At 40.8% G+C, this 72089-nt stretch overlaps 1 protein-coding gene and 1 pseudogene across 1 annotated transcript in view; both read right to left on the bottom strand.

Annotated features, from left to right (window-relative positions):
- Positions 1 to 10105, bottom strand: part of ARHGAP6 (Rho GTPase activating protein 6) — a 531128-nt gene extending 521023 nt beyond the window's left edge. Inside the window, exon 1 of the mRNA XM_033200854.1 lies at positions 9153 to 10105. Within this exon, the coding sequence (XP_033056745.1) occupies positions 9153 to 9740 (588 nt within the window). The 5' untranslated portion in view covers positions 9741 to 10105. The remainder of the gene's footprint in view (positions 1 to 9152) is intronic.
- Positions 10106 to 49585: 39480 nt separating this feature from the next.
- Positions 49586 to 52195, bottom strand: LOC117077841 (annotated as a pseudogene).
- Positions 52196 to 72089: the final 19894 nt, after the last annotated feature.

The following is a 72089-nucleotide window of genomic DNA, read 5'->3' as shown; positions in this document are numbered from 1 at the left end:
CATATACATGTTTTGGTGTGGACATACATCTTCATTTCTCTTAGGTATATACCCAGAAGTAGAATTGCTGAGCTCTGGAGTAACTGTTTTACTTTTTGAGGAATTGCCAAACTGTTTTCCATAGCTGCTGCGTCATGTTACATTCTCACCAGCAGTGTATGAGAGTTCCGATTTTTCCACATCTTGTCAACACTTGTTATTATCTATCTTTTACTATGGTCATCTTAGTGGGTATAAATGATATCTCATTGTGATTTTGATTCACGTTTCCCTAATAGCTAATGAAAACATCGTTCTTTACCAGATAACACAACTAATTTCATTTTTCACACATTACATTCCAAGGGTTTTTCTGCCATGTCATAACATAGTTGCAATCACAGTGTCACTCTCTTTATCTAAGTAATGGCTCAGAGAGGATGCAGTAAATTTTAGAACAAGACGTCATGCCCCAAAAGCATGCCTCTGGGAATCTGGGAGAACTGCTATCTGCATGTAGACTCCCTCAGTCGTGACTAGATTTTGATATGAAACACACTTTCTCTTATTCAAGCACCAGATTGGAAGAATGTGAATCTCACTATGAAAACGTGAGCTTCTGTTTCTGCAAATCTGGAATGTCATGACATGTACTAGAGTCAAGCTCATTTATTTGGAGGCACCTGACTGAGCCATAAAGTACAAATGGAGCCTTCTCAGGTAGATATGGGACCAAGTTATCAAAAGTAAAGTGAGAAGGAAGGAAACAAAATCTATGTGGGGAATCTTTACATTAAATGGTAAAATCTGTATCATTAAGGCCAAAGTCCAGCGAGACTTATTTTTCACCATCTTCCCACTCCCATAATCCATTCTAGTTGGATTTCTCTAAATTCTTGAAGCATGCTACATTCCCTTTTCAGTACAGGCCATTCCTTCTCACAGGAGCTCTGTGCCCTTTCTTTTTGTTTGGCAAATGCCTCCTCATCCAATGATTTCAGTTGAGACATCCCAGACCTGTTTAGTCCTTGTATCAGTTTCCTATCACTGCTCGAAATTACCACAAATTTTGTAGCATAAAACAACAACATATTCTCTTACAGTCCTCAAGGTCAGAAGTCTCACTGAGCTAGGATCAAGATGTCAGTAGAGCTATTTTCTTCCTGAAGGTTCTAAGAACGCATTTCTTTGCCTTTTCCAGCTTCTGGGGGCTGCTACAGCCAAGGGCTGTGGCTGCTTCCTCCATCTTCAAAGCCAGAAGTGTAGCATCTTCAAAATCTCTCTCATCACCCTACCCCTCCCTCCCTTCCTCTCTCCCTCTTTCTCTCTCTCTGCCTACTTCATCCTCACATCTCCTTATCTGACTCTGACCTTCCTGCCTCCCTCTTATAAGGATCCTTGTGATTACACTGGCCCCACCCAGATAATACATGATAATCTCGAATCTGCAGAATCCTCTTTTGTCATGTAAAGTGGCATATTCACAGGTTCTAGAGATTAGGACATGAACATCTTTGGGGGACATTGTTCTGTCTACCACAGTCCTCTCGTCAAAATGCCATAACACTCTGAAAAACTGTAGAGATTAATTGATTTGAAGTTATTGCTTTCATAAACTGGAAGCACCTTGCAGAGTCATACCTATTTGCTCCACATACATTCCTAGTGTCCATTGCATAGCTGGCATGCGATAAATATTTGATGACTATCTGTGTGAGTGGCCAGCTTGGCTTTCCTGACTAGAGTTCCTGGGAGAAGGCAGGCTGAGATGATGTTGTAAAAGGCATTGAAATGACTAGCTAAGTAGTTTGGATTTTATTCTGTACACTCTGAGACCCATCAGAGGCTTTCAATCAGGGGTTGACATGATTACAATCGTGTCTTTTGAGGATAAGACCAATATGCCAACAGGGAGAAACTGAAGGCAGGGTGACCAAGAAGAGGGTCACAGCAAATGAGGACCCAAGCTAGGCAGTGACATTGTGAATGAACAGCTGGAGAGAGATGTAAGAACTCAGACACATTCCACTTCAAATCCCTTCTAGAATGGAGCAAATGGGAAGTACACACTACAGGATTTGAAAACTTACGGAAGTAAAGGAGGAAACAAAAAAAGGGAGAGGAGTAAAGGCATTCTGACCTGGTAAACCTAGGCAAGCGGAAGAACAGCGATACCAACCAAAATAAGGAATACATAAAATGAAACATGTTCAGAGGAAATGGGAGCTGACTTGTTCTGTTTCAGACATGTAGAATTTGAGTCCATTGGACATCCATAGGCAGATATCTAGGTAGAAATCAGAAAATATATATTGGGAGCTCAATTACAAGATTCCAGCTAGGCACTGAGTGAGGAGTCTCCCCCAGAGGGATGATGGTTGAGGTCACAAAAGTAAATGAGACAATCAAGGGACAATGACCTGAAGGAAAAACACAGAACTGTAGGGTTGATCAAACACAATCCCAGAGACAGAGGAGTGGGAAGAAAGGTAAGGAGGAAACTAAGATTCTCTGTGTGTGATGGGGATAGGAGGAGCAGGGAGAGGAGATGGTGCTCTCAGTTTTGCCCAGAAGTCTAGCCAAAGGGTTCTAAGAAGATTCTTGGAACTTAGGGAACTTTGAGATAATGGTTTCAGTAAGTAATCTGGATAAAAAGTGATTGCCAAGGTTTAAGGTGCTCATCAGAGAATAAAAGTAGTCGGGGTCGCTTACTTTTTCCAGAAGCTTGGCAGTTTATATAGAGAGTCAAGAAGGATTTCAGGGTGGTTCTACCCTTGGCTCTTTGTCTGAGTTTGAGTGGCTTAAGCTTTACAGTCCCTCTCTTCAACTGCAAAGTAAGCAGTTTGGAGCTAGATGCTACCCAAGGTTCTTTCTGAGAATAAACTTTCCTCTTTCCAACCCTCAAATCTCAAAATGTTGGTGAAAACTCAATTCTAAGTCATCTGAGGGGCTATCTTCACAGTATTCTCCATTAAAATTAAAAATTGCCTTCAGAAGGAATTCTAGCAGAGAGATAGCCTGAGAGAGAGTGTGTATGTATAAAAGTTGAATAACGCTTTTTCCTAACTTAAAAAACCTTAAGGTATTATACTGATTTCAGACACAAATCCTTGTAAAACACTTTTTGTCAATTTCTTTTTGAAGCTGTCTTATTCTAATTACTTTCTCTTTGGTGACATGAGTGAGCCTCTATTTTTAAATACAATATTTCTCTCTGCTGCATTTTAAAATTTAATTCGTTTCCATCATTATATATTTACCATTAACTTCTTCCCTGTAGATATATTTAGACATCCCACATTTTTTTCATATGCTCAATACCTATTGAAAGTCATTTTTTTTGAATTTCAAAGCCTTGGTTGACATATACTAGGTAAGAAGAAGAAAATGACAAAGAGTAAAGCCACAAGCATGAGAAAATGGTACTGAAAAGCAAAACCTAGAATTCAGTTTCTTGTATACAGAGCATCTCAGCCTCAGCACTATTGACATTTTATGCAAGATAAGTATTTGTTTGTGGGGGCTGTTGTGTGTGTTGTGGGATGTTTACCAGTACCCTTGGCCTATACCCACTAGATACCAGTAGCACACTCCTGCCCCAGTTCTGGCAATAAAAAATGCTGCCAGGCATTGCCAAATTTACACTGTGGTGCAAACTTTCTCCTGGTTGAGAACCACTGGTCTTTATGATGATCTCTCTAAAATCCCCAGAGTACAGGGGCCAGATTTTAAGAATTCAAAGATAAGTAAGAGTTCTGCTTTCAAGGAGTTCAACAGTGCAAGAAAAAATTTGCTAAAACGGAGAAGTGGGAAATATAAAAGTATTACGTTTATATGCCAGCTCCCAATTGTTTATAGGATGTTTGGCATGATTTCCCCATGCCCACCTCCTCTGAGGATCTGTCCTCCACTTGTTTCATGCTTCTAACCCATGCTCCCCCAGACACCAGTTTACCTCTAAAACACATCTGATCATGTTACGCCCTCATGCTTAAAAATCACCAATCTCTCCCACTCTCTACAGCAGGGTTTCTCAGTCTTGACACTCCTAACATTGACTGCCAGATGATTATTCCTTGTGGGGCTGTGCACTGTAGGGTATTTAAAAGCACCCCTGGCCTCCCGCTAGATGCCAGTAAGAACTCCCCTGTGGAAGACAGAATAATATACACTAAAAATGCCCACGCCCCAATTCCCAAAACATGTGAATACATCATAGCAAAGGGGAATTAAGGTTTCAGGTGGAATAAAGGTCACTAATCAGCTGACCTTAAAATAATGAGATTATCCTGGATTATCCAGGTGAGCCCAATGTAATCACAAGCGTCCTGAAAACAGTGAGAGAGAAATGACCACACAAGAAGAGTCGATGAGATGCGACTTGGCTAGCTTTGAAAACGAAGGAAGGGGGCCACTGGAAAAGAAACCACAACAGATCCTAGAGCCTTCAGAAGGAATACAGTCAGGCCAACACCTTGAAGTTAGCCGAGTGAAACCTGTTGGGATTTCTGAGGTCCAGAACTGTAAGACAATAAACCTGTGTTGCTTTAAGCCACTAAGTTTGTGGTCATCACAGCAGTGATAGGAAATTAATACACCACCACTTCCAGCTGTGACATCCTAAAATGTCTTCAGACATTGCCAAATGTCCCCTGGGGACAAAGTCACCTCCAGGTTAAGAATCACTGCTCTACACAACATAGAGTCCAAACTCCTGAGATGAGCACAGTGAGACGCTTCGTAATTACCACTATCCTACCTGTTGAACACTATTATCCTGCACACAGCAAGATACACCCTCTGCTCCAGGCACACCAAACTTCACTTAGGCAACACTCGATATGCCTTCACTCTCTGCAGTTGTGATGCCCAGGGGCTCCTTGGAGAGTAATATGCTTTGACCAGTCTCTCATTTTTATCCATACCCTTAACTATCCTCCCAATAGAGGCTGGGTGTGGTGGCTCATGCCTATAATCCTAGCACTTTGGGAGGGTGAGGCGGGCAGATGGATTGAGGCCAGGAGTTCAAGACCAGCCTGGCCAACATGGTGAAACCAAGTCTCTACTGGTATACGCCTGTAGTCCCAGCTCCTGGGGAGGCTGAGGCAGGAGAATTGCTTGAACATGGGAGGTTGCACTGAGCTGAGATCGTGCCACTGCACTCTAGCCTGGGTGACAGATCAAGACTCTATCTCAAAAAAAAAAAAAAATGTATCTCAACAGGACTGATTTCTGACTTTATTAGGTCAGGCTTTTATTACATGAAAAATCATGTGGTTGCTACATATATCAAACTGCAGGTGCCCTAACCTGCTCCTCCAAACAAATTATTGCGCTTAGGGCCCTCTAAGTCTTCTTTGTTGGGAGCTGTAGCATCACCAACACCTCTGTGCCTTTCCCTGTCCACTCTTTTCTGCCTCATCAAGGCATCACTTTCCTTCTTCTCCTTAGAAATGGTAGTCATCTTTGAAGATCAAGTTTAAATGTTCTCTGCACAGTGAAGTCTTCCACGGCCCCCCAAAGCACACCTTCCCCTCTCTGTTCCCTCATTGTACTGATCTCTGTACTGTACCTATCAGTTAACTCACCTGTCCCCTCATTAGACTGTGAGCTCTTTAGCCTCTCTGCATTCCTAGTACCTACAGAAATGCTTATGCTCAAGAAATGCTTGCGCCATGTGTGAGGAAAAGTATGGATGCCAGTGACATATAGAAATCATTTTAATTATGGGTTGCAAAAGTTGGCAAACTCCAGGTTAGCTATGGACATAATCCCAGCTCTGATCCACAAGAATTAGGAGAAGCTCAGAATTGAAATGAGACTTTATTCCTTTGCCTGTGATCAGAGTCAGGGGCAGAGCTTGGCGGCTAAAAACACAAGTTGAGAAACATGTTCCAACTGTGTTACCACGTACCATTTACCCTTTGTCTCTTCCATGTTTCTATTCAATAGATGATCTACCCAGCATGTTCAGGAATCGGATTTTGTTGAAGCAATCCTGAAACACGTAGTGAAGTGAGGAAATACTAACAAGATCGTAGCTGACTTTGCCTAACACTTCCCAGGTTTAGGCCATAAAATGGTCATTTGTAAGCTTTGAATGAGCACAAGTAACAAAGCTGCAGGCATTTGTGAGAGTCTTGGGAGCAGGGGCTGTTGTATGGACAATTTAGGTTAAAAGCAGACAATATTTTGAAAGAACAAAGTGGAAATGGATGAGATCCATCAATGGCTAAACCTGAAGGTGAATTCTTAGGATTTCATATGGATTCAATGGAAGAGAAATAGAAAATTTGAACAAACTCTAAGGGGTACATGATTCCAGAGGGATCCTCGTGGTTTTGGAATCAAACGAAGGCCCCAAGCAAACTTTACGCCAGCTGTAAACACTTCTGTGGGCATGCTCTTGATGGCCAGCATGGGATACTATGTTCAACCTCACTAATGCAGCAGTTCTCAACTAGGGTGATTTTGATCCCCAGAGGATATTCAGCAGTGTCTAGAAACATTGTTTGTTGTCACACTGGTCTGGAGGAACGCTACTCATATCTAGTGGGAAGAGGACAGGGATGCTGCTCAATACCCTGCAATACCCAGGACAGCTCTGTAGCAAAGAATCATTCAGCTTCAAATGTCAATAGTGCCAAGGCTGAGAAACCCCGAGCCAGAGCAACCAGAAAAATTCAAGAACCAAATCTATATGAACCAGTTATTCCAGGGCCTCTAAGCAGCCTTGCAAGATGCTCATTGGCTGACGTTTTGATGTCATTAGTAAAGATTCTCCTTTAAGGACCAAAGACCCAGCCTTCCTGCAAGTGAAAAGGACAGGCAGTGCCCAATAGGATGCATTTTCTTGTTTTCTGAGAGGGTTCCAGGGCGTTAAACCTTTGAAAGGTAATCCAGGCCATTAAATTAGAGATCCAGGGGTTATGTTAGGATATCTTGGCCTTTATTAAACAAAACCAGGGTTGGATCTGCATGCTACAGTTCTATCCAATCACTCCATGCCCGCCTCAAGCATAAAAGAATTTCCGAAACACACACACACACACATATATTCTATGAGAAAATTTTGGCCTTTTGCTAGATGGCTACATCCTTAGTTTTAACCACCACGAAAAGGTGAAAATCATGGTAGATGAGTTTTGTGCAGACTGCCCACTGTATGGAATAGAAGCCACCCAGTATCGCTGCAGTTCAGATCCTTGTCCATGGATTATGAGATGCTAATAAGAAGATAATTTGCAACAAGTGAAATCATCTACAGCCAAATGCCTTTTGGTTATAACAGTAATGAGCAGCATCTGTATACTATATTTCAAGTATATATATGGTTGCTAAGAAAAGCAGAAATGTTCTTAATGATGCAATTAGTTTTAAGCACGAATGTTAGTGGCTAGCTAATCCAAAAATGCTGGCTTGCTTTTGTATTTCACTTTCTCTCAACTCGTACAGATTAATCTGATAATGTGTGTTCCTGAAATACAATGAGAATCCAGCCCCTCCTAAAGACCAAGAGAAATTCAACGTTTCAATTTTTGATGCTCTTTCTAATCTTGAGTTCCCTAGTTTGGAGGTAACATCTTGCCCTCTGCCTTGACTTTCCTTTCTACTGCCTATCTTTCTCAAGAAAATGGGCAGAAGACTTAGCAATATTTGTTTTTTGAAATCTGTACCCCCAACACCTAACAGCCTCAGTTACTTTGACACAATAACATTAATAATACGTGATGCTAATAATTCTGATAAATGATGCTTATTTTTCTAAGGCAGTCTATTAAAGCCAAAGTCTAACACTTATCTCACATTAACACAGCTGAGTATGATGTCAGATACTTTTTTTTTTTTTTTTTTTTTTTTGAGACGGAGTCTCGCTGTGTCGCCCAGGCTGGAGTGCAGTGGCGCGATCTCGGCTCACTGCAAGCTCCGCCTCCCGGGTTCCCGCCATTCTCCCGCCTCAGCCTCCAAGTAGCTGGGACTACAGGCGCCCGCCACCGCGCCCGGCTAGTTTTTTGTATTTTTTTTTTTTTTAGTAGAGACGGGGTTTCACCGTGTTAGCCAGGAGGGTCTTGATCTCCTGACCTCGTGATCCGCCCGCCTCGGCCTCCCAAAGTGCTGGGATTACAGGCTTGAGCCACCGCGCCCGGCCTCAGATGCTATTTTCAAACAGTTTTTCTTGGTTGTGTATTTAGCCTACATCTCCAGCAATTACATGGTATTTCATTTCATTTCTGTAATGCTAACTGTACTTTAAAATATTAATATAACTGATGGAATCTCCCTTCCCTTATGGAAATAGATCCAAGGCAATCCTATAGAGTTTGTGGACTGAAGGGGATAGGGGCTGTTCATTTTTAAAACAATTACTATGTATTCTCTGAAAGTGTGTTATTTTCAAAATGCCCATCAGTGACAGTTTCCCAATAGGTCAATTCACTATTCTTAACTGGACAACAAACATTTTAAGGGTATCAGACAGCTCCCTCTGAGTCCCCTATCTATTGTTGATTCTTCACTAAACTACTAATTGTTCTAAATGGAATTTAGGCATCAGCATATTTCCATGATCTTTCACACCCCTACACAGAGATTTTCTTCTTCTCCTAGGTTAAACTAATACTCAGTACCATAGACTTCTGAAATTGCCCCTTTAGGGAAAGAAAAGGTGAAAGCTAGATAATGCTTTCTCCCCCCTGCCACCTAAACACACACACACTCATACAGTCAATGACACCCTCCAAAATAATGTTTCTGAATTATCTATAGAACAAGATGGCAGACATATTTCAAAATATATTTCATCCAATCGTTACAAACAGCTTAGCAACAGATCATTTGAGTTGGGAAAAATATCAACATTGGGTGAAGGGATAAGGTGACCCTTTGAAATTGCCTGCAGCACAAACAGAAAACGAAAACACCATCTCTTTCACCAGCTCCCACGACTGCTCCAAAGTAGAGCCAACAAGTCCTGCAAGACACACACGCGGGTGGCCACTATGGACGTCCCATTTCCAGGCACCATTTAGCAAGCAGAAGAGGAAAACCCACACCACGGAAACCCTTTAGTGGGTGCCTCGCTCTGTAAATGTAATTGAATTAAAGGCGGTCCCCTGGAACTGCCTGGGGGGGACTCCGCCTTGGGCCGTGGGACACGCAGCGCTGGTCCCTACCTCAGATTTCCACACGACGTAGGGGTGCCCGTGACTGTCGGGTGGGGACTGGAACTTCCTCTGCTGGAGCCACCTCCTAGGAGAAGTGAAGATGCCATTGGGGCCTCCCCCGGAGGAACAGAGGATACTCGAAGCACTTCGGCTACTGGTTGGCCCGACCAGGACAGAAGGCAGGTCCCAGGCCATGCTCTTCTTGAGGCCGCCACGACCCAGGGTAACCTCATAGTCAAAGTGAAAGCTGCCGGATGGTGACTTCTCCTGAGGGGTGCTGGGTGTGGAGAAGGATGAGCAAAGCGGTCCAGGAGGCGGTAGCCGGGTGGCCCTAGGGGGCGGACCCCGGGGAGAGGACGCCAAGCGAGGGCCAAGACCCTCGGATGGGAGTGACGGGGTATAGAGGCGGCCCGCCGTGGCTCCCCGCGCACTGCCCTCCGCGCCCGCCTCGCCACCCCCGCAGCCGCCGATCAGGGCCGGGTCCAGGCTGCGGGTCTGGCGCAGTTTCCTCTTGGAGAAGCCCTTGGCCGAGGCCGCACTACTTGAAGCGGGCGAGGAACAAGAGAAGACGCTGTGGAGCAGGCTCTGCGCGGACATCTCGGCGGTGCTGCACCTGAGGACCACCTCCTCTTCCCTCCCTGGACGCTGGTCGCTTTGGGACGGGAACGGAAAGGGACTCGGGCAGAGGTGGCAGGCGGGGCTGGCCCGGGTTTGCCCAGGACGGTGGAGAGCAAAGCCCAGCTCACGCGCCGCCGGTGCGCTCCAAGTGCCCCGGCGGCGGCAGGAGCAGCAGATCCATCACCAGCCTTCTAGGAAAATGGGTCTGGGGACCTCCTGCAGCCGCTAGAACCTTCCTCCGGAGCCCAAGACGCAAAGAGGGTCAGGAAGAAGAGGAGGAAGGTCAGGCGCTCGCTGGGTTCCCAGTTCCAGCCTGCCAGCGCCACTCCCCCTTCCCAGCTGAGGCAGGAGACTCAGCGCTCCTGCTCTCTGGCTCTGGATGGCTTCTAAAACTCCAGCAAGCTCCTCCTTGCGGCCCGAGGACAGTCCCGAGGGCCAGGGAGGAGGCCGCCTGGGCGTGAGCCCAGGGCGCGTCCACCGCGCTCCCGGCGCCGCGAGAACTTCCTCCTGCTCCTGAGTCGGGCGCCTGAGCTGCGCCTCCTGCACTCTCTCCTGCCCCGGCGCCCGAGGTTGCGCGCCTGGCCTCGGCTGGGCAACTGCTCCTACTCTTCCGACTGGAGAGGCTCAAGGGTGGTTTCAAGCTCAAGGTTCTCGCGGGGTCTCTGTCTTGCTGCGGTGTGGGGACACCGAGCGTGCTGCGCCCGGGACCTCCAAAGGCTGCGTGCCCACGGTAGGAGAGAATTCCCGGCTGCGCTCAGCGCTCTCGGTGGAGGAGGGAGCTCAGGAGAGAGCTCCAAGGCCGGGTGTGCGTGTTCCGCCGCAGGGGAACACGAAATTCGCAGCCCAGCCTTGGGCCCAGGGCAGACGCGGAGATGTCCCCGCACGCTCACTCTAGAGGCAGCGAGAAGGGGGCGGCCAGGACAAGTAGAGCTGGAGGAATGCCGCGGCTGGAGCTGGGGCGGAGCCAGAAGCAGGAGAAAGCGGAACGTGAAAAGAGTTTGCCAGGAGCCAAACCTGCAAGCGGCGAGGAGAGAAGGCGGCTCGCCACTAATACCGGGTCCCCTGGAGAGAAAGTCGTGAGGACGGAAGTGCGGACCTTTTCCCCCGTCTCCCCACCCCCAGATCAAGGGTCGCGCCAGCTCCACTCACGTTTCTGGAAAGGAAGGGAAGTGTCAGATTGCACCCCACCCACTGGTGTCAGATGGGCAGCCGGAGACGGTTGCTCTGAAGTTGGAGTTAAATCTTCTGCCTTTTCTCCCCGCCCCGCCCCCCACCCCCCACCCCCCACCCCCGGCTGTTTTTGTTTTTAAAAAGGAAGGATAGATAGGAGACTGTCTAAATGCAGTGGCTGCCAATGAATGAGCTGGAGATGGAGACCTACTAAGAAAGTGGAGGGGGAGGAGCTTTTGCCGTGGAAGGACTCCTGAGCACGTGCGGAAACGTGCTCTAGGAGGAGGCGTGAGGGAGGCCGGGCAGGGGGCTGGAGCCGGGCGCAGCTTCAGCCCAGTGGCTGCAGACATTGGCGCTCACAAAGCTATCTGTCTCCACGTCCCGCTCTGGGACGCCTCTGGGCTCAGCGCGCAGTGGCCACAGTCCTGGGAAGCTGGAGAACGCTGGTGAAATCAATCTTCCCGGCAAGGAAATGAGTCTGAGAGCAGCTTCTCCCGCTGTCGGACCCCTGGAATCTATAAAGCGCAAAGCCTCGCCCTCCTCTTGGAGGGCTTTTTGACCTAACAGTTAAGCTTTGCAATGCAACTTACAACCATCTCGGCAGGGAGCAGACAGAATGTTGGAAATGTCTACTTTGTGTTTGTGTCCTCTTTTATCACTTAGAGATGAAGAGAATTTTTTACAAATGTAAAGGTGACTTTACCATTTCTTTTATTTTGGAGAAAAAATACAATGAAGTTATAATACAGATGTTGGACACGAACATTCGTCTTGCATATCTACCAGATTGTCCAAGTTTGATTCTGGAAGACTTTCTTTATTCCCTATGACATTTTCAGGGTAAAAGTTAATTTACTTTGACTCTTTGAAGAGCGTGTTCAGTGTTCCTAGGTGTTCAGCTATTTTGGAGGAGGTTCGTCATGAAATCTAATTAGGAGAATTTGATGCCTCCACAAAGGGCGTCGGACTCCCAGGTCTTGGCTGTACTCGTTTTTTGTAAAAGCAGCCGGACAGACTGCACCCGAAGAGTTTTTTTTTCCGGTAGTTTTAATGAGCTATCTGCTGTCTGAAGACAGTGCGATTCTAGTTTCCCATCCCCCATCACTGTCCATCTCTTCTTACCCCGAGCCTCTTAAGTATTTTCAGTGGCTGTCAATCAGGTGTGCTGCTGAGAGGCACAGTGTTTAAAAACAGCTCTTGCTCCCCTGCCTAACTACACACAGGCCAAGTTACATTTGGGGGCTTGTTGGCATTGGCTTTCTTCCCTCCTCATACAAGTCACGTTAGAAGTAAAAGTGGGTGGGTCTTGTCTGCCCTTTCTTTAGTAACAAAACTGTGTAACCTATCACTGGTAATGGAAACACTTAATGTCTCTACCACTGGGATACCATTGCATGGTTATGCCTCATTGCATGGTTATGCCTCAGTGGAGTTTGGTATTCGGGGTAGATGGTTAACAGAGTCACTTCACAGAATCACTTATAACTCAAGGGGGGTGAGCAACTTGATGATTGTATTTGATGATTTATATGTTATATTTCTCTAAGCCCATATGATAACCATGGGGTAGCAAATGCACCCCTGCCATGACTGTATAGGCTAGTATGAATGCCCTCCAGACACAAGGGCATACATTCTTGATCATGGGTGTTGGAGAGCCGACCAGAGAGGGATTCTTCTATTAGCACTCCTAGGGCTTGGAGCAGACACATGTCAGTTAATTCATCATCTAGTTTCCAAGTGTTCCTGACCCTCCAGGAAACTGGAAACTTGTGTCACTGTTCGGAACAGTGAATAAATTGTTTTAAATATTAATCAAATTAGACTGGGACTCCTTTTAAAAACTCAGTGTAAGTATGGGTGCTTTTAATACATGGGATGGGGGATGTTGATGTTCTTCTGGAAAGACTTTGTAAGAATTTTTTTGGATTTTTAAAAAAACTATTTTGATTTTCAACCTGACTGCTGTTAGGTTTACCTTGCAGTCATAGTGGCTTATGGTGGATTCCTTCATTCCTATTTAAGGCATCCTATTTAACTCTTGTTTGTTATATATTCTCTTTGCTTATATAGACTCAACTCACACTGGCCTTTCTGATCAACTGTCAGGTTATGCCAAATTCAGTTAAGATCTATGGGTTTTGATTACCAATTTCAAAAAATGGTTGGTTTTGTTACATTGCTTCCCAGAATCCTTCTTACATTTCATCAGCTAGCTTCAGAAGCAATATAATTGGTAGTCAAGAAATAAATAGTTTTAATGTATATACTTTCAAAAGCAGGTTTCTAAGACTTTGCTTTGCTTCTCTATTAGGGCATTTGATGTTGGAAATAGTGCCTATATTTGTTAATTTTTTCCTCAGAGACAAAGTTAATCAAGGACTTGGGATACCTTTTATTAAAGAGCAGAACATTCTGTTCACTATTCATTCTCCATGATAATTATTGTAGAAATCTAGGATTTAAAAAACATCTTATGCTATCTATTCCATCTGGACATGGCACAAGAATATTCCAGTGGAAGTTCTAGAATCCTTGGACTGACATCAAGCTATCCTGTTATCAGAGATCCTAGAAAACTCATCAGTATTCTTTCTATTCCTTGAGAGACTGTTCTACAAACACACACATCTTACTATCATAGGATATATTCTGATGCTTAACCTAAATTTCCCTTTCCTTAACTTTATCCCTTGAAGCTTTTCATATCTCCAGCCAAAATTCCTCTTTATCCTTGGTGTTTAGATCCCAAAGCTATTTGTAGATTTTTATCATGCCCTTTGGGTCTGACTCTGTGGTTTGGCTACACTATAAAGTTCACATTTTGCTTTAAAACTATCACTGTAGATGATCTTTTCTGGACTCCCTCCAGTTGCTTTTTTTTTTTTTTTTTTTCAGTCCTGAGGTCCAATATTCCAGGTCAGGGCATCCTATTTTGCTCTTGTTTGTTACATAATCCCATTGCTTAAACAGTCTCAAATCACATTGAACTTTCTGATTGAGTGTCATATAATATTTCAGACTTCTATCTGATTGGCTCCCAACTTTTAGCATTGTTGATTTTCGTTTCATCCTGCCCATGTCTCTCAAACTGATCATGATCCCCCTGATATCATTTCTATGTTCTTAGTGGGTAAACAGTTCACAGCATCTCACTTGCCGGTAAAAGTCAGGGTTCTGTCTCCAAGCTCCTGCAACATGAAAAAGAAGCATCATTTAAATCTGTGTGACATGCATGGAATATATGAGAGATATGTGGAGAAATTTTACAAGACTTAAGAATGCAAATTGAATTAAATAGCCTAACTTCCCCATGCCTGAACTAAAAATGTTTCTTTCGATTCCTATGTCAGCTGCCAAAGCACTTAAATTACAATTGACAAATGTCAGTGGAATTAAACGTAGTCTTTGAGTACAGGAAATTTTTGTCTTCTATTACATTTATACACCAACAGGCAAGGTTTGTGGCTCAATATTTTGGTTCAATTTCACATAGCCCAGAATTGGAACCATGAACCCTCCAGGTACACACTTGAGGTTTTAATATTCATCTAGTTGATAACCAGATCTGTGACATTTTTTTCTGACGTTATATTCGGAAGCCCAAATGACTATTCTTATTCATCTTTCCCAGTTTTTCCCCATTCTGTGTGCCTAATTTTGCCATTTCTCACCAACTGTGACCTTAAAAAATTAAATTCAATAAAAGAAAACTACTGTCTCTGTGTCCGCATCTGTACTGAACGCACAAACATCCACTTGCAACATTGTCCATTTTCTCATTTTCTGTGCAAATATTAGCAACATGTTCTATGTTTTCTAGTGTTTCATATTTATCTTCTAGACTTAAAAAAGCAGGAATTTGGCATAGGCACATTTTCTGCTTTTTTACTTACATGTTTATTTCTTGAGCAGATATGAGTACACTATTTCTTTTTTTTTTTTAAATACAGTTCACTCTGTGGCCCAGGCTGGAGTGCAGTGGAGCCATTTCGGCTCACTGCAACCTCCACCTCCCAGGTTCAAGCAATTCTCCTTCAGCCTCCTCAGTAGCTGGGATCACAGGCACCTGCCACCATGCCCGGCTAATTTTTGTATTTTTAGTAGAGACGGGGTTTCACCGTCTTGGCCAGGCTGGTCTCAAAGTCCTGGTCTCAAGTAATCCTCATGCCTCAGCCTCCCAAAGTGCTGGGATTACAGGCATGAGCCACCGTGCCTGGTCGGGGTACACTATTTCTAAATGTCAACCATCCTGTTTTCATGGAACCCAAGTTAGCAAGGCAAGTGAAAAACAAGGCTGTATAAGAGTCTTAAACCAAGTTGCAGTGTAGATGTGCTCAGTAGGATCTCAGGGGCAACTCCTGAAACAAATAGCGGTTACTCTTTACCTGTGGCATGTGAAAGAATCTTCCAATATCAAATCCTAAATGCATGACCATCATCCCTTTTGCTTTAGGCTTTGAATCTTGATCTCAGGAGACTTTTAGTAATATAAATTGGCTGAAAACCAAATTCAGTTTTGGTTGATAAACATTTTTGAACACACACTGTGCTAGTGGCATTCTTTGTTTTATTTTCTTCTATCTTTGTGGTGAAAGTGCACTTAGAATCTCAAAATAAGTTAAATTTATCTGAACTTGGTATATAATTCAGCTGTACTAGTTACTTAAACTAATTTTTAAAATCTTCTGTAGCATATGTCTCAGAACTACTTTTGAGGATGAAGAATTCTGTAATAATGTAAACAATTTTAATAGATACTTTGTTAATTACCCTAAATTGTTCATAATCTAAGCATTCATCAACATTTCCCATTTTAAAAAGCAACCAAATAACATGAGGCTTCATTGCCTAGGAAATGTTAATTTTTCCCCCGAATCTTCACTTTTCTATATTGAATGGAAACAGGAGGACCTATTTTGCCTAACATGTTTCTCTGGTGACAAGGTAGGATGGGGTATGGAAGGGAAAGAAGAAAATAAAACAACTGGTACTATGCCCAGGGTACATATATACATATACATATATATAATATCAACTTTACTGAGAAATAATCTACATACAATAAGCTATATAGATGAATTTTGGCAGCTGCATATACCAATGAAACCACTACCACAATCAATATACAGAACATTCCTATCACCTCCAGTGTATGCTTTTTATTAACGTTCAATGAACATTGACAACTTGAGTTTTGCTATATTCATGGTTGACTGGTGCCTTCGGCCAATATAGAAAGGGAAGGAGGGAAGAGGAGAGCGAGGGAGGGAGGACAAAATAGAGAACAGAGCTTTTTTAGTTCTTGTAGTGGGTTGAAGTGTGTTCATCTAAAAGGTATATCCAAGTCCTAATCCCTGGTACATGTGAATGGGACCTTATTTGAAAATTGGGTTTTTGCACAAGTAATCAAGTTAAGATTAAGTCAGACTAAATTAGATGGGCCCTAAATCCAATGACTAGTGTCTTTATGAGAGAAAAGAAAAGTCAATTGGAATACAGACACATGCATGTGCACGGAAGAAGGCCATGTGAAGACAGAAGCAGAAATTAGAGTGATACAGCTACAAGCCAAAAAAAAAAATGCCAAAGATTGCCAGCAACCACTAGAAGCTAGGAGAGAGGTGGAACAGATTTTTCCTTAGAGCCTCCAGAAGGAACCAACCCTGCTGACACCTTGATTTTTGATTTCTAGCCTCCAGAATTGTAAGTGAATAAACTTTTTTTTTTTTTTTAAGGCCACCCAGTGTGTGGTAGTTTGTCATGCCAGCTCTAGGAAAATTTTGTATTTCTTATTGCCACAGCTTGGTTCTCCTTCTTTCAAACAGTTTAATAAAACCCAAGTAATTCATTGAGCAAAAAGAAATCCCAAAGAATTTTAAAAGAAGACAAGAGAATGGCTAATGAATGCTTATCAGTGTTTCATTTTCAAAGGAAAAATGATGGATTAGAAATCCTGTCTCCTGCTAAGTAAGCATGGTGTCATCATTATGTCAGCAGCCGAGCTGCAGTTGGGTCCCACGTGTGCACGGCTCTGTCTTCTTTTGGGATGGACTTCACTTTCCTCTTGGGGGACTTCTGCCCTTCTGTGCATTTGTTTCAACAAAAGGGGCTCAAACCAGAAAGAGACACTCAAATTCAGAGGGCTGAGATGCTTTGGTTTGCCTTTTTTGGTATTTAATTTGCTCTGCATTGAAGGGGCTGAGCACACACCTGAGACACAAATGAGCTCAAGTGCCAGAACAAGCCAGAAAGAAATGTTTTTAAAAAGAGATGGAAGCTGCTGAAACTCTTCAACAGGCTTCACGGAAACCAAAGCCTGGTAAGCCTTTCTCTAGGGAAAACTTCCGGGGATCCAGTTGAAAAAGCAGAGCTGCTTAAGCTAATAGCCGCATGCCCTTTATTTGCCTCCTGTATGATTTATTGGGAATTCCTTGGTATTTTTCACAGTTCACTGCTTTGTAGCATGACACAGATTAGAGACATACCAAAGAACTCTCAGCCCCCTTTAAAGATATAGGAATGAAAATAAGACATTCACAAGATTGTAATAAGCGGGTTGTGTGTCAGGGAGCTAAAAGTAAGGGGTTCCCCCCTTTTAATAGAAATGGCTTCCTGAACCAGTTTATAGAATTGGCAAAAGCAAAGTGATGGAAGTGGTTGGAGGTTTATGGAGCAGTAAGAAAAACTCAGTAATGAGAATCATAGATCTAACTCTTAGTAGAGGCTTGGCTGCTAACTAGCTCAGTCATCTAACCTTGTGCAAAGGAACCCCCTACTCACCATTTAAGCCTACTTGGTTTAAACGTCTCTTGCTCTGCCTTAGGCTCCTACTCCAGCTAAGGTAGTTCTCATGGTATAACTCTCTTACTTTCAGACCTTCCCTTTATTATAGCATTTACCAAAGTGGTAAGCATATGGGATTCATTAGTGCAATTATGCATGTTCAATCTCTAACATCCCTAAGACCCTAAGTTTCATGAAGCAAGAGCCATCACTGATAGGTTTCCCTTGTAATCCTAGGGCTAGAATGGCTCATCTCACGTAAGAATAAAGGTTCGATCGATAACCATAATCTACCTCTCAACCTCAGTCTCCTCATCTGGAACTTGGCTCTTCAGGTCTCTGCCAGCTGTCGCCTTCTGTGTCTCAGACACCTTGGACTTATCCTCAGGTATCAGTGGGAAGTTCTATTAATTTGACTCGTCACAGGAGAACTAAAATGAGTGATAACTATATAGATGTCTACTAGTCAAAATTATTAATATTCCTTAAATGTATGGGCTTTGAGTCAGACATCTCCAAGTTAGAATCCTAAGTGTGCGTGGGGTGCGTGTGTGTGTGTGTGTGTGTGTGTGTGTGAGAGAGAGAGAGAGAGAGAGAGAGAAAGAAAGAAAGAGACCAACCAGTCTACTTTGGGTAGTTATTTAATTCTTCAGAGGCTCAGTTCTTCCTCTGGTACACAGAGTTAATAGCTATACATTGTAAAGCATTTAGTATGTTTTGTGGCATAGAACAAACACAAAATAACTGTTGTCTGTTATTCATACATTTGTTATCATTAATTACAGAAATAAGACACATAGTATGCCTTATTCAGGTTTGCCTATCTGTACATATTATAAAATTGAATATCTAATAGTAACAGTAGTAATGAGTTAACCTTTAATACGTATCAGGTACTGTGACAAGTGTCTTACATGGGTTATTTTATTTAATCCTCACAACTCATTGAGATAGTTCTTTATCATCTTCATTGTTCAAATGAGGAAACTGAGTCACTGAGCGGTTAAAACCTTGCTTAAGTGAGCTAGTAAATGGTGGAGCCATTGATTTGCCCAAGTTACCTAGGAAATAATGGAGCCAGCAAACTAATCCTCATACACTATACAAAGTCACTTTTTAAAACATGTTTTTTATGGAAAATGTGTGACAAATAGAAGTCATGTTCATCTCTCCATTTACATGATCTACACTACATAGACAGGACTGGGGGTGTCGGGGTATGGGGATCAGATATGGCGAAGGAGGGTTTAGCATTTCCCAAGCATCTATTCTGTGCTAAGAACTTTACATACATGATTTCTACACAACATTGCTGTGAGGTATTGTTATTCCCATTTCAGAAATCAATGATTCACACCAACGTCCGTCATGTCACAACCCATGTGTTCCCCATAATACTTCTTGAATGGTTAGTCTGGCTAGCAAATCTAAATAATCACAGTCATCAGAAAACATGGCCATGAACAAGAATGTCATATTCCTAACTCATACTTGCCCTTTGCACTTTCTGAGAGCAGGTGGGAATTAGCCACAACTCTGTGTTTCCTGTGGATATTTTCACTTATTAAGAGAATTCTAGCCTTCTTTCCTCCAAGCTAAATCTTTAATTATTTTCCTCTGGCATCTCTATTATGTGCTGTAAACATGGTCTTTTGGGCGTTTTTTAAGTGCTGCATTATTCCTTTTAAGTTGTGAAGCCCCAAACTGGATACAGTGCTATCTAAAGCGACATATCCAAGCTGTGTTTAGTTTGATTTATCTGTGCTGATTAAGACGTTGTGTAGAAGGCTTTTATTCACCCTCTGTGATTTTCCTGATGTCTTTAGGATGATGGTAAATAAATCTTGTACATCAAATTATTGTTATCTGTAAGGTGAAAGAAGGCCAATCCTGACAAATTGGGTTCCAAGATTATAAGAAGTTGCTCTTACTAAATTCCCTATTATTGTTCAGAACAGTTCCATTTGCCCAAATGAGTTCTCATCAACGGAAAGTCAGTGCACTTGAGCCAGATGATACTTGAAGCATTTCCAAATTGTATGCTTTACAGTGTCTTTACAAATGGTGATTGAGCAGATGAAGCAGAGAACCAAGAAAGTGAAACCCACCCAATGGTCCCATAGATAGTTTTATTTTATAAACATAGAAATTGACCCTTCTGGTCTTAAAGCTTGCAACTTACATTTATTTTGTCTGAGTTCATTCCTCAGGAAACAAAAGTACTAAAGAACTGAAACTCACCAGATCACCACATCCAGATAATGAGATGCCAGACCCCCCCCCCCATTCATCATGATTGCTTCCTTGCCCCTCCGTAGTTCCTGTTTTCTTACACATTATTTATTTCTTCCCTGCTATATAAGCCCCTAGTTTTGGTACCTCAGGGAGATGGATTTGAAACTGAGCTGCCAGCTCCTTGGCTGCAGCACCCTATTAAATCCTTCCCTAGCAATACTCATCATCTCAGTCATTGGCTTTCTGTGAAGTGAGCAGCAGAACCTAGACTGAACCCCTTGTTTCAGTAACAAAAGGATCTACTCAGCTCAAGCTTATGACACAACTTGGATCATTAAGATAACAACAACAACAAAAAAATGTTTACTTGACACCCTGATTTGAAGAAATAATAATTAACTTTGATTTGGTTGCATAAACCTTTTATTGAAAAGTACTGAATTTAAAAAAGATCCTTTTTTGACACTACTTATATCACAGCAACTGGTAAGGTAATCTTTTATGCATTTAATATTTCCTTAAACCTACACCTCTCGCTTTGACCTAGGTGTTAGCATTTGTGTTCCATTCATTTTTTTTATACCCAGAATATTCTAAAATAATGAATGAGTGAATGGATGAATAAGAGATTTCTGGAACTAGAATTCTTGCTACCTGACACACCAAGGTCACTGTCCATATTATTTTGAATCACATCTGTGACATTAATTCACTGGGTGCCATTCATTGTTTTTAACATCTTTATTGACATATAATTCACATGCCATAAAATTCACTCATTTTCAGTTTATTCAGTTTCACTCAAATTAGCTAAATAGTGATGTGACATATATTTATTTAAAGTCTGCTTAAAGATTTGTTAAGAAACAAGGTAAATGTGACAGTTAAAACAAGTTTTGGAATCCATCTCTTGATTTACTTAACGCATCCCTTGAGACCACCAATTGAGAATTGAGTGTATTTTTCAAAATATATGTTGGCTATAACTAAAAGAGAGTTTTTAAGTACCTTTTTAACTTGGTAGTGAAATTATTATGATGACGAGGAGATTGTTTTTTTGAATCAGCATCTTGCTAATAAAGAAGAGCTTGCAAAGCAGAATCATGAGATTCTCAGATGATTGACCAGATCCAGAGGCTACAGACTTCTAAGGCGAAGCCAGATGGATTTATTATTACTGATTCCCAGCAAGATAAAACATTTATTTTCACAGATTGCTTCAGTGTCCTGGTTTGACATTTGCTGTTGTTTTAAAAGGCAAATTAAAAACACTAGAAATGAGAAGGCCAGATAAAACATAGTTCCAAACCACCCTGGAGGGATGGAGTAATTGATAATGGTGACCTCAAGCCCCCTTCTGCAGCCTGGGACAGACCAGAGCCCCAAGGACTATTGGGATGGTGCATCTTTTTATTTGAAAATCTTTAATTTATGGTCAACCAGTTCCTATTTCTTCTAGGAGTTCAAGTTGTTAGTCTAATCCAGAACATCATCAGCTATTTAAAGAAAGCCATGAACACAATGGGACTTTCATTTGGTAAGATTGAAAGTCAAAAGAAAGTAAACTACTGATGAGAAAGACATTTTCTGTTCCTTTTATTGAGCCAGAGTGTGGGGGTAGGGAAGAATCACTTTTTATGTTCTATTGCTAAAGGAAATAAAACTTCTCCCAATATGTGCTCCCCTTTATGTGGTAACCACAAGACAGCTTGGAAATACTGATTTTCCCACGTGACCTTTCTGGAGAAAGAGAAAATTTGGCATAGATCTGTTTATTAACCTGACCTCCAAATTAGACAGTTTTCAGCAGGTGCCTTGGAGCCTTCAAATTCTATTCAAAGCATCTCTTGAAATATTCATCCCCAAATGAGTGATCATGGTTTTACATAGCCATACAGCCACCAGATATTTATTGAGTAACCACTTATGTACCAGGAATTCTCCTAAATACTGGAATACAGCAGTAAATAGGAAAGAAAATGTCCCTGCTTTCAGACAGCTTACCAAATTGTGAAGGGAGGCACATGATAAACACATAAACAAGTTAACATATAATTTCAAGAACTGGTAAGTGCTATGAAGAGTTGAGAGCAGAGAGACTGGTGAGCTGCTTTAGCTACAGTGGTGAGAAGAAAAGACCTTTCTGAAGAGGTGGCAGTTGATATGGACTAAGACAATAACTCTAAAGGTCAATGATAGTAACCCTATATACACTGAGCAATCAAGGAAAACCTAAAGCCAGAGCCTTAATAACCCTGAAGCTTTCTCAAAGGTTTGCTTCACTGTTCGTATGAGAAAAGTAAAGTCTAGCTTCTCTCAAGAGACCTAGAAGAGGCTTTTTTTTTTCTTTTTTGATAGAGTCTTGCTCTGTCACCCAGGCTAGAGTGCTGTGGCACAATCTCGGCTCACTGCAACTTCTGCCTCCCAGGTTCAAGCGATTCTCCTGCCTTAGACTCCAAAGTAGCCGAGATTACAGGCACGCACCACCACGGTCAGCTAATTTTCGTATTTGTAGTAGAGACAGGTTTTTGCCACATTGGCTAGGCTGGTCTCGAACTCCCGGCCTCAAGTGATACACCCGCGTTGGCCTCCCAAAGTGCTGGGATTACAGGTGCCCATTCCTGGTAGAGACTTTAAGTTATCATCTGCCTTGGGTTAATCCAGTGATGCGCACCTTTAGGAGACCAGGTGTTCCAATTCAACCCATAGATCTACAATCATTTTGAAAAGATAGTACTTCTGTGACTTAAAAACAAAACAAAACAAAACAAAAACTTTTTGTAAAAACACTTCACTTACACTCGAAATATAGTTTCCAGAGCTAAATTTAGTTTTGGCACATATGCCATTGGCCGACTTCCTGCATTATATCTGCCTTTAAGGGCATGTGCACTTTCTAGTTCTCATGCATTCAGAGGCTGCCACCAGTTGAGTTCACAGCCCTGCGGGGGCAGTGTTTAAATGACCTCCCATGTTTTCATTAATTCTTAAAAAATCTTACGCAAACATTTCTGGTCATATTAGGTTTTGCAAACCTTTGCCCTTATGCTTTTTTTCTTTCACAAAAACCTAAATTTGGTGCTCAGACTAATTTGACCTCATAATATATCATCTTTTAAATAAATACAAGACTTGACAAGATCCAGAAACTGGTGCTGAAATGGAAGTCAGGATTCTCTCCAGTTTTCTGAGGCCAGGTCAACAGAGCTACAATCATCCCAATAACTCAAGGGGGAAATAAAACGTTCATTTTCAGGGGAGGAAAATAAACATTCAAGGAGAGTATCTATTTTGGGAGGAATTGATGACAGAGCTCTCGGTGAGTGTTACCTGAATTCATCATCTGCCCAAATATTTTGTTATTTTTCTGGAGCCTACTTCACCTTGGGTTGGTCCTGAGGTCATGATTTCTTGGTCATAAACATACAAGAGAACTCAAATGATCAGTAATAAACTAATTGAACATGACTCCAAGATTCAAGGAACTCCTTACCCCAACTAACCATGTTCCAATTTGGTTAAGTCTCTAAACAATTGCATCCCTTTAGCTTGCTAGTCTGATGGTGAGAACGGTGATGAAAGTCCACTAAAACATCTCAGGTATCTTTGTTCACTCACTCATCCACAGTGAGTCAGTACTATGTAAATATCAAATGCCCTAGTAGTATTTAACAGAATCAGTTCACTGTGGCTTTAAAATAAGATAAATATGTGTCTTCTGAAGCCACGCTTACACATATCACTTTCATTACTTGTTAGGCTTTGAAGGATAATTTGTAGAACACAATTTCCAAGCCATTTTTTTACCTTATTATTTCCACAGAACCCACAAGAGGAATTAAACAGGATAGCTGGGTAGTTACATGACTAATTCTCATGGAAAAATAGCAGCTTTTAAAAGACTTTCTTGAGTATTGCAGCACTGTAGAGATGATAAAAGAATGCTTTTTAAAAGTGGGGCTTAACCAAGATTAATTAAGATACTAGTTCTTGGAACACACAAAGTTTAGCATATCAGTGGATACATCCTAGGGCTAGGTTCTTCAGCTCAATCATCTATGAGACTCAGAGATAAATTCATAGCTTTCAGGAAGATAACGGTTTAGAATAAAGACTGAAAACTGAGAGGAGCAGGGAAAGACTCGAGTCCACCAACCCATATTGTTTCCTCTTTATCCAATTGGGCTTTAACTAACAGAAACCAGGCAAGGGAGGGAAATAAAAAAGCGATAAGGTCAGAAACTGAAGGCAGACAGGATGCAAAGGGGCTTGCAGCCTCTCAGGAAGTGGGGAGAGAGATGCAATGGGAGATGACAAATGACAAATAAGAAAGCTCTCTAAGGCCCCCTGTTACAAACTTTGCTGGCCATGGAATACTGCCGTGCCACACAGTTTGAATTGTTTTCTTTTCTGTCTTTCTCTCTTTCTTTCTCTCTTTCTTTTCCTTCCTTCCTTCCCTCCCTCCCTCCCTCCCTCTTTCTTTTCCTTCCTTCCTTCCTTCCTTCTTTCCTTCTTCCTTCTTTCCTTCTTTCCTTCTTCCTTCTTTCTTCTTTCCTTCTTTCCTTCTTTCCTTCTTTCTTCTTCCTTCTTTCCTTCTTTCTTTCTTTCTTTCTTTCTTTCTTTCTTTCTTTCTTTCTCTCGCTCTGTTGCCCAGGCTGGAGTGCAATGCCACAATCTCAGCTCACTGCAGCCTCTGCCTCCCAGGTTCAAGCGATTCTCCTGCCTCGGCCTCCCCACTAGCTGGGACTATAGATGCCTGCCACCACGCCCAGCTAATTTTTGTATTTTTAGTAGACATGGGTTTTCCCCATGTTGGCCAGATTGGTATCAAACTCCTGACCTCAAGTGATCTGCCCGCCTCATCCTTCCAAAGTGCTGGTATTACAGGGATGAGCCACCGTGCCTAGCCTGAATTGTTTTCTTTCTGCAAGGATCATCATCCAGAAAATAATACAAACAGCAAAAGTATATCCAAGAGGCAAAAGAGTAGGGGCCAGGAGCAGGGATGCTGGGATCAGAGCTGGGGTTGAATTCAGGCTCTGCTCCTTACCAGCTCTGTGCTTCTGTTTCTCCTGCTGTAAAATGGGACAGTAGCAGTCTTTGCTTCTGGGTTATGATGAGCATTTAATGAGTTAATATTTGTAAAATGCTTAGAACTGTGCCTGACACACAATGAACACTGTCTGAGTGTTTGCTAAATTGATAAGGACAGTGACACCAGCATTATTCAATCTATGTTTTGGTAGGTTTAGCAGTTGATAGAAAACAGCAAGCATTTTTGAGTGCTCATAATTTTATTTCTTTTATTCTTATTTTTATTTTATCTTTTTTGAGACAGTCTCATTCTGTCACCCAGGCTATAGTGCAGTGGTGCGATAATGGCTCACTGCAGCCTCGACCTCCTGAGCTCAAGCGATCCTCCCACCTCAGCCTGTAGCTGGGACTACAGGCTCATGCCACCACACCCAGCTAATTTTTGTACTGTTTTTGTAGAGATGGGATTTCACCCTGTTGCCCAGGCTGGCCTCAAACTCCTGCGCTCAAGCCATCCACCCACTTAGTCCTCCCAAAGCACTGGGATTACAGGTGTGAGCTGCTGGGCCTGGCCAGTTTCACTTCTTTCTTTCCAACTATTTCTGTTTATGAAGAGTAACTGCTTATAATATTCCATTTATTTTTATAATTTTTACAATTTCTGAGTAAATTATCTAAATGAAATTTAATCAAAATTTTTTTTCTCTGAAATGAATTTGGTCTTCGGAAAGTTGATTCATTCCATCAAGGCCACCCAATATTTGCTTTCCTGCATAGCATGTTTTACAACAATGCATTGTAGGTGCTGAGGATTTTTTTTCTCCACTGTTAAACACAGGGCTTTCAAATAATCCATTTGTGATTTTATGGAAACTTTTCTAATGGATGGTGCTGCTTTTGAAGTTGCACACATTTATTCTGTGGAAAATATAAGTAACACTTGGCAGGAAAGAGCAGAAAAATTCTCAGAAGTAAGCCAAAATATTTATATATTTGTCCACAAAAGATATGCACCAATGATCCTAGGATATATAGGAAAACAAGCTTTGCCCTCAACACTTAGACCTAAACCCCTTTCAACAATGACATAAAAGATGCCACAGGCTTTCCCTTTGTTACAGGGTTGCCACAAGAATGTGAGTTGAGTGAACTACTTAGTGTCCTCAGCACTATCTTTAGCTTCGAGTCTGGTGGTCCTTGTTGGAGCCAGACTTCTCTTGTTAACTCAAAACTGTTTTTACAGAATGTAAAATAGCTGTCTTACTATTCTTCATATTTTGGAAAAGATCATTTCAAGTTAATGCTAGTCTTTGAGTTGATTCTGTTTCTTACACTACTTTGCTTTTGTCTAGTTGCTCTGCGTTCTTACAACTTCAATTTGGATACTCTGTAAATGATTTACATTTGATTGATTTTATTTCCCCAACAGTATTTTAATGCCAATTGTTTTCCCCAAAGAAAATATATTGAATGGAATACAAAATAATTTTATCATTACAATGAATTTTTACACATTTAACTCTAGGCTGCTGGGTTATTTAAAAGGAAAAATCAGAATAGATTTATCTTCTAAATATGGTTGTCCCTCAGTATCAATGGGGATTGGTTCTAGGACCCCTATTGGATACGAAAATCCATGGATGCTCAAGTCCCTTATATGAAACGGTATCGTATTTGCATATAATCTAAGCACATCCTCCCATATACTTTATTTATTTATTTATTTAGAGACAGAGTCTCACTCCCTCATCCAGGCTGGAGTATAGTGGCATGATCTCGGCTCACTGCAACCTCTGTCTCCCGAGTTAAAACGATTCTCATACCTCAGCCTCCTGAGTAGCTGGAATTACAGGCATGTACCACCACGCCCAGCTAATTTTTGTATTTTTAGTAGAGATGGAGTTTCACCATATTGGTCCAGCTGGTCTCAAACTCCTAACCTCAAGTGATCCACCCACCTCAGCCTCCCAAATTGCTGGGATTATAGGCATGTCCTCCTATATAGTTTAAATCATCTCTAGATTACTTATGATACCAAATACAATGTAAATTATCAGTAAGTAGTTGTTATACTGTATTGTTTAGTAAATAATGACAAGAAAAAATGTCTGTACATGTTTGGTTAGATGAAACCATCCTTTTTAAAAATATTTTTTTGATCTGTGGTTGATTGAATCCACAGATGCCAAACCTACAGATACAGAGGCTGACTGTTAATAATTCCTAATGTGTCCCAATTATGTTTGTGAACATGTATATACATATATATACACACATATATACATATACATGTATACATACATATATACATATACATACATACATACATGTATATATGTATATACAGCATAGATGTTATAAATATGTCCACCTAGCTTTCTTCTGTATATATTTCTAATGATTTTCAATATGTAATGACTTCTCTTCAGTGAATGATGCCAGGGGAATTAAACACAGGAACTTTAAAAATTCACCCTTGGCTCTCAACAAGAAGGATAAATATCAAGCGATCACATCCAAAGGCCATAAGACATCAAAGCAGGTTTTGATGCTTTAGTATATTACTTTACAGAAAACATAGTCTGCTTGAAAAGCTGGTATAAACACTGCTGAAGAAAGCAAGCTAAGGTGTGTCCACTAGCCAAATGCCCTTCCTCCTAAGAAAGGTATATTTTCCTACTGGGAGCTGGTGTATACCCATGTTTAAAGGTGTACTTTTCTCCAGGTAATTATATCCCTATCCTGTGCCGGTGGCCAAGAATCTGCTACATGAAACCTAAGAAGCAAGTCACACAGGCGCTTGACACCAAGTACCCTGGGAATGCTCTTCCAAGGACACAATGAACAGCCTTCCTTGGCTCCCAGGAGTGCACATGCATGCAGACCAATACTAACATATTCCTTATAAAGCTCAGCATTCTCTTTAATTTTTTCTTTGTAGAATTCATTCAAATATTCTAAGCTGCATGTTCAGGGTACATGCAGATTGATTTGGACCCTCAGTTTTGACTGGACCCACGGACCTTTCTAACAGTCATCAGTGCATATACCAATAGTCGTACTCAGGGAACATAACTACTAATAAGAATTACAGATGTTGAGTACACATGGACACAAAGAAGGGAACAATAAATACAGGGGCCTACTTGAGGGTGGGAGGAGGGTGAGGATCAAAAAATTACCCATTGGGTACTATGCTTATTACCTGGGTGACAAAATAATCTTTACACCAAACCCCTACAACACACAATTTACCCATGTCACAAACCTGCACATGTACCCCTGAACATAAAATAAAAACTAGGAAGGAAAAGAAGAAACAGAAAACAAATAGCAAGATGGTAGATTTAAACCTTGCCTCATTAAATGAAATAGTATAAACATCCCCAATAAAAACATATGGATTGTAAGACTGGGAAAAAAAGTTATAGATGTTAAATAGAACTGTTTTTCTTCCTACTACTGGGTTAAGAAAGGGATAAGCAAATACTTTCCCTCTGCAACTATTTGTTATCTAAATAATTCTAGAAAATAAAAAAAGTAGTATACCGATCTCACTTCTGCTACAATGAGAAAAGACATGAACTCCATAATGTTACTATTACTCTGAGAGAAATCTCATGTTCACAAGTGGGAAACAAAGCAGTAGCCCCAAAGGACTGGAGTGGAGTAAGGGCTCAACCTAGAGAAAGGTGCTCAGGAATTCCAGCCTAGTCGTGGAGGGTCATGGTTCATAAAATGGAATAGAGGAGGTAAGTCTGTTCTTCAATCCAGAATTTACAAAATTCTCATCAGCACAGGGATACCTGCCTTCACTGGCAAAAGGAGAACTAAATCTCCTCCAGCTATGAAGTGAATAATTTAAACCATTTTGAGGTTCAAACAAAACAAAACACAATATTTTCTTTTTTGTGGTTGCACAAAATCTTCAAACTGATTGGAGATTTGGGAGTGTTAATTAGGCACATTCCCCCATCTAAGTGACAAAAAAAGCCACAAAGAGGGAATGAGAAGTAAAATACCAAGAATACCCATTTGACATTAGTTTACAATATGGTGGCCCCAAAACAATACTCTAAAGCCATTTGCAAGACTTTCCACATCAGTCAGCACGTCAAGCAGCCAAACAACCAGGTTAGTTTAGAATAACAGATTTTCAGAACCAGAAGTTATCTTGGACCTGGTATTACCCATGTCCTTCAGTTATTGAGGGAACTGGGGCCATGCAAAATATTACTTGGTGAAAGTTACCCCAAGCTGGGTTTAGTCTTTGCATCTTAGATTCAGGTATAAATAGTTTGGTTATTTTGTAACTGGAGTGCTTGAGTCTTCTGACCTGCTGGGTCCTTGAATATCCAAATAAACTAACTCAAGTCTAGTGTTTCTTTCACTTCACTATGCCTGGGCCTGCTCCAGTATTTTTAACGGGTTCTGGCTGCATCTGTATCCTAGTGGTGGATATCTATTGCTCCTCACCTGAACTACCCATCACCACCCATCCTCAGTTACTTCTCCAGGCTTCTTGCTACCTATGTCATCAAACTACTTTGTCTAGGTTGGATGCACACAGTCTCCTCTCCTTCACTGTTAAGGTGCAACTAACAAAAGTGCCATACTATGCAACAAAGTCTATCAAAGGTTAAAAAAAGTCGAGAGTAAAATTGATACGTAGTTCCAGAAATCACTTAAAATTAGACATCAACATCCTCTGGGTTTCCTCAGCTATAGCTTCTGGAGAAATATAGCTTATGGAGGAATCTCTTACCAACTCTTTCCTCAGTTCTAAGACTTCAACTTCATCTCTCCCATGGTGCAAAGCAGGTAGCTCCATCTTCCTCAAACTCCTGATCTGCGACTAGGTCCAGAGATATGACCTTTGCAGAGCACAAAGGCTCATGAAGTGTTTTCCTAAACCAAAGGGAAGTTATTTTCCTCAATTCTATCTCCTAGCATACATACACAACTACACTTTTTAAACATAGCACTACTTTTTCTTGGGTCATGGCCATGTTAAACAAAATCGAAATAGAACATCAAAATCTCAATCCAGAGGCCTTCTGCTCAACTTTATGAGTCATTGGTGGTTTAGAAATTAACTGTGCTCCCTAGATACCTCTCCAACCCCTTACTTCTTTTGCATCTTCACCACTATTGCCATGGACCAGGCACTCCCACCTCACCCTTTATTCTTGCCACAGCCTTCTAAATGTTTCTCCCTGATACCAGTCTCTTTCTCTTCCATTCACCTGGCCATTAAAGTTTTGCATCAAAAATTCAAACTTAATCATGACATACTCTCAGTTAAGTATCACAGGGACCCATCACCAGCTCTCAGAAGCATGTGTGATCTTAACCAGTCACAATCTAGCCCCAACTTGGCATTTCATCCTCACATCCTTCCATCCTCCTAATGACATCTTCTCTTTTCACACCGTGGTATCTTATTATTATTTTAGAGACAGGGTTTCACCATGTTGCCCGAGCTGGACTCAGACTCCTGGGCTCAAATAATCAGCCTCAAGAATAGCTGGGACTACAGACATGTGCCACTGGCTACCTTGGTATCTTAAACAGGCCTTTTCCTCTTTTGGGGGAGTGACATATAACCTCCTTAAAAACCAAGGCCCAACTTAAACATCACTTCTATGAAATCTTCCCTCTTCTCATAACCTTCAGTGCATGTCATCGTTTTTGCAGTTTCCACACTATGTTGTTAATGTAGATGTATCTCCCCAAGTAGACTGCAAAGTAAAAAAGGAACACCAGCTTTAACTCATCTGGATTTCCTAGCACTCAGCATTCTACTTTGAATAGAGGCTTGATAAATATTTATTTAATTAAATTCTATAGACTTAGGACTGCTTAACCATATCAAGAAATAAAGCATGATGTTTAAGATCCTGTGTGAAGCATTTTAAGTTCATTTCAACTTAAATTTCTTCAAAATAATGGAGGAGAGAGCACCTTGACTTATTTCATTCAAAACTAATGCCAAAAATGTTTGCTAGATAATATTGGGGAAATTGGCTCCATTTATGAAGAAAAATACTTTGGATCACTATCCCAAATGATTGTGAAAAAGTAACCTCAAAATGAATTAAAAATCCCGAAATGAAAGTCATCCATCAAATTAATAAAATGTAGTAAAAGTGTAAGATGGAAAACAAAGCAGTAATCAGAAGTAATGAAATAAAGTACATAAAGTTAGACCTATCTTTAAAATAAGGAAAATAGAAACAGAATGAGATCTATACTATAATAGTATTTATATAAATTAGAGATCAGAAATATAAAGATAAAAACAACAATGAATGCTTTTTCAGGCGACCTTCTTATCAAAGATATATATTAACCATGTTACAGTGTAAGCCTAAAGCAAGATACAGAACGAGAGAGAAAATTAGTAAAGAAAAAAAAAGAAAAGAGATTACCCAAACAGATGGTAATATCAGACCTGGAATGAGGATTTTTCATGGGCACATTCAGATCTAAAGACATGTATTGAACCTGTCAAGGTGGTGTAGTATGAGAGGAAAATAAAAGAAAAAATAATGAAAATTTTAAATGGATATTGTAGGTGATAGTGTATTATGCCCTGAGGAATATAAGTAACTCAGTTGTGGATCTTAGGTTTAAATAATGCAATTAAAAGCCTAAACAAGGGGACATTCCAGATTGATTACCTAAAGCAACGGGGTCAGGATCTGTAGAGCAACAGAGCATTTGTCTTCATGGTGTGATGTCTCTTCTGGCATCTGAGGATCCCTTGGGAAGGCAGTGATGGAGAACAGGCCAAGGGTCAGACAGAAAATCCTAATGCCTGCTCTGTCTGGGACTTGCTGTGGGGCCCAACAGGCCACTCCACTCCCCTGGGCCTGGTTTCCTTATCAGAAAGTCATAGATAACAATCCTGACATGTCACCAGGGAGGGCTGCAAGGGGAGCAAGCAGAAGGGCCTGCATCTCAGAAATGAACCCTTTCCTTCCAAATATGAAATCCATTAAACAAAGCAGGGACTCCAGCTCCCAGATGGACACTGATGCCTGTCCCCTATTGTTAGAAGCCTACAGCCATTATGTGGGAATTAGGGAGGGAGAGAACAAAGGAAGAGAAATGGTCCACCCATTCAACCCACATAGCTGTTGTGTGGCAGCTTTTGTCTTTGGATCTGTTGTAGCTCACTTATCCATGTGTGTTTGGGTGATCTTCCAGATTCTAGGGATGTATGGTCAACATAACCTAGACCTTCTGAATTACTGGACATTTCCTGACTCCCATTTCATCCCTAGAGAATGGGGTTGGAGGAGTGTCATGTGATAACAGCCTGAGGCCTACATTTCAAGGGCCTGAAGACAAGGTAGGCTCCATGCAGGAGAGTTGCCCTCAAAATTCCCTTTCTGCTTTGATTAATGCAAAACTGTTTATTGCTTTTGTGGGACCAAATGGAAGGTTCACCTGTTTCAACCATCTGCCAACAAAAATAGGTAAAATCCTTATTATTTTGTATGAAACAATGGATCTGGATTTATTAAATATTATTGCTATTTTGACACAATTTGTAGTCAGTATATCCTACAGTTTAGACTGAAGGCAAATATTTATAAAATGTGAGAAATTAATTTTTAAGAGAACTCTAAAATTACTTATATCCAAAGAGAACTATAATTGTTTTAATTAGCCATTAATTGTTCAACCTACTGTGTTAAAACCATGAATTCTTCTAGAAGTATTTACTTACACTGAAGTTTTATCTTGAGCTATTACTGATAATGTCTTATTCATTAGCTTTCTGCCTGGGAACTTTACACTATTTGCAAGCCATATCTTACTTAGCCATTATAACATGTGGCTATATGCTGGGGACATGTAAGTGACTAATTGAAAAAATCTCGAAGGGGAAAAGAACGTTGGCTGTTGAAATTACTCATGGGACATGATCAATATGAGTTGGGCCTAGAACCCAAGCCTCAGAGTTGATCTTAGAAACCTGAATTGATCTTGTTGCTTTATGATACCAATTAGCCTGTCTATGCAGGACCACCACCAACAACAGCAAAAGGCATATTTTTCTTGATGCAAAAATTCCTGACTTTGAGCTAAACATTAAAAAGTGGTGCTCTCTGAATTGGCAGTTGTAGGGACAAGTTGCAAATGGCTTTTTAATATTTTGTTGTAAAGTGGTGTGTGTGTATTATGATACAGCTCAACACTATTCCTGTGGAAAAAAAAGCAAGCAAGGAGCAAGGGGGGCTAGTTAGAGAATTAGAGAGGAAAAGTAACTTTATCTTGGACCTATTCAGCGGCTTTTTGTAACTTGAGTCATTGGTTTGTGGTTGTCCCGTGGGAAAGGGCCAGGAAGTGATAAACACAATAAATGATGAAATTCAAATGGAAAAGCACTGTTCTTTGAGCTATTGGCTGCATAAAGAAGAAGAGAGGATACAAATGTTTATCCTACCAATGTGCATCCAATAGTTGGACAAATCAGTTTCTACACTAAAAGCACAGTTATGTGATATTCTGTTCATTCTTTCTGTGCACGGCCTTCTGATGCCACTTAATTTACACAGTCATGTTCCAACAGCAGAAAATATTTTTGTACTGTAAAGCATCAGGAAAGCAACAGTAGTGATATAAATTGAACTAGATAAATCTGATGGCTCTAGTACCACTGACGTCATTCCTTGCTTACTGTCTGCATAAGGAAATCTAAACCTCCAGTTTTCAGCCTACTCAGTTCAACCCATTGACAAGATGTTACCCTAATCTGGGAAGACAATCATAGAAAGAATTCAAAATAAAAATAGAAGGATTGATCATCTTATTGGACTATGGTAAATATTTTATGATTATTAGAGGTGTGTGTAATTTCTTTAAATATCACTCAGATCCTAAATTTTAATTAATAAAATAAGGATAATAAACCTATTGTTATCTTTGGTTAATGGCTCATCAAAAATGTGCTTTTTAATCTCACAATGTATACAAAAATCAACTCAAAATGGATTTAAACGTGACATCTGAAACTATAAAACTACAATAAGAAAACAGAGGAAATGCTCCACAGCATTAGTCTGGGCAAATATTTCTTGAATATGACTCCAAAAGCAGAGGCAACAAAAGCAAAAATAAACAAATGGGATTGTGGTTGCATCAAATCAAAAAGCTTCCGCATAACAAAGGAAACAATTAATAGAGTGAAGAGACAACCCACAGACTGGGAGAAAACATTTGCAAACTACATACCTGATAAAGGGTCAATATCCAAAATACCTAAGGAATTCAAAACAACTCAATAGCAAGAAAGCAAATGACCCAATCAAAAACTGCACAAAGGATCTAAATAGACATGGCTCAAAAGAAGACATACAAATGGCCAACAGATATATGGAAAATGTTCAACATCACTGATCATCAGGGAAATGCAAATTAAAACCACAATGATGTATCCTTACACTTGTTAGAATGGCTATTTCCAAAATGTTGAAAGATAAGAGTTGACGAGGGTATGGAGAAAAGAGAACCTTGTGCACTGCTGGTGGAAATGTAAATTAATACAGTCACTGCAGAAAACTATATGAAAGTTCCTCAGAAAAGTAAAAGTAGAATGACCATGTGATCTAATAATCTCACTTCTGGGTATACATCCAAAGGAATTGAAATCAATATGTCAAACGGATATCTACAGTGCTGTTTGTTGCAGCACTATTCACAATAGCTATGATATGGAAGCAACCAAAGTGTACATCATCAGATGAATGGAAAAAGAAAATGTGGCATATATATGCAATAGAATACTATACAGCGTTTAAAAAATAGTTAAACCCTGTCATTCATGACAACATGAACCTGGAAGACATTATGCTAAGTAAAATAAGCCAGGTGCAGAAAAACAAATACTGCATGATCTCGCTTATATGTGGAATCTAAAAAAGTCATAGAAGTAGAGATGGTTATAAGAGTCTGGAGGATGGGGGATAAATGGGGAAAGAAGGGGAGATGTTGATTAAAGGGTACAAAGTTTCAGTTAGGAGGAATAAGCTTTAGTGATCTATTGCACATAATGGTGACTCTAATAATAACGATGCATTTAATAGATCAAAATTGCTAAGAAAGTAGATTTTAAATATTTTCACTACCAAAAAAATAAGTATATGACATGATGGATCTGTTAATTAGCCTAATTTAACCATTCCAATACTGTAGACATATATCAAAACATCACGTTCTACCCCATAAATATATAAAATTATTATATGTCAGTTAAAAATAAAATTTAAAACTAAAAAAATTGTTTTAAGAGATGAGGTTGACCAGGCAAACTATGTTGCCCAGGCAAACTCCTGCGCTCAAGTGATCCTCCCACATCACCCTCCTGAGTAGCTGGAACTACAGGCATGCACCATGAAAATTTAAAATTCTTGGCTCTGAAGTTTAAAATGCCTGGGTCCAAAATTTAAAACACTTTTCAAAAGAAATATGCTCTTCAAAATAAGAACCATACTTTTCTTTAATATATGAGATATTATATGCAAGATAGTAAACATTGGTAAATAGCTAGCATTTATTGAGCATCTATGAAGTATTAAGTCAATGGGTTTATTCATCTGTTTCCTCAATCTAAGAGATATTAAATTAGCAAGGCAATTTGATTTTCTTTTTAAAATCTGCCAGCTGAGTGAGGTCTCCAACATAACTGCCTACGGAGGTGGTGCCCCTCTTAGCCTTATGCTTCCATTGCTTAAAATATGTGAAAGTCCTTTAATCCAAAGAATTTCCAATGCCAGTTGAGAAGGAAATAATTCTTGTTTCTTTATTTTAAAGCTATATATTGTTTTGGTTTAAAATATATGTTTTTCTCCTCTACTCGTCTTCCTTATCAGGGTTGATTCAAGTGGTTTTTATCTGAGTCAAAAATTAAATATATTCTCAAAAGAATTATCACTGTGGCACTAAGCATAATTTTGGAAGAGGGGTTCTGTAAGTTTAATGCCCCCAAGTCTTTGTTGAAGGAAGACTTGATCTTCTTTTAGAGAAATAGGTTCTGGTGAGATTGTATAAAAAATATCAACCACGGTGCTTTACAGGATAGGTTTTTTAACTCCCTCCCTGCCCTCTTCACTCTCATTTGGGGTTTGTATTTGTCCATTCTCACAGTGCTATCAAGAACTACCTGAGACTGTTTGTTTATAAAGAAAAGAGGTTTAATTGACTCACAGTTGCATATGCTGTACAGGAGGCATGGCTGGGAAGGCCTCAGAAATCTTACAATCATGGCGGAAGGTCAAAGGGAAGCAAGCACATCTTCACATGGTGGCAGGAAAGAGAGAGAGAAAGTGAAGGAGGAAGTGCTACACAAATTTATTTATTTATTTATTTATTATCATACTTTAAGTTCTAGGGTACATGTGCACAATGTGCAGGTTTGTTACATATGTATACATGTGCCATGTTGGTGTGCTGCACCCATTAGCTCGTCATTTACATTAGGTATATCTCCTAATGCTATCCCTCTCTGCTCCCTGCACCTCACGACAGGCCCCAGTGTGTGATGTTCCCCATCCTGTGTCCAAGTGTTCTCATTGTTCAATTCCCAGCTATGAGTGAGAACATGTGGTGTTTGTTTTTTTTGTCCTTGCAATAGTTTGCTGAGAATGATGGTTTCCAGCTTCATCTATGTCCCTACAAAGGACATGAACTTATCCTTTTCTATGGCTGCATAGTATTCCATGGTGTATATGTGCCACATTTTCTTAATCCAGCCTGTCATGGATGGACATTTGGGTTGGTTCCAAGTCTTCGCTATTGTGAATAGTGCCGCAATAAACATACGTGTGCATGTGTCTTTATAGCAGCATGATTTATAATCTTTTGGGTATATTCCCAGTAATGGGATGGCTGGGTCAAATAGTATTTCTAGTTCTAGATGCTTGAGGAATCACCACACTGTCTTTCACAATGGTTGAACTAATTTACAGTCCCACCAACAGTGTAAAAGTATTCCTATTTCTCCATATCTTCTCTAGCACCTGTTGTTTCCTGACTTTTTAATGATCGCCATTCTAACTGGTGTGAGATGGTATCTCATTGTGGTTTTGATTTGCATTTCTCTGATGGCCAGTGATGATCAGCATTGCACACTTTCAACAACCAGATCTCATGAGAACGCAACTCACTATCACCAGAACAGCAAGGGGGAAATTCACTGCCATGATTTAATCACCTCCCACTTGGCTCCTTCTTCAACACGTGGGGATTACAATTTGACATGAGATTTGGGTGGTGGAGACACAGAGCCAAACCATATCAGGGTTCTTATTTTCCATTTCACTGAGGGCAACAGAAGACTTTGTCCTTATCATTTCAGCACTGTACCTGTGCTATATACTCTCCCTTCCAGTCTTTCTTTCTAGAAGAGCTAGTCACACTCCAATCCAGTGGTTCTCATTATCTTTTAAATCTCGGTGCATCTGTAGCTGTCTGTCTTTATATTCCTAATAGTATTGATGTTTTCTTTTGTTTTGTTTTCTCCTTCTCTATTTTATGAGTTTTGTCAGTTGCTCATCACTACTGTTAGTCTTTTAAAGTAAATAACTTGACTTTTATTTTAATCTACTTTCTTATATCTTTTCATTTATGTTCTTAACTTTATTATTCTCATCCCTCTACACTGTTCAAGTGTATTCAGTGTTTCTTTTCTGATGTCTTAATGTGGAAGTTTAATTTATTTTTACCCTTCTTTTCTAATAGAAGCATTTGAATCTATAAACTTCCTGTCAAATACCACTGATATGGTTTGGCTGTATCCCTACCCATATCTCATCTTGAATTGTAGCTCCTATAATCCCCACATGTCATGGGAGGGACCCAGTGGGAGATAATTGAATCATGGGGGCAGGTTTTCCCATGCTGTTCACATGAACGTGAGTAAGTCTCATGAGATTTGATGGTTTTATAAATGGGAGTTCGCCTGTACATGTTCTCTCTCGCCTGCCACCATATAAGACACACCTTTGCTCTTCCTTCACCTTCTGCCATGATTGTGAGGCTTCCCCAGCCATGTGGAACTGTGAGTCCATTAAACCTCCTTTTCTTTATAAATTACCCAATCTCGCATATGTCTTCATTAGCAGTGTAAGAACAGACTAATACAACCACTTTAGTTGCACCCCCAAAATTTGATTGTAGCATTTTTTATTTTTAGAGACAGGGTCTCACTATGTTGTTGCCCAGGCTGGCATCAAACTCCTAGACTCAAGCAATCTTCCTGCCTAAGCCTCCCAAGTAGGTGGGACTACAGGTGCATGCTACCCTGCCCAGTATTATTTTTAATATTTTTAAATTATAAGTGTTTTCTAATTTCTAATGTTATCTGTTCTGTGAACTACATATTTTTTAATTTGCTTTTTTTCTTAATTTCCAAAAGTATGAGGTATGTTTTGCTTTCCATTGTTTTGTTTGTTCTTATTTTCTAGTGTAGTTGTGATCAGAGGGGATGAACTGTATGCTAATGTTTTTTTCTTGACATTTTTGAGATTATTTGAGGTTCTGCTCTATAGTCAGATTTTGTAAAGTTCCAGGTGCGTTTGAAAAACATATTATGTATTCTCCAGTTATTTGTTTTATATTTTATATAAAACTCTTTTTTTTTTTTTTTTTTTTTTTTTTTGAGACGGAGTCTCGCTCTTTCGCCCAGGCTGGAGTGCAGTGGCCGGATCTCAGCTCACTGCAAGCTCCGCCTCCCGGGTTCCCGCCATTCTCCTGCCTCAGCCTCCAAGTAGCTGGGACTACAGGCGCCCGCCACCTCGCCCGGCTAGTTTTTTTTTTTTTTTTGTATTTTTTTAGTAGAGACAGGGTTTCACCGTGTTAGCCAGGATGGTCTCGATCTCCTGACCTCGTGATCCGCCCGTCTCGGCCTCCCAAAGTGCTGGGATTACAGGCTTGAGCCACCGCGCCCGGCTCTTAGTGATATATTTTGCCTTAAAGTATGTTTTGTCTAATAGTACCACAAATATACCAACTTCCTTTTGATTAATATTTATCTGGTATGACTTTTCCAGTCATTTTACTTTCAATATTCCTGTGCTCCTTTGTTTCAGTTTTTTTCTCATAAACGATACAATTTACAAGAAGTTTTTGTTAAAAAACATTCAGGCTATGATCATCACTTTTGAACTAGAGAGTTTTGTGGCAATTTTTGTGATTACAAAACTGCTTGGTTTCATTTTTTTCCATCTTATTTTATGTCTTGCCTTAGTTCCAGTTTTTGTTTTTCTTTTCCCTCTTCCCTCTTCTTTATTCCTGCTGTCCTTTGGGTTGCTTAAGACTTCTCCCTATTTTATTTTTCTCCTCTCCTAGGGTCTGATGCCTGTTCCTGCCAGATTGCTGGGCACTGCCCTGGAGTGTGATGAGGCATTAGGGATCTACACATAGGCCACTGTTTCTCTTTCCTTAAGTTTTCCCCCAGCAGGTCTGGGGTATGTCTGATTGAACAGTTGCTCTTATCTGCATGACAGTAATTCTAGGTAGATGGAGAAATATCTGAATTCAATTCATTTCATTCAGATGGATAGGTAGTCCCAATCTAGTCTCTTTTTTTGAGGATATTACATCTGCCATGAATGTTATCCGCTAGTATATTCCCTAGACTTTTCAGCAGGCAAAGCCTATTTTATGTTAGTAGTTTTGTTAAACTGATGAAGCAAAAGTATTTCCTAATTGTATAGACTCAGTAAATGTCGATTGCTTTCATGGGGTACAGAAGTGTAAGAAGTCTCTACTCCTGCTCTTCACCAATGGAAACTCCATTTGAGAAGAGCATTTCATGCCCAAAACAACAGCGAACAAGAGAAAGGTCAAGGATTAAGTATGATTAAGGGCTAAACTAGTGGTAGAAGACTGTACTGTAGATGTTCAGAAAAGGGTGAGACTTGAGATTTTGCATTTCTACAAGGTGATGCTGATGCTGGGGATGCCGGTTCAAAGACCACAGTCTAAGTGGCAAGGTAAACGATTATTAGTTCTCTGAGGCAGAGACTATGTTTCATTCACCTTTGCATTCCCAAAACCTAGAGCACTGCTTAGCACATAGTGGGCTCCATAAACGCAAAATGAACTTACAAATGAATGAGGATTAAGGATAAAGAATATCATTCCAGGTGAAGGATATATTTAGAAGGACAATGGGAAAGGACAATGTTGATGTCTGAAGGACAAAGTATTAGTCTGGTAGGTGTAGAGAACTGGGTCGATTAGGAATAAATTATGATGCTCCATGAAAACCAAGCCTAGAATTTTATATTTCAAAAGTCTTAAAATATAGAATCAGTAGGGACTTTGGACAGAGGACAAGAGAGATGAGATATAGATTTTAAAGAGACGAATTCTAAAGAGAATTTTTCATTAAAGCATAAAACTTATAGATATTTTTCTACAAATAACTGCAATAATTACATACCAAATACTGATCTTATTTGATTACAGGATTTCTATAGGATGAGTGCTCAGAAACTCATACTTTTTAATATGTCTGCAGCTCTGGTCTAAACATACTGTAGCCCTATGCTCTCTTACTTTTAGAATCTCTCTTCCACATTATATAAAATATACTAGTCTGGACTCAGTAGCTCATGCCTGTAATCCCAGCACTTTGGGAGGCCGAGGTGGGTGGATCACCTGAGGTCTGGAGTTCGAGACCAGCCTGGCCAACATGTGAAACCCCATCTCTACTAAAAATACAAAAATTAGCCGGGTGTAGTGGCACATGCCTGTGGTCCCAACTACTAGGGAGGCTGAGGCAGGAGAATCACTTGAACCCAGGAGGCAGACAAGATCACACCACTGCACTCCAGCCTGGGCAACACAGTGAGACTCCATCTCAAAGAAATAAAAATAAATACATAAATAAATAAAACATATTAAAACAAACCCCGATCCCACAGGAAGCATAATTCATTATTGTAAAGAAAAAAAGTTCAGGATTTTATAATTGTGTTTTATGATATTTGGCTACAAGTAACTTTTATGAATTGGTTATAATTTCTCAGCAGTTACTATGTATATACACCAACTCTCACGAAGTGACAAAATATGACTTATATATGGTTTTAAATGTAGTGAAATGTTTATAGATACTAAATTTATTAATTAGGGAAGTTGATATAATGTTAGGCTTTGTATACATTTAATTAAACATTTATTTACATTTTACAGTTCTCGCTTTGTATTTTTAAGCCCATAAATTTGATTTCAAGTCTTGAAGATTTTTAAGTCCCTGAAAAGCACCAAAGCCTTGATCACATGCTCACAGCGCTTAATGGGCATCTCCTACCTCCATTTCCTGCCTCCTCTGATCCTGCATCAGGAATATAACCAATTACTTTTATAACCTTAGGAACAATGAGCAAATATGATCACTATATTGTGGAAGAAGAAATCAGTCTAATGTGATATTGCTATAATAGTGAATGTGCCATTTTGGAACCAAAACATCAAGTAGGAAGTTGCTTCTCATTTCTGCAGTGTTGGTATACCCACTTTCATTGGAAATGATCTTTGCTGCCCAAGTTCTGTCTGCTGTAAGACTTCTTAATTCAGACACTAATTGATGTGATTTTTTTAAAAAAGTTACTTAAAGTATGAAGCAAAACAAGCTATTATTAAGCCTAATCTGGTCTATGGAATTCATCAGTTCTTAATAATCTGTACCACACAATGTGTGCTAAAGGTTGAGACTTCCAAATGGTGAAACAGTGGAAAATTGTCAAATAATTTACATTTGCCTTTAGATGTTATTTTAGTCTTTATCTTAGATATCCTGAGGACTTCACAATCCTTTAAAGTAATGGAATCATCTTGTTAAGATATTATGGTCTTCCCTAGTATGCTTTCTCTCCAAGCACCTTTCTAATATTCTAATATTGGAAAACCAAGCAACAACAGAAAACAGAGTGTGAGCTCCCTAAATGGTAAAGAACATGAAAGAAAGAAGTTTTTGAGAGCCTACTACATGCCTGACACCTTCCCTACATCCTCTCACTTAATCATCAGAGCAATTATACGTGGTCAACATTGCCATCAGGGCAAAGGAATAGTCTGAAGTCAAACAGCTGAAAAAGGCTTTAAAATCAAAGTCATGTCTTTGCACATCAACTCTGGAAATGTCTTTTTTGCAGGATGGGGGATTCATACCATCCCTGGGGCACAAGAGTAATTATGTTGACTTAATATTTTTGTTTATAGCCTCTAATAGACTAAAGTTTCCATGTATATTAACTGACTGATTCATAAAGTTGGTGGAAATGTCAATATAGTCTCAAATAATTGAAATCTGATTTTATTATTGACCTCTAATTTGACACTATGAGGTATGAATTTTGTTTCTCTTCCCCATTTTCGTAGAGTGTTCAACTTGCTTACAAAGTAAATCTGCTTGTCTTTTTCGTGTTATGAATTATTATTTGCACAATAATTTTATTTGACATCCACTAATTTATTTGCCATGAGTTAAATACATTATTGTAACATCCAAGATTTCTTAAAACAGGAGCTAGAGTTATTTTCACTCAAATAATTCCTCCTTAGAAGCATCATTTGCAAATGTCTATTTTAGGCATGCTGTTTGAACTTAATTTTGATCTGTGTATCACTAGTCTTCTATTTATAGACAGGGGATTAACATTCCCATGTTCCCTTTGACCTATTATTCTTGACATCTAATTCCTTCACTGAGAGCTAATTTGAATATAAATTAAAGTATTTAAGTTGAGCCCAAATTATTTAAGTGAGTGACGTGGTCTGTGTTCAGTAAGAATCTGAGCATTTTCTTAAGGAATTGAAAGAAACTCACAATTATACTTTGTGTATTAATAAATATCATATTAGACTTGTGTGATATATAAGAGCTGAGAAAAGCAATTCCTCTACTGGGGCAGCTAAGTAAACCTTCAAAGGGTTACCAAGTATCTTCTGAGTATGTATGAAAAGATCACGTATCAGAGGAAAGTTATATAGAAGTTATTTAACAAAGGTAGGAGGAACCTAAATACAGTAGTCTCTGCTAGTTGCCTATTCAGTACTCACTGTTTCTTCTCAGAAGGCCCACTTTCTCTATCTTGGAGTGTGGATTGGCCATGTGACACTAAGATGATCATTATAACATAAGCCAAAGGTTTCAGGAGGTTCTGAAAAACTTTTGCTCTCCTGAGAGAAGTGAACAGCTGGCATGGGATATGTCTCTTCTCACTACCTTGAAATGTGAACATGAAGTCTGAAACTCTAGCATCCAGTTTTATGGCCATTCACCAACAAGCCTGAGGGAAAAGCAAGAGTATCACAGTCATGCTAGGCTTGATATCATGGCGCCACACAAAACCAATGCTAGTAGCCATCTACCTCCTCTAGATTCTTAATGCGTGAGAACAAATCCTGACAAGACACTGTTAGCTGGTGTTCTGTTACATGCAGCTGAATACATTCCTAACACCACATTTGTGAACTTTCCTTCTATGACATTGCCATTTAAAGCATGGTCCTTGAACCAGCAGCCTCAATGTCACCTGGAAGCTTGTTAGAAATGCAGAATCTCAGGCCCAAACTTAGACTCCCTGAATCAGAAAAAATGAGATCACCAAGTGATTTGCATGCATGTTAAAATTTGAAAATCATAGTTCTAAAACATTATGGAAACAGAGAAAAATACACTCTATGTACACATATATAGAATAACAGTAATTTTCCAAACATGCAATTACTGGAAAAAAGGGGGAAATAGGGGGCTCAATTTCAAACATTTGCTTGTATATCACCTTTTATATGGCAGGCACTTATACATATATGTATTAGCTGTAGTTTATATTAATTATTTCCTTTAAACCTCAGATACGGTAAGCATTTACTTTGTCCATCAAGCACACTGCATAGGTGAGGAAGTGGGGCTTTAAAACATGAAGTGATTCCCAGAGCCATTCAGGCAGAGCTGCTTTTCAAACCCAGGTCTTGCTGACTTCAAAGCCCACCTCTTTCTGCTCTACTACATGGACTTTCTGGCTATATGTTGAAAGAAAGTGGAAAGTGAATAAGACTTTTGAAGGGAGGGAAGCTATGCTTTAATGGTGAAGGACCAAGAGAATGAACTGCTAAAGTCTGTATCTCTGGGAGGAATTTAGGAGATTAGGGAGATCAAAGTCCTGGTGGGGGCAGGAAGAAAACAAGATGGGAAAACATGCAGGAGAAGGGAGTTTACATTTTGAATGGCAAATTACAGGCACATACTTAATTCAGATGAAAAAATAAAGCTGTTAAGGATAAAGAAGCAACCAACAACATTATGAAATTGGCTTGCTTCAGAAATCCCTAGCCAGAACTCTAAACTCACACAGTTGTTTTCTGGCATGAAGTCTGGGAGATCATTTCTTATCTGAAACACTCATTTTTGTTCATATTCATAGGCAGTTCTGCTGACTGTTGTTGGCTTAGCATAGCACATCTGGTTAGGAGGCCTCATATTGGGCAAATCTGAACTGCCTAAAATGGTGGTGATTCATATAACCTGTGAAAACATGGATTAATTAATTATTAATTAGGGCATTAATTAATAAATATTAGGGCATATTTCTATTTTTCCTTTATTTAAGAATGATAATTTTCAGTGGAAGTGATCGTGAGGGAACATCTGGATCCAGTTGTAGTGGACAGTCACTGACACTGTATGGATCAAGGGCAGACCCAACATTCCCTGCCTTTTTCTGAAAAACCTGGCTCCTTCAGCAACACCATCATTAGCAAAAGCCAAAAGAGAAACTTGCCGACCTACACTGGGTAGGTGCTAACTTGTCTCGGACTTCTCACTTTTCTATTTGGATTAAAACTTTATATTCTTAGAGATCCCCCTAATTAATTTAGAAAACTAAGTTAAAGAGTTGTCCCCAGAAAAGCACCACTCAATAAATGTTTTATAAAAGTAAGAAGAGAGGAAGCCAAAAGCCTGTTCTTTCTCTAGTGCATGAGTGTTTATTAAGCAAAAAGAAATGTAACTTTCTAAATCTTTGTTTTGATAGTGTTATTTCCTTGCTTTGAAAAAATGATCAGGCCAGGCACAGTGGCTCATGCCTGTAATCCCAGCACTTTGGGAGGCCAAGGCAGGCAGATCATTTGAGGCCAGGAGTTTGAGACCAGCGTGGCCAACATGGTGAAACCCCATCTCCACTAAAATTCCAAAAATTAGCTGAATACAGTGGTGCATGCCTGTAGTCCTAGCTACTTGGGAGCCTGAGGCAGGAGAATCGCTTGAATCCCCGGGAGGCGGAGGTTGCAGTGATCCAGATCACACCACTGCACTCCAGCCTGGGTGACAGAGCAAGACTCTGTCTCAAAAAATTAAAATTAAAATTAAAATTATAAATAAAAATTTATCCCTAGCCCCAGTCATCATCTTTCTCACGATCTTATTTCATTATTTTTACCACAATTGTTATTATCTTGATCTTATTTTTATTTATTTATTTATTTATTTATTTGAGACAGAGACTTGCTCTGTTTCCAGGCTGGAGTGCAGTGACATGATCTCTGCTCACTGCAGCCTCTACCTCCTAGGCTCAAGGGATCGTCCCACCTCAACCTCCCAAGTAGCTGGGACTACAACTGTGTGCCACCACAGTGGGCTAGTTGTTTTTTTTTTTTTTTTTTAATTTTTCATAGAGATGGGGTCTCTGTGGGTAATTATATTGCCCAGGCTAGTCTCCAACTCCTGAACTCAAGCCATCCTCCTGCCTTGGCCTCCCAAAGTGCTTGGATTACAGGCATGAGTCACCACACCCGGCCTGAATGATCTTGGTAATTTGTTTTCCGGTTTATTTTCTGTCTTCCTCCCTTCTACAATGAAGGTTCCAGAGCTGCAGGGACTTTGAGTGTCTTAATCATCACTGCATTATCAGTTCCTGGGACTGTTCCTGGTACTCCATAAACACTTGGTGATGAATAAATCATCTAACAGAAAGAAAGTAAACTCCAAATTCTTCCTTATTCTCACATGCAAGACCTTCTATGGACTGAATCCAACTTCAGTTTTCCAGGCTTGCTAGTCTTCTCCTTTAGTTTTTGATGCCAGCCACATTCACCTTGTCATTGATTCCTAAATAGGGGGACTTCTTCACTGCCAAGGTTTCTTAGTGAGTGCTGATCTTCTTCCCTCTGCCCACCCAAATGCTGTCCCATGGCCTGTTGAGGTCTTCCCCTCCTTTGAAGCCACACAAATTACTCCGTCCATGTGCACTTTGTTGTCTGCACCCCTTTGGTGTCTGGAGACCCTATGTGCCCAGAAATCAACTATGATCTGCCTGCATTATCCTTCTCCTCTCATATTGCTGTATTTCATATTATAGATTTGTTATTTACATTTTTGTGTGTTTCTATTTTGTCATACTATATACACTAAGTGACTTTTTTTTTTTTTTGCCTTTGCTTCTCAAATAACAAGTTGCACAGGGATTTTCATATAATAGACTTTTAAAAGACATTAATGGAATAACAGATAGAATTCACTAATCGACACTTAGAAGTACAGTGATAAAAGCCTGAAGAGGAAGTTTCCTGTGAGCTGGAGAATGTTAAGAGAGCAATAAAAGAGGAATTGTCTTATGATTGGTGTTGCCCTATAGACCGGGGAAAGAAAATAAATTTACTTTCAAGGGGCAAGTTGAAGAATAAACACTTCTCAAAAACAACTCCCTGTGCCATGAATGGAAAAGTAGCAAAATTAATTTCCTTGAAAAATCATGCTTGATTTTCAAATGGGATGATTTTGATATTTTAAATTATCACCAGACATATCGAATTTTTGTGTATTTATTTTTTGAGACAGAGTCTCACTCTGTCACCTAGGCTGGAGTGCAGTGGCGCAATGTCAGCTCACTGCAACCTCTGCCTCCCAGGTTCAAGTAATTCTCCTTCCTCAGCCTCCTGAGTAACTGGGATTACAGGCATCCACCACCACGCCCGGCTAATTTTTGTATTTTCAGGAGAGATGGGGTTTCACCACGTGGGCCAGGCTGGTCTCAAACTCCTGACCTCAAGTGATCTGCCCGCCTGAGCCTCCCAAAGTGCTGGAATTACAGGCATGTGCCACCGTGCCTGGCCAGACATATTTTAAAAGTCATACATTCCATGTTTGGTCCTCAAGACCTCCCAGGGTATAATACATGCAAAACAATGAACAGACACAGGATTGGCAAAGATTCACCTATGATCATCTCCCTCACTGCCTCATTGGGAAATGTATTTTATTACAGATAACAGTCTCAGAAACCAGTTTTCGCTTGGACAAATAATTAATAGGTACCTAACAAATAACTGATTGTTCTTCCTGGCATATTGTCTAATTAATGCTTGCCCCCACATTTTGTCCTTTTCTGCACAGCAGGATACAATTTCTAAATGTGTAAATGATCACAAAGTCAGTACTTTTAATAAGATGAATAGAAAGAGTCTCATATGCTGATTTATAATCTCTTGGCTTGTTTTCAAAAGTTGACGTGTATATCTCAACCTCACTGCAATGCACAAATGCATGCAAAACTGTTCCCCTTGTTTAAAAAATCCTGGATTTAAAAAAATTGCTTGTTATAGTAACTGCTTAATTTACTGCATCTGATCAATGACCCAGTTCAGGCCCACCACTCCCACACTTATTGGGGACAGCTGAGGCACAACCAGCCACACAATGCTAAACTGAGCTGCTGCTGGGAGTCCAGGCTTAACCCTACAGCAAGCTTGCAAACTTCACATGTAAGTATAGTCTGTATATAAAGGAAACTCTGGCCAGAGACGACATTTGATCCCACAGTTCATCAAGTCTATGTACGACATTTCACATACCACCCAATAGATGTAATGACAAGATAATATTAACAGCAACCACTTTCCTGGATCACTCCCGCGCCACAGACACCACTCCAATACAACGACCATACATTGCATTAATACCCCAAACCTATTCTCAATTTGTTAAATATGGTGTAAGCTCACAGTTAGGAGGATGCAAATCTAGTTGAGCCAAAGAGTCGCTGCAGCTCTGGTAGCCAAAGTGGAGGGCCACCTCAGGGCTTTCCAGTACCCACAGCTGTGGCTCAGACAGCTGCAGCCAGGAGCTAGTGAGGTGGGACAGCTAATGCGGGAAGTAGAAGTCAGCTGGCCCAACTTGGGGAGGTATCTCTCTCAGCATCTCAGCTTTGGGACTCTGTCACCAACTCTTCCTAGCCCAAGCTGCTGCCTAAACCAGGCATGTTGAAGGGTGAACAGTGGCTGCCACAAGGCCAAGGCCAAGAGATTGCTGAGAGTCCCACTCCCCTACCTGAGCCCCTAGGCCTGTGACAAGCCACACTGTCCTCCAGAACCCATCTAGCTCTAGGCAAAATGTCTTAGGCTTCTGACTGAGGAGTCCACCAGGGTATGAGTAGTAAAAGCTAGGATCTGGGCTTTCCAGAGGGCAGAGCCTCTTTCTTTCTAGTCCCCCAGCCTCTTCCTCTGCTTGAAAGTGACTGTTTGTTGCAAACACACAGGTTGTTGTCCATAAGTTCTCAGCCAGTCTCTGGTAATTAGGTTTGAAAACATGAGGTAGAAGCGTCCCCTCGCATGGATGTTGTGCCTGGCTGGCTAGAGTCACCCTCCGGCAGGTGAACAGAAGCCAGTCCTTTTCCTGACTCCTGGCCAGTTGTGCCATATACCAAGACTCTTCAAAACCTACTCCCTCAAGCTCTGCTCCAGGAAGAACAGGACCTGGAGTGGAAGTGGGGAGCACCACTGTCTTTTCACACCCTTTGAGTGCCTTCTGGCCACCAGTCTTTCCTTCGTCTACACTTCCACTTGAAGTCCTCCTGCACCCAGTTGGACTACAGACTTTAGAGTTCACAGGCAGGTTCACCCTGGGATCCTGCCTAGCAAGTGTAATCTCTTACACTAATCAGCATGACCTGGAAGCTCCTGGGTGGATCTGAGTAACAGATTTCCTCCTGGCCCAAAGGCCAGGCTTTTTTTTTTTTTGTCTTCTTCACAGCTTTCAGGTGAGTGCTGGATTTGCAGAGAGTAACCAGGCCCTCAAACCTATGGAGATACATTTTCCTGGTGGTGCATCCACTCGTCTCCTGGGGAGATAAAAGAGATGGCTTGTTCTGCTTCTTTTTTGTTTTTGTTTTGAGATGGAGTTTTGTTCTTGTTGCCCAGGCTGGAGTGCAATGGTGCGATCTCGGCTCACCGCAACCTCTGCCTCCCGGGTTCAAGCAATTGTCCTGCTTCGGCCTCCTGAGTAGCTGAGATTACAGGCATGCGTCACCACGCCCGGCTAATTTTTTGTATTTTTAGTAGAGATGGGGTTTCTCCATATTGGTCAGGGTAGTCTCGAACTCCTGAACTCAGGTGATCCACATGCCTTGGCCTCCCAAAGTGCTGGGATTACAGGTGTGAGCCACAGCACTCTGCCGGCTTGTTCTGCTTCTAAATGAGCTGCCAATCCACACGAAGCCTGAAAAACCCTGCTCACAGCACGGATGGGGTACAGAAGAGCAATGCTGGCTGTGGAACACCCCCTGCAGGGAGCTGGGCCAGGGCTAGTGGGGTGAGTCTTGGATCAGGCCATACTGCATGCTCACAGTGTGGCCCAACTCCTCCAGCCCTACAGGCAGCGGGATGCTCAGCTCCACCAGGTATAGGGAGTCCTCCAGTTTTGAGACTGCCAGTCTGCTCTTGGGCTCCAGTCTGCAGTAGATCATGGCCAGGGGAAGAAGGCTGGAGGGCAGTCTGTGGGGACAAACTTCTCCCAGAAAAGCATCATGCTGAGGCCAAAGTCCAGTGTTTGGGGAAGGAAATCAGGATCTGCATACATCTGCCCAATGGTCTCGCAGAGAATGATCCCAAAAGAGAAGACATCCACATTTCATCATAGCTCTTTCTATTTAGCATCTCAGGTGTCACCCAGTAGAGGTTTCCTACCACCGTGTAGCACTTCTTGAAGTTGTTATTGTGCAAGTTACATTTCTTGCTGGTGGCCATTCTGGAGGTGATGCCTTTGGCCAAGCTGACTTCCTGCTGCCAGGGGAATGGGTTCACACTTTGCAGAAAGTCCTTCAGCGTGCCCCCATCAATGTCCCCTCAGCAACTTCAGCTTCTTGTCCTTGTACAGCACACCAATGAACTTGAGCACATTGAGGTGGTCCAGGCTTCACGACACTTCCACTTCAGTCAGAAAAGTCTTCTGGTTCTCCTCATCACATCGCATTAACTCCTTCATGACCACCACTTTGCCTGTGGCTTTGTGTGTCACTTTGATAGCCTGCCCGAAGAAGCCCTTCCCCAGGACCGCCTCATGGATCAGGTCACAAGACCGGAAGATCTGCTTTGAATAAGTGCTGGAACAACAAAGGGATTCCCAGTGGCTGACGTCACAGCTGAGCAGTAGGGGCTCATTTGGGGAGCTAGGGCTAGGGGACTTGGAGATGCTGTTACTGAGTCTCAGGGAGCATCTTCTCAGCATCCCCTCTGGATTATCCTTGGTATCCAGGGTGCTGAGGGCGTGAGGGTGTCCAGCATTCTGCATGTGAGGAGAGAGCCAGGCATCCAGACGCAGCTGGGCTGGGCACCGGGAGATGGGGTCATGTTCAATCAACAGCAGAAGAGTCTGGCTCATCTGGCTAATTGCATCCTCCAACTCCTCTACTTGGAGTGTGTGGATGGGGGTTCCACTGATCTCCAGGATGTGGTCCCTGGGGTGGATGGCATTGTGGCTGTTGGGACTGATGTGCATCTGTTTGACCTCTTTTACTTGCATGGTGGTAATGTAGTTGGAACAGGCATTCTCCACGGACACGGAGAAGCTCTGCCTGCCCTCTGTGGTGGCCAGCATGGACACGAGCATGACAGAGTAGGGCAGCTGGTCCTGAATGGACTCTGTGGAGAGTCTCTCAAATACGGGTGCCAGCACCACCTCATTGTGGTACTTTCCACAGTATAGGGTGACATGCAGCACCAGGGCATATGCATCCCCATCCTCAATGGTCACCTTATAGCTCATACAGGCAAAGCATTCTGGATGGTACTTGAACTCCCTATTCACAGCAGCGAATCTGCATGGGTCTGCAGCAACCTCAATTCTTGCCTCCTCAGAAGAAATAATTTCACTGAGGGGCATAAGACAGTGAGAGACCAAGGCAAGTTTCAGAGCAGGAAAGAAAGTTTATTAAAAAGCTTTAGAGCAGGAATGAAAGGAAGTAAAGCACACTCGGAAGAGGGCCAAGCAGGAGACTTCAGAGATCAAGTGTGCAGTTTGACCTTTGACTTGGGGTTTTATATGTTGGCATTCTTCTGGAGCTGCATCTTATCTCCCCTGATTCTTCCCTTGGGGTGGGCTGTCTGCATGTGCAGTGGCCTGCTAGCACTTGGGAGGGGCTGCATGCGCAGTGTGTTTACTGAAGTTGTGCATATGCTCACTTGAGGTGCTTTCCCCTTACCAGCTGAGCATTCCTAGAGGAAGGTCATAGACCAGTTAAACTCCACCATTTTACCTCTTAGTGCACATGCTTGAGCCCACTCACCCTGCTCCTGAGATCTTATCAGGAAGCTGCTGATCACCAGTTTCAGGGATTTTTTTCTTTTTTTTTTTTTTTTTAATGTGTTGGGAGACTGCTTTTCCCTGGTATGAGCCGCAACCAATTATTATTTTAGAGAGATGGTTAACAACTGCCTGACCATCACCTAATGGTCGCCTGACATTCCTGGTGTGGAGGAGCCCTCTCTTGCCCTGCTCATGTCTGATTAACCACCTACTGTAACATCCCCAGTCACTATAATGGGCCCTGTCATCAGCAGTGAGCACCCATGACAGAACTCCCCAAATGTCTCCCAGTAGTCCTGTGACAGTAGAGCTTCCCATCCTTCTCGTAGTACCACCTGGTGAGGGAATCCTGGCATTCTGAAAACTGGAAGCAACAGCTGTGCCAGGCTTCATTGACAGTCCTGTATCATCGTTGGCTTGGAGCAATGTGGTCCTCACAGCCCCGACACCTCCAAACATCTTCACCTTGGTTCAGGCATTACCACTAGTTGAGTGACCCTGGACAACTTCATTTTCTTCCCTAAGCCCCAGTTTCCTCATACGTAAAATGAGGAGATTGTATATTATCTCAAAAGTCTCTCCTGGCTCTAGTACCCACCAGTGCAGACATGGTCCCAGGAGCATAGAAATGGGCAGGAGGAAGCAGGGCCGCAGCAGCCCCACTAAGCTCCCACCTCTGCCTAGGCGAGGGAGGACCTCAGCCCCAGGCACAAATAGGCGGATTTTAAAATCTGTGATTAATCTAGGATTCCTTTGAGTAAGACTTCAAAAAATAAATTTAATATTAGAAAAGGCTTTTGATTGTTTTCCTAATAAATGTGAAAGGAAAACATTAGATAATTTTTCATAGTTTGAGTTTTAATCTGATATTTAATTATGTTTCTGCTTTGCTACAATCAATGAAAGTATGTTGCTTTTGTTTTTGAAATCTTGACATCAACCAAGGATAAATGAATAAAATTTCAAAAAATTAATTTGCTATCACAAAAGGCTTTAGTTATTTTACTTTTAAATGTAAAGTTACAGAATAGCCACCATTACATAATTTGAGCTTTAATAAACTTTAATAAGAAACATATCCTCATTTAAAATATTAGAACATAATTGCTCTATGCACATTGATTTTTTCTTTTCTATAATTGCTATGCATTTTGATTCAAAATTAGTTTTTATAGGATTTCTTCTATAAATTATTATTTTGGAGCCTATAAATAACAAATTCCTTTTCTCTGATCATTCCATAAGCCAAAATATTTCAAACCAGATGTACATGTAAGTTGAGTGAGTATCCTTTATCCACTGACATTTTAAAATTCTATTTAAGTATATCTTCATATTTTAAAAATCAGATGATTCAGGGGACTGATTCAATAAGTTGTCTTACTTCCACTAGTGGAATACCATGCAACTGCAAATCCAAGGACTAGGAAGTTCTCTAAGTTCCAATGTGGGAAGATGTCCAGGTCATATTGTTGAGTGAAAAATCCAAGGCACTGAACAATATTTGCATATATAGAGAGAACACTACCTTTTGGAAAGAAAAGGTGGAAAATAAGAATAAATATTCATAGGAGTAAAACTTCTTGAGAATAATGTTTCATGTATTTTGCCTTTTGAACCAAGTAAATCAAAGAATTATTCAAAAATAACAGTAAAATGAAAAAAATCTAAAAATCAAGTGAAACAAGATTTTGATCTGGTTAATAGAACATAAAATGATAATTAAAACATTAGCTAAAAGTATGATTCAAATTCAAATTCAGGGATTTTTATTATGCTCACAAAGTTGTGCAACCATCACGCAAATTCCAGAACTTTTTCATCACCTCCAAAAGAAGCCCTGTGCTCATTAGCAGTCACTCTCCATTCCCCTTTCCCCCAATCCACTATTTAACTTTTTGAAAAACAAGTTATAAAACACTCAAGCACAACATAAATTCCAAGCAAAACTTAAAACTGGTTTCTAAACAGCACTCATTATAGTAGCACCTGTGACCAATATCCACAATATGATTTCTAGCAGGTTGATGTCTACTATTTAGTTCAGTGTCTACTCATTATTATTACTATTCTGAGGACAATTTGGGCCCCACAGAAGCACAATGCTGACATTCCCACTGTGTCAACCTTCCACACCAAATCAGTTGTTACCACTAGGTTTTCACCTTGTTTGTTTTTTTGTTTTGTTTTGTTTTTGGGTTTTTTTTTTTTTTTTTTTTTTTTTAGACAGAGTCTCACTCTGTCACTGACGCTGGAGTACAGTGGCACTGTGTTGGCTCACTGCAACCTCCATCTCCTGGGTTCAAGCAATTCTCCTATCTCAGTCTCCGAAGTAGCTGGGATTACAGGCATCCACCACCACGCCTGGATAGTTTTTATATTTTTAATAGAGATGGGGTTTCACCATGTTGGCCAGGCTGGTCTTGAACTCCTGACCTCAGGTGATCCACCCGCCTCGGCCTCCCAAAGTCATCTTCTTCTCTACTGAAGGGAAACTTGGCAATTCGCACATTTATTATAATAAACACCTAACAACTCTGCTGTCTATTCATTTTTTGGTTTTTACATTTTGATTAGAATATCAATGTGAATTTCCAAAAAAACATTGGAAGAGAAGGGAAAGAAAAGAAAAAGAAGGCTTCCTCTTCCTGACATGTCAATATTTTAATGTGTCATGAATAATCCTTATCTACTACAGAAAATTCAAATGCTACAAATAAAACCGAAGTTAAAACAATTTCTCTGTAGAATAAGAGTGTGAGAATAGCATAAAGGGTTAGCTTAATTAATGAAATAATTCAGCAAATATTTGAGTGCCTATAATGCGCAAAGCATGGTGGAAAGTGATGGGAAGAGGGTCATTGGAGGAAAGAGAGAAGGTAAAACTGTCTTCACCCACTATTCTTACATTTATCATTTTGTCAAGGATCTTTCATTCAGTTGTTATTCCCCATTTCTCCCAGTTTCCATTTTCAACATTGTATTGTTTTGCTGGTCCACTTGAATCTACTTTTCTCTGCCTCCACAGCCATCACTTTGGCTCATGGCTTTACCTTCTCCCACCATCTGGATAAAAAGATGTCTCCTCCCTTGGGTCTCTCAAATTCTCCTCTGCTCCAATCTGTCCTTCTCATTGATACAGAGGCATTTTTCTAAAGCACAGAGCTGTTCATGTCAATTCCCTCATTAAAATCATCCAATAACTTCCCTTTGGCTGCAGAATAAATTCTGCTCCTAGGATAACATATAAGGTCTCCAGATCTAGCCATAGGCCACATTTCTAGCATAAACAATCACATATACCTCCTCCTTCCAGGGCTGCCAATTCAACTAACTCCCCACAGAGCATTCCCCCAGACAGGTCAGACGTTTCTTCACATTCAACCATGAACCACAAGAACGTGAACTGTTGTTCATGCTGTTCCCTATCTCAACAGTCCCTCCCTACCTCCACTGACCTAGAACACTTCCCCAAAATTCAATTCAGTTGGTATCTTTGATGCCTTTTTTAGTTATAATGCACTACCACTGCAGATATGATGAGTTGTTCATTCATTTATGCTTATTATCATCATGCAGTTATTGAGTGCTATGATTTGAATGTGTCCTCTCCAATATTCAGGTGTTGTCAATGTGATAGAATCAAGAGGTAGGGTCTTTAAGAGATGATTAGGCTATGAGGGCTCCTCCCTCATTAATGGGATTAAGGCGCTTATGAAAGAGGCTTCCTGCAGGGTTTGACCAGCATGCCCCGTTACCTTCTGCCACGTGAGGATATAACAATAAGGTCATCACCAGATTAGATGCTAGCACCTTGAATTTAGATTTCTCAGCCCCCAGAAGAGTGAGGAAATAAATTTCTGTTGTTTTAAAATTATCCAGTTTCAGGTGTTTTGCTATGGCAGCATAAAATGGACTAAGACATTGAATTATAGCTCAATCTTTTCCATGCATGTTATGAGGTCTTTGAGGGCAGGAACCCTATCTACAAGAAGTTGGGTTAGGGAAAGAAAACTGTTAAGGGCAGTGTAGGTGTGACTGCAGGGGCCAACTTTTGAGCTTTCCCAGAAGACTCTGGAGCAGTGAACAGCCGTCCAAACGAATTTTCTGGGGCACTCCCTGGTTCTTGCATCATGTCTTTCTATCAAACCCTTCCCTTCTATACCCTCCTCTCTTAGTTTACTCAATTCCATGTGGAGATTTATGTTTGTCCATCTTTCTTTCTATATGAGCCAGCCAGACATTAGGCTCCATATTACCCTCCAGTCACTCCAGCAAACCTTATAGCTACCAGAAAGTTTTCAGTAACTATCACAGCTTTTAAGAGGAGTCAATGTTGGAAGTCACTTCAAGGTCATCTGGTCAGTTGGCTCATTTTTATATATTTTATATATGGGGAAAGCAAAACACAGAGCATGGGCTCTACTTGGAGGCTCCATCAATATTTACAACACAGTGCCATTGGTCCTGTTTTAAAAAGACTCAAGATTCAAACGGGCTTTCTTAAGTACCTCCTTACAAAGTCCTGTTGTTCAGGAGTAGAGTTGGGCTATCCTCTGAGCCTAGCAAGTTTTTATTTTGTGTCTGGTTGCTTTCAATAATAGGAAAAGTAGTTGAGCATCAGTGATGTAAGATACAATAATTATGGCTGCCAACTCTTTATGAACCTAAAAGAGTGCTTGGTAAGTTTGAAAGGGAACTAGAAAAACTCACCAAAACCCTGAATGACCAAGGAAGACTGTCCAAAGACTTTCAGTGGTGAAATGGAATGCAAGTTTCAATATGTGCTATTATTTTCAGTCAACCTGAAGATGTCAGGTATAAAATAGCAGACTACAAGTAACAATACCGGGGGCTGTGTCTGTTGTCTCATTGACTTTTCTGGTGGTTTTGTTGTGTAATAAATCAAGTCAAACAATTGAAAGTTATGTTTTTTATGCATCTTCATATTTCAGATCAGGATAAACAACTATACTGTGATAAACTTTTGTGCAAGGTTTAAATTTTCAATCAGAATCCAGTCAGGAAAATGGAAATCAAATCAAGTATGTGAACAGAAAGAATTTAATCTAAGAAATTGGTTGAATGGGTATGGGAGTACTGAAGGGACATAAAGGGCCACTGAGATAAGGTAGAAATAGTAACTTCAAGAAGCAGCTACCACTCTTGGGCTGAGGGAACAAAGGAAAGAGTTTGGGCTTATCAGAGCCTAGGAGATCAGAGGAGAGGCCACATAGGAATAGGCTCCAGACTTCTGAAGAGGGGACACTGCTTGGCTGATGCTAGTGTCTTTGAGGAGGTACAATGAAACTGGTTCTAGAGATATGAAAAACAAATCCTGGAAACGAACAAACTGCCACTGCCAGGCATAGAACCATGGCTGGAATGACACTGACAGGAACAAGCAGGCAGTAAAGAGCAGGCCCCTTCTGCCTCCTCCAGCCTCAAAGTCTCTGTGAATCCCTGGTTTTGGTTGAACCAACCAGGGAGCCAACTGGCAAAAGACTCTCAGCTCCAACATCCAAGAGGAGTGTGGAAGACTGGGATTAAGCTGAGATACAATAGCTTTTTGGCATACTTCCTAATTTAATAATAATCTATTTAAGTCTTTGCTTCAGTATAAGAAAAATCTCCATATAGGAACAAATGTATGTGAATTTAAATAATAAAAACCTATCCACTTTTACAATGAGAAGTTACATAGTTTATGTCTGACTATCCTAGATTCATGATTTCAGGGCTTCTATCAATTAATTCTCAGTAACAGATGCCTTAAAAATTCTAGATTCGGGCTGGTGCAGTAGCTCACACCTGTAATCCCAGCACTTTGAAAGGCCTAGGTGGGTGGATTGCTTGAGGTCAGGAGATTGAAACCAGCCTGGCTAATATGGCGAAACCCTGTCTCTACTGAAAATGCAAAAATCAGCCAGGCGTGGTGGCAGGCACCTGTGATCCCAGTTACTTGGGAGGCTGAGGCAGGAGAATTGCTTGAACCCAGGAGGTGGAGGCTACAGTGAGCCGAGATCGCGCCACTGCACTCCAACCTGGGCAAGAGAGGGGGACTCTGTCTCAAAAAAAAAAAAAAAAAAAAAAAATTCTAAATCCACTTTCGGATTATAATCAACATCGATGAGATCTGTATTTACTGAATGCATACTTTAAAGTTGCATTCTTGTTCCAAGAGATGCCAGTAGTACTCCCATCCCCTAGTTGTGACAACTGAAAAATATCTCCAGACATTGCCAAATGTAACCTGGGGGTTAAAAGTAACCCTGGCTGAGAAACACTGGCTACCAGCACTTGAGCACAAATGTTGATTCAATGTTTTTTTAAATAATGATAAAGAATAATGAGAAATGGGTCTCTTATTCTTAGCATCCCTAATTGGAATGGCCTCTCTGCAAACTCGATGTAAAATTTCTAACTAGTTTTCACAATTCTGTTGGCTTCATTTTGGAAAAGAAGATTTCTCATCTTTGGGGAGACCATTCCTATATTTGGACTGGAGTCTTTTAATTTGTGCTTGCAACTGAACAGAAAGGATTCCTGAATCTGAGTGTGTCATGCTGCATTCCCAACATCAAAGCTCAGACTACCGAGTTTTTGTTTTGTTTTGTTTTTTGTTTCATACTATTTATCTTAGGCTTTTGTGGTCAAAAGCCAGAGTTCTAAGATGTCTGAATTGTAAAAGCCCTCAAATTGGAATTTAGAAAATGGTAGGGGAAAGAAAATTTTTCTTAACAGTCAGTTCTTACACTCATTAGTAAAGGAACTATTAAACACAAGTACTAAATAGGTAAGACATTTTTCCCACTTTTTTCCTCTATTTAGCCTATGAATATTTGAAATAGTTGATCTAATGTTTGAATGTTTCTTTTCCCCTTTTTTTCATATACTTTCCAGAGAAAACCCAACAAAAATAAATAAAGCATAATGAAAATGAATGCTTTAAAAGCACATTTGGTTAGGCGAACTAATTAGTCATGTTTCGCTTATATTTGCTTAAGAAAGTCATTTATTCCACCAGAGCTATTCCATACAATTCATGAATACAGCCAGTATAAACAGTCATAAATAGTTCAATCAAGAGCTTATCTTTTATCATTGATGTTGTCAAAACAGTTTCTGTCCAAGGAGATTTGGTCTCTCTCCCCTAATTCCTTTATCTACCTCCCTTGTAGTGCATAATACATGCTCAATTTGGAAAATTTACACAATAATTGAAATAGCAAAGAAGAAACAAATCTAATTACCTAGAGACAACATTTCAGTGTATTTCATTACAGTATATTTTCTCTCCAATATTTTTATCAATGTATTCATTCATCAAAAAAGCATAGCTGTGAATTGGGAACATAGTTTTAAGTTTTGTAGCTGAATTTTTTACTTTTATTTTTTTGAGATGGAGTCTCACTGTCACCCAGGCTGGAGTGCAGTGGTGCAATCTCTGCTCACTGCAACCTCTGCCTCCTGGGTTCAAGCAATTCTCCCACCTCAGCGTCCCAAGTAGCTAGGATTACAGGCACACACTACCATGCCCGGCTAATTTTTGTGTATTTAGTAGAGACAGGGTTTTACCATGCTGACCAAACTGGTCTCGAACTCCTGGCCTCAAATGATCCACTTGCCTCAGCCTCCCAAAGGGCTGGGATTACAGGCATGAGCTTCTGTGCCCAGCTCAATATTTTTTACTGAACATTATGTTGTGCATTTTTTCTCACAGGGCTAAATGTTCTTCAGAAAGATATACTATTCTTAACTCATTTATGTTTGAGTAATATTTTCCTTGACTAAGTGTTTTTACAATAATTTTTCCTCTAAAAGTATTAGCATTCACAAAGTTGGGCTTCTTTGATGGTTTAATTCAGCGTTTCTGTGATTTTCAATTAAATCTACATTTCCTCTAAAAAATGTCTCTAATTTTCTGTTTCCTAGATTCTTATCTTTATTTTCTGCATTACAAGAAAAGCTGAGGGCCAGGCATGGTGGCTCACGCCTGTAATCCCAGCACTTTGGGAGGCTGCAGGGGGCAGATCACCTGAGGTCAGGAGTTTGAGACCAGTCTAGCCAACATGGCGAAACCTCGTCTCTACTAAAAATACAAAAATTAGCTGGGCATGGTGGCATGTGCCTGTAATCCCAGTTATTCAGGAGGTTGAGGCAGGAAAATTGCTTGAACGCAGGAGGTAGAGGTTGCAGTGAGCTGAGATCTCACCACTGCACTCCAGCCTGGGTGACAGAGTGAGACTCCATCAAAAAAAAAAAAAAAAAAAAGTAGCAAAGCTGAGATTTATCAATTTGTAAAGCACTCCTTGCTGTGTAAAGCAGTTATCGCAGTGCTTGGGCACATAGATTTCAATGAAAGCTAGTCAATATCATTCTTAGGATTTTCACAATTATTCTGCTTGAAACTTCAGCTTTGAGAATAAAGCAAACTTCATCAAAGGAGTATGTAGACATAGTTAATTTTCACGTGTTACTCCCAGTCAGGGTTTCTCAACCTTTGCATGACTGAAATTTGGAACTGGACAATTCTTTATTGGGGGACTGACCTGTACATGGTAGGATGTTGATCAATGTCACTGATCTCTACTCATTAGTGTCCAGTAGCAACTCCCGATCCCCAAAACAGTTGTCACAATGAAACTTATCTCCGGACATTGCCAACTGATCCCCAGGGGGGCAGAATTGCTCCACGTGGAGAACCTCTGCAATAGGTAAATCTGTCAGAACCCACAGAATGTTCCTTTATAAAGACCACCTGCCATCTCTGAGCCTTCAGCATGAGTGTTTTATTATTAAATCTCTGTATGGCATGAAGTTGCCTTTTCTCCTGAGAAGTCTTTTAAGTTTCTTCCTGTTATTCTTGAGATACTAAAATGTGAATGGTGCCAGAACAAGTCACCAGAGATGTCTGAGCCAAAAGGATTTAACAAACAGACACACAAACAAGTATTTGCTTAAAAGTCTGTGCATTTGGAAATTAAAATATCCTTCTATTCTCATCCCCAAACTGGGTAGGACTGCATGATATTGGAATGACAAATGAAAAAGTGACATGAGAAGAACACATTGCCTCCTCTATCACCCTTAGCTTCTCCTTATTTGTGTAGTATAAAGACCATGGGTTATGGAATTACTAATAGCAATAGAAAATTAAGCAAAATATTAGTTTTTAAAAAGGAAGTTACTAATATAACTGATATATCTGTAATATGTAAGCACTTTTTACTTCGTAGGAAATTAGTATGTATCTATCCATATAACTTGTCCAAAGTTGTGATGATATAATATTTTTTTGCTTTCCTTCATGATTAGTTTAAAATCATATTGGAATTTAAAGGAGAATTTAGCAGAATATCAACTTCTGTGAGAAAATGATGAAAGGAAAAACAACTGGGTCTTTTGAATGCAACAGTTAGGTTGCTGCGGGTGGCTATAACAAGTAAACTGCTTAAGTTCAATGTCTAAATTAAACAGGACAGAAGCTTAGTTCTCACTTCCATAAAAAAATCAATTTGAATATTTTCGGTCACTGGGCAGGCAGTTGTCCTGCATGGAGTTCTGCTATCCCCTAATGCCTCAAGTCCTCTGCCTCAGGAAAAGAGAATAGAAAAGGTACCAGTGTCTTTGAAGACTTAAACTGAACTGACAAACCTCAACTCTATCCACACATCAGTGATGAGAACTAGTCATGTGGTTACAACTAGAAGCAAAGGCAGCTGGAAAAGGCAATGCTGGGTGGGGCAGCTGCCTCACTGTGACCACAGCACATGATGGAAGGGGCAGACAATTATCAGTGGACAGATGGCATCCTGCATCCTGCCATCATGAATGAACCTTTATAACTCAAAATAATTTGAAAGAAAGAAATTTAGCTATTGTTATGGATTGGATTTTGTCCCCCAACAAAATATATTGAATTGCTAAGCTGCAGTACCTCAGAATGTGACCTTATTTGGAAACAGGATGGTTGCAGATGTCACTAGTTAAGATGAAGTCTACTGGAGTAGGGAGGGCTCTTAATCCAATATGACTGTTGTCCCTATAAAAAAGGGAGAGACACAGTGAGAAGATAGCCATGTGATGACAGAGGCAGAGATTGGAGTGATGCCCTACAAGCCAAGGAATGCCAAGAACTGCCAGCAACACCAGAGGCTGAAAGAGCCAAGGAAGGGGTCTCCCCTAGGGGCTTCGGAAGGAGCATGGCCCTGCCAACACCTTCATCTCAAACTTCTGGCCTCTAAAACTGTGAGACAATAAATATCTGTTGCTTTACAGCCACCCAGTCTGTAGTGTCTTGTTACAGCTGCCCTTAGAAACCAATACAGCAATCCAGTACCAACATGGAGGACAAAACCGTCACACCAACGCTTCCCAGGCCCTGTGTCCTGCCTACCTTTGACTCCTACATATCTCTACTTTATATTGCCAAAGGAAGCCTGGCTGATGGTGGGGCAATGGGGAGCAGGGCTGGTTGGATAAATACAGCCCTTTAGTCATGACTCCATCAGTCTCATTCAAACTCCCTCAGAGAGACAGTTACCTCTCAGTGTATATCTTTCTCCATCCTCTGTTCCTTGAACTTCTCAAAAATGGCCCTCTGGATTTAGCCTCTTCGGGTTCTAAGAAGGCCCCTAGGCCTCCAGGCTGCTTTCAGGACACTTCCCTCTCGTCTTCCGTGGCTCTTCTGACATCTCCCTCATGGACACCTCTGCTTCCTTCCTTGTGTTCCATGATTCTCCATCTTCTGACTGGCCAATGCACACTGTATTCTTCTGCCCAGATTCTACTGGGAGCTAGTCTCATCAGCCTTGTGAGTTTCCATGACTGCATTAGGCAAAGTCTTTACACCAGGCCACCTCAGGGGTCTCCGCAAGCTATGGAAACTCCACTCTTTGTTCTTGGTCCACCCTACCCCCACCCAGGTGGCTACCCCATGCTAAGAACAGGCTGTCACAGATTCTCCTTCAAGGCACTGTGGATGGGGTGTGGCCCGCTAGGAGGGAACTTTGCACTTTCCAGGTTAGTGTGTCTGACAAGTCCAGCACAAACCCAACATATGTTCTAGTAGTCTTTCCTCTATCTTAATTGCTTATTCTTGATATATGTCATTTTATCTTTTGAGGTGGCATGGTTGCTCAACATAAGTATAGACACAAAGGCTGGGTGTGGTGGCTCACACCTGTAATCCCAGGGAGGATTTTGGGAGGCCAAGGCGGGTGGATCACCTGAGGTCAGGAGTTCCAGACCAGACTGGTTAACGTGGCAAAACCTCATCTCTACCAAAAGTACAAAAATTAGCCAGGCATGGTGGCACATGCCTGTAGTCCCAGCTACTTGGAAGGCTGAGGCAGGAGAATTGCTTGAAACTGGGAGATGCAGTAAGCTGACATCATGCCACTGCACTCCAGCCCGGGCGATAGAGCGATACTCCATTTCAAAGAAACAAACACAAAAGACACAAAAGCAGAGCCTGGAGCATCCATGGGCTAGTTCAGAGGCTATGCCATGGGAATAATAATGGTTCGTACTAATAGCTAACTCTTGCAGATAACTTTTTAAGAAGCAGACAGGCAATCTTCTAGATGCTTCACATAAGTTAACTCATTTAATACAACAACCCTCTGGGGTGGACACCATTAATATGTCCCATTTTATGGATAAAGAAACTGAGCACAGAGAGTCCAAGGAACTTGCCACATGTGTGTATTAATAAATGAATAAGACGGTATAGGTTTAAAAAAAATGAAATTCCTTGAAGAGCAAAGACATTTGAACTGAATTTGGTGAGACAGAGAGACACTGAGATTTTGAGTCCAGAATGATTCAGCAGGAGCGAGATGGATTAGGGGCCCCTGAAACTAGGGGTAGTGGCTGATTCAGAAAGCTCCTGCAGAGATCCACATTCAGGGGAAGCGCTGAACTGGAGTGGTGGCAAAGACAGTTGAAACAAGAAGCAGGTACTTTGGGAGGCCAAGGCAGGCGGATCACGAGGTCAGGAGATCGAGACAATCCTGGCTAACACGGTGAAACCCCGTCTCTACTAAAAATACAAAAAAAAATTTTTTTTTGTATTTATTTATTTTTGTATATCTGGGCGTGGTGGCGGGTGCCTGTAGTCCCAGCTACTCGGGAGGCTGAGGCAGGAGAATGGTGGGAACCTGGGAGGCGGAAATTGCAGTGAGCGGAGATCGGGCCACTGCACTCCAGCCTGGGCAACAGAGCAAGACTCCGTCTCAATAATAATAATAATAATAATAAATAAAAAGAAGCAGGTAGACAAAATTGCAACATCTTGTAGGACTTCCTGAGTAATGACAAGAGCTGTAACCATCAGGGTTCAATGAGAGAAAGAAAACTGCTAGGAGAGTGTGATGGATTGAATTGTTACCCCCAAAATTCCTATGTTGAAGCCCCAACCACCAATGTGGTGATATTGGGTGGGAGGTCTTTGGGAGGCGAGTAGGTTTAGATGAGGTCATGAGGGTGTGCTCCTCAATATAGGATGACTGCCCTTATAAGAAGGGGCACCAGAGAACTTGCACTCTCTGCTCTCTACCACGTGTGGACACAGTGAGAAGGTGGCTGTCTGAAAGCCAGGAAGAGGGCCCTCACCAGAATCCGACCCTGCTGGCACCCTGATCTTAGATTTCCAGCCTCCAGAACTGTGAGAAATAAATTTCTGTTGTTTAAGCTACCCAATTTGAGGTATCTTGCTATGGCAGCAGAAGTAGACTAAGAGAGAGGAATGGATAACAGATGCATTTATACTGGATAAGGCTTATGCAATTGTGGGAGTTGGTGAAGCAATCTACAAAGATGAGCAATCTGAAAGGAAAGCTTGACACTGTTCATGAGACTGGTGCCCATTGCAACAGAGCCAGCTGTCTGCACACTTGGCCCAGGCCTTGGGGAAGCCGAGGGGGACATCAGAAGGAACTGGTGGAGCTGTGGTGCAGGTGCTGGCCTCATGTCAGCAGATATCATGTCAGCAGATCAGTGACAATGTTCAGAAGCCCTGCTCAAACCTTCAGAGTGTACAAGATGTGACTTCTGCTCCAATTCCAATTTCTAAGTTGCACACAAAATGTCCTGGGTGGCCAATATTGCCTAGAATCAAATGGCAAAGGGGATGCTGTGAAACCTAGGCTTAGCCGAGCTAAGTTAATACAGCACAAAGCCAGCAAGATAGTGGATGAGAAAAATCAGACAAGTAAAGATGACTCCAAGTTTTTGTGCATGCTTGACTAGAAAAATGGTGATGATTCTAGGAGATGTTGGAAGAAGATGGTGAGCTTAGTTTTGCTGTAGTCTTTGGCATGTATGTAGAAACATCTAGCAGGCAATTGAAGACTTAAAGAGAGGACAAGACTGGAAATAAAGACATAGGAGTTTTTAACCAAGTGAGGTTATGTACACTTCTCCATTCTCTATACTCCTGAAGGAAATGATGCAGAAAGTGCATGGAGCCATTAAAAATTGGATTTTATTTCTTTTAAGAGAAAACTTCATTCTTCATTTGATTCTTTCATTTAATGACCACTTATTGAGCACGTGTATAAGTTCATCATAGTGGTTATAAGATAGAAAATCTAGGGTCCTGCAAACAAAAATCACCTAAAAATGCCTCAGACCAGGCTGTTATAGAGTTTGTCTATGTTGTGGAAGCTGCTTTGAATATTACACTTGGAAAAGAAAGGAGAAGACATTTAAAAGAATCAGTATGTGTGAGATATAGAAGTTTTGTACTTATCCAAGAGGTTAGTTTTCAGAATGGATGTATTGCTTTATTATTTACTTATTTATTTTTATTTTTGTAGATATGGGATTTGGCCATGTTGCCCAGCCTGGTCTTGAACCCCTAGGCACAAGCAATCTGCCCACCTCGGCCTCCCAAAGTGCTGGGACTACAGGTGTGACTGCCAGAGCATGTAATGCTTTAAATCAGTGAATTAGGACAAGGGGTCCACAAGAAGATCATAAAAGAAAAAAGACCACTAGGACATGTCTTCCCTGACTTCCTCTTTTTAAAGAGCTACAGAAACTTCAACATTCAGGCTGCCAGGTCAGCCTCGCCCACCTCACCTAAGCAGACCTAAGTCTGGCATCATATGGGTCTAGCTTGGCTCTTGCTGCCTCTACACTTGGACCTCTTCACACAGAGGTCCTCAGTCCCTCCAGCACCTCCTCAAGTTATGTTCTAGTCATAGCACCCCATTAGCAGCTCTGCCTGAGAGCCATTCCATTTGAATGGGGGCCTTGACAATCCTTTCTGACTTTCTCCCTGGGTGCTGAAATTGGAGAGAGAGCTTTCTCCACACCGACCACGAATTTGAACCCATGCCCATGAAGTGGTGCCAAATGCCCTTGCACTAATTGGACCTTGTAATTTGCTCAATCAGCCACCTGTTTATTCAGGCCTACAGAGAAGAAATCTTCTGAAATCAGTACCTTTATATCTGTGGTCATTAGATCACCTACATCGGAATCAAATGTAGGGTTGTTTTTTAAAAAATGCACTGTTCATTTTGCTGACTCAGACTCTCTAACAGTGTGGCTTGACAGTCTGCCTTTTTAGCAAGTATTCTGGGTGATTCTTTGTACATTACAGTTTGAGACCACTGATAAGATCAAGCATAGACTAACTCCAGGGGTGCTCCCACCTCCCCAAAAGCTATTGGGCTCCAGACTGTTTCCTTACCAAGGCTATTGTTAGTTTGACGTGATTTAGTTGATCTCTCTATTCACACTGTTCGCAAAGTGTTGTTTTAAAATTATGCATAGGGTATCTTCGTAAATTTTGATGTACCATTAGGCCATTATTGGAGTCGCCATCTGGTGGCCACAGTAGACAATGGCATGTTTTACTGAAGAAATTACGGGCAAGTGTAAAAACTGGGGAAATTAAAAAAAAAAGTTTCCTTGGTATCTTAAGGGACTGGCAATCACAGTCTTTCTTTTTAATTTTGTATGCTCTAAGTTTTTCTTTTATAGGCAGAACATTTTGACACACAGCTATGGACTGTACTTTCACTTTCAAACAGAGATGATTTCAATTAGATGACCTAGCCCAGCAAGCGCTTTCTGCAAAGGGCCAGATAGTAAATATTTTAGGCTTTGTGGGCCATATGGTCTCTGTTGCAGTTGCTCAACTCTGCTGTTGTAGGATCAGGGTAGCTACAGACAATATGTACACAAACGGGCATGGTGTGTCCCTATAAATATTTGTTTATTAACACTGAAATTCGAATTTCGCATCTTTTTCACATGTCACAAAATTTTATTCGTATTTTTCACTCAATTTAAAAATTCAAAAACCATTCTCATCTTTGCAGGCCTTGCAAAAACAGGCAGCAGGTGGAAGGTGTTTCGCAGTCCATAGTGTGCAGACACCTGGCCTAGCCTATATAAACCGCTTTCCTTCAGGAATATTGTGAAGGATACATAGTGTGTATTTGTGCTGAATATCTCTTTGTTTGCATTTCCATATACTCAAGAAGTGTGGGGCTGTGGGACTAGTATACCTTCTGGTCTGGGAATTTGAACCCTGTAGAGCCTTGGCAAACGACCACAAAAGCTAATAGGCTGAGTAAAGGAGCCCTGTAGAATACATTTTGTTCTAAATATAGGGTTGCAGACAAAATTACAAAGCATTTGAGGAAATCAAATGCCATGAGCAATAATAAGGAACTATGGATAATAGAGTTTGATTTGACCATTAAAAGGAAGGAGCCAATAAATGAATTAAACAGTAGGGTAAACACAGCTCAGCAGAGAGCTATGAATTTAGAGAGGGCTCTAAAGAATAGACCAAACAATAGTGCAGAAGGCAAAAGACATGGAAGTTGCTAAAGAGAAGTTAAAAAACAAGACAGATAAACAGTAAGCTGCAACATACAATTAGTAGGAATTACAGCTAAAGGGATGGAGAGGGGTAATAATTGAAAGGCTAATGCCTAAGATATGTCCGGGAAATTTTCTTCTAGGCATGTGTAAAGTCGATTTTAGTATTAGTAGAGTGCATGAAAACGTGGACTTTGGAATCAAAGAGATTTTGGTTTTATCATGATTACGTCACTTAAAACATGGGACCCCAAGTAAATAACTAAAGAGTTAGTTTTCTCATCTGTCAACCAACCTTACACAAGGAGATTGTGACAACAAATGTAGGAAAGACTTAGCACAGGGGCTGACTCTTGTTAGCCACTACAATTACTGTAACTGAGAGGCACATAAGAGACCTGAGTGTGGCACTGATCTTGGAACTACAGATGATACCTCAGAACTTCTCACTTCAATTCTTAGTGTTCCTCTCACACATGTTCTTGAATAAATCATTTTTATTTGTCTTAACTCCTCTCTCTTTCTATCTTTTGGGTTTGATTTGTTTTCTTGGTATGTTCCCTGACATCTTGCACTGAGTTCCCATCATGACCAGTTTCCCTAGTGAGAAGTGTGACTGTATCAAGGAATATTTGAGGTATCCCATTGTAGTCATCAGGCTATATTTGGATCCTCCATCGCTACTTCGATATCTGGCTTTTCATATGTACATAGAGTTTTTTTTAATTTATCATCTTGTCTTGAAGTTAGAGTCCCCTGGGATCTTTACGAAATGAAAACCCCATGTCACTTAGCCATTCCTGGGAGAGCAATTAAAAATAAAAATAAAGAGCAATAAAAACAAATTAAATTTCTTTGAACACCAAGTGGTTTCTCACTCTTAAGTGACTTTCTTATTTTTTGTTTTTATGGAGCCCAGGATAATGACACTCTGTCTTGTCCTTGAGGATTTCAGCAGGAAAAGCACTTGACTCACAGGGAGAAATTGGCTGCCCTCACTGCCGTTGTTCCTGGATTAGCATCTCTACTTTGATCCTGTCTTCCCTGACTGCCTACATCCCACCCACAGTCTTCTATAAATTGAGATCATTCCTTTGCAAAAATAATCAACTAAAGTGTTGTAGAATAAAAATTAGAAAAAACAAGTTCATGCCATAACATCTTAATATTAGCTGATAATGGAGACATGACTTTGGGTAAAATTGAAACCAGTAAAATCCTTTGTTTATCACTGAGAATCAAACTAGTAATTAATGGCTTTGGTAGCCCTGGGCTGCAATTCTCCTTGACCTGATCTTTTTTTAACAAAAAGAAATTACAACTTTTATTTTAGAGACAGAGAGTACACGTGCAGGTTTATTACATAGGTATATTGGATGATGCTGAGGTTTAGGAATGAATGATCCTGTCAACCAGGTACTGCGCATAACACCCAATAGGTAGTTTTTCAACACCTGACACCCTCCCTCCATCCCCCACCTAGTAGTTCTCAGTGTCTATGGTTGCCATCTTTATGTCCATGAGTACCCAATGTTTAGCTTCCACTTATAAGTGAGAACATGCAGTATTTGGTTGTCCATTCCTGTGTTAATTCACTTAGGAGGATGGCCTACAGGTGTATCCATGTTGCTGCAAAGGACATGATTTCATTCTTTTTTATGGCTATGTAGTATTCAGTGGTGCATATGTACATTTTCTTTATCCAGTCCATTGTTGATGGGCATCTAGGTTGATTCCATGTGTTTGCTATTGTGAACAGTGCTGTGATGAATATGTGAGGGCATGTGTCTTTTAGTAGAACCATTTGTTTTTTGGGGGGTAGCTACCTAGTAATGGGATTGCTGTGTCAAATGGTAGTTCTGTTTTAAGTTCTTTGAGAAATTTCCTGACTGCTTTCCACAGTGGCTGAACTAATTTACATTCCTACGAACAGTGTATAAATGTTCTCTTTTCTCTACAATCTCACCAGCATCTGTTGTTTTTTGACTTTTTAATAATAGCCATTTGACTGGTGTGAAGTGGTACCCATTGTGGTTTTCATTTGCATTTTCCTGATGATTAGTGATGTTGAGCATTTTTTCATATGTTTATTGGCCACTTGCATGTCTTCTTTTGAGAAGTGTCTGTTCACGTCTGTTGCCTGCCTTTGGAGGGGTTATTTGTTTTCTGCCTATTGAATTATTTAAGTTCCTTATAGATTCTGAATATTAGATCTTTGTCGGATGCATAGTTAACAAATATTTTCGGCCGGGCGCGGTGGCTCAAGCCTGTAATCCCAGCACTTTGGGAGGCCGAGACGGGCGGATCACGAGGTCAGGAGATCGAGACCATCCTGGCTAACACAGTGAAACCCCGTCTCTACTAAAAATACAAAAACTAGCGGGCGAGGTGGCGGGCGCCTGTAGTCCCAGCTACTCGGGAGGCTGAGGCAGGAGAATGGTGTAAACCCGGGAGGCGGAGCTTGCAGTGAGCTGAGATCCGGCCACTGCACTCCAGTCCGGGCGACAGAGCGAGACTCCGCTTCAAAAAAAAAAAAAAACAAATATTTTCTCCCATTCCGTAGGTTGTCTGGTTACCCTGTTGATAGTTTCTTTTCCTGTGCAGAAGCTCTTTACTTTAATTAGATCCCGCTTGTTAATTTCTGTTTTTGTTGAAATTGCTTCTGAGGATTCAGTTACAAATTATTTCCCAAGGTGGATGTCCAGAACGGTATTTCCTAGGTTTTCTTCTAGGATTCTTATCGTTCGAGGTCTTACATTTAAGTCTTTAACCCATCTTGACTTAATTTTTGTATACGGAGAAAGGTATGGGTCCAGTTTTATTCTTCCACATATGGTTAGTTAGCTATCCCAGCACCATTTATTGAATATGGATCCTTTCCCCATTGCTTATTTTTGTCAAGTTTGCTGAAGATCAGATGGTTGTAGGTGTGTGACTTTATTTCTGGGTTCTCTATTCTGTTCCATTGGTCTATGTGTCTGTTTTTGTACCAGTACCAGGCTGTTTTGGTTACTGTAGCCTTGTAGTATGGCTTGAAGTTGGGTAATGTGATGCCTCCAGCTTTGTTCTTTTTGCTTAGGATTGTTTTGGCTATTCAGGCTCTTTTTTGGTTCCATATGAATTTTAGAATATTTTTTTTCCTAATTCTGTGAAAAATGACATTGGTAGTTTGATAGGGATAGCATTGAATATGTAGATTGCTTTGGGGAGTATTGGTCTGGTTTCTATTATACTTCACCCTATACAGGAGGGTGAGACCTGGAAAACATACTGTCTTTGCTCTGTGCTTTGTAAATCAACCAGTACAGGCCCAGAGAGAGAAACTCTCTAGCACCATCCATCTCCTCTCCTTTGCACTTCTACTGCTTTTCCTCTCCTACCCTCATCTCCAAAGACAGTGTACTTAGCTGTTGCATGAGTCAAGTGTATAATTTGGGATGTTGGAATATTGATTTAGTCTCATGACTCCCCTTTGACATCTGTGGACTTTGGGGCCCACTGAAACGAAGTGGATTATAATAGCAAGTGTATTTGCTTCCTTTGGCAGCTGTAACAAATCACCACAAACTCAGTGGCTTAACACAACACAAATTTATTATTTTAGTTTCGGAGGTCAGAAGTCCAAAATAGGTCAGCAGGACTTTGTTCCTTCTGGAAGCTCTAGAGGATAACTTATTTTCTTGTCCCTTCCAGATTCTAGAGACTGCCTGAGTTCCTTGGTTCATGGCCTTGCCTTCCTCTAATCTGCTTTCATCCTTACATCCCCTTTGCCTCAGACTGTGCTGCTTCCGTTTTATTAAAACCTTTAAGATTACATTGGGCCTTGGTACCAAGATAATCCAGGATAAACCCCTCATTTCATGATCCTTAAATTAATCATGCTTGCGAACTCTCTTTTATATGTAGGGTAACATAATCAGAGTTTTTGGTGATTAGGATGTGGACATTTTGGGCGGCCATTATTCTGTCTAGCACAGAAGTATTGGCTGTACTTGTCGCTGATGACATCTTCTATCAATGTCCTGGTATGTAAGTAGAACATTTTATTGCCATTTGACTTTTTCAAGTTTATGTGTTCTCCCCACCATTTTGAATGCAGTTTCTTTGAGGGTAAAGACTATTCCTTAGAAGCCTTTTGTCCCCTCCAAGGTCAGAACTTCACACATGGTAGGTGCTTGGTAATTTGGACTCAATTTGATTTTCTCTAAGATCACATGACATAGAGGATTATCCAGGTGTAGATATCTGACATTTTTTTCTTCATAGAACATGCACAGAAACTTCAAAAGAATGTATAAGGATAGTGCCAACAGCATATTTTAAAAATGCCTATTGTGGACAAAGAACAATGTATAAGATAAATATTTAATATTTCTTATTAAGCTGCTTGAAATCAGTCATTCTCCTTTATTTTTATGTGTTTTCTCCATGTTATTCTACATGTATTTTGGCTGGTTGATGCTAAGTCATGAGTTAGTCCCTTACATGTAGAAAGTTAACTTCTGTCTCCACATCCTAAAACTTAAATTATGTTTTATGGTGATGATGAGGTACGGCTAAAATGTAATATGATAATCAACATATGCAAACTGAGTGGATTCAATTTGTGAAGTTTCCATGTCATCAACGCTACTCATTATCCCCTTAATCATTCTGAA

This window comes from Trachypithecus francoisi, unplaced genomic scaffold (genome assembly GCF_009764315.1).
Source record: "Trachypithecus francoisi isolate TF-2019V2 unplaced genomic scaffold, Tfra_2.0 Lachesis_group6, whole genome shotgun sequence".
Lineage (NCBI taxonomy): Eukaryota > Metazoa > Chordata > Mammalia > Primates > Cercopithecidae > Trachypithecus > Trachypithecus francoisi.
This window is presented reverse-complemented; position numbering and strand designations above follow the sequence as displayed.